This window comes from Quercus suber, unplaced genomic scaffold (assembly GCF_002906115.3).
Source record: "Quercus suber isolate HL8 unplaced genomic scaffold, Cork oak 2.0 scaffold_46, whole genome shotgun sequence".
Taxonomy (NCBI): Eukaryota; Viridiplantae; Streptophyta; class Magnoliopsida; order Fagales; family Fagaceae; genus Quercus; species Quercus suber.
The window spans coordinates 1429787-1501875 of record NW_027069511.1 but is presented as its reverse complement, the minus strand read 5'-3'; the positions used below and the strand labels follow the sequence as shown (position 1 = coordinate 1501875).

The following is a 72089-nucleotide window of genomic DNA, read 5'->3' as shown; positions in this document are numbered from 1 at the left end:
AAAATTCAAGGTTGTTTACCTGAGGTGATAGAAAGGGCAGTGAAAGTGCGGGATAAAACCTGTTGAACAACTGCCTCAATATCAGCCGTAGTAAGTGAGGAAGCCAAAGATGGACCTATAGAAACCGATAGATTTGAAGGACATACAGCAGTTGCCTGAGGAAGAGAAGCTTTATTCTGCTCTTGCACAAATTTCTGCAGTTTGCGACAAACTGAAATGTCATGGCCTTTAGCACATAAAAACTCGCAGCGAATACCTTTGGAAGACTGAGAGGTGGGACGCCCAGAGTTTATTCGTGGAGGAGCAGTGAATGCAACAATGGGAGGCTGTGGAGATGGTGTAGCCAATACATGATCAGATGATGACATGTGATGAGTAGGCCGATGGTTCTCCTCAGAAATGAGCTCCTTGACTGCAGTGTCAAGAGAAGGAGTAGGAGACCGGCTAAGCAGAAAAGCCCTAGTAGGCTCAAAATCCTCACGCAAATCCATCATGAAGTGCATAAATTTACGGCGATCTCGATATTTGAGAAAGAGCTCAATGTCCTTAGAACACACTAGTGGAGGATCTGCAGCAGAGAGTTATTCCCACATGGTAGAAGTCTGAGAATAAAAATCAGAAATAGACTAACCTGTCTCTTGGTGCATTTGATAAAGTTTTGATTCAATGTGGAACTCCAAGCTTGAATCATTAGTACAATTATAGCGATCAGCCAAAAATTTTCAGGCTGCCTCAGCAGTCTCAAGACGAGGAAGAAGATTATGAATGGAGGGAATAGAGTTATTAATAAACTAAGACAAGATTTTACTCTGAATACTCTCCCATTCCTCTAGGCGTTCTTCATAATCATTTGTTGTAACAGTAGTCTTAGAAGACTTTTCAGCAGCTGTGGCTTTGGACTTAGGGTTTGGTACTGGCTTAGGAATTGAACCAGTCACATATCTCCACAGTTTACGACCCTTGAGAAAAATAGCCATATTTTGAGACCATGCATGATAGCTAGTAGGACCATCCAATATAACGGTGATAGGACGTATGATGTCTCGATCATTTTGTTGAGCCATAATCAAGAAAATGACCAAAAAATGAGATTTAGAGACCTCAAATGTAGAAACAGAGCACAAAATCGGAATCTACGCGAAAAACTAAGCAAAACAGGTTCTGTTGAAAATTTTTGACTTTGGTCAAAGTCAACGGTCAACAGTCAGGTCAAAGTCAAAGTCAACAACTCGGTCAATGGCTCAAGATGCTGACGGTGTGCTGACATGGCAGGGTGACGTCACCCTAAGGCTGACGTGGCAGTACGTGAAATTGAGAAGGCGCGTGTGGTGCGTGGAAGCGCGTGAGGGAGCGTGTCCTGGCGCTTGAGGCGCGTGTACGAGACTGACAGCGCATGGCGGCGCGTGGAGGCGCGTGCTCGTGATGCAGAAACTTCAAGCGGCACGTGGAAGCGCGTGTGAGGTTGTTTCTGGCAAATCTTTGTTGGGTTTTGCTCAGGATCAGATGATCTGTCAATCTGTGTCTTGGCTTTAGCAGTTTGATCAACAAAACTGATGAAATCCGAGTGTTTTAGGGACTACTGGATGAAGGCGAGGGCAACGGAAGAACGCCGGAGATGTCCACAGGAACCAAGAAGTCAGAGGAATGACTCTGATACCATGTTAACAATATAAAGTGAGAGAGAATGACTAAATAGTTTGTATATTGATATGTGTAAAACAATGTACAAAAGAAAGCCTTATATAGGCTAGGTATGTGTGCAGTACAAGTAACATGAGTGCAGTGGGCTAAGCCCAATGGGCTAATCTAGCCTAATCTATACACTAACAAATATATGCAAACTTTGTAATTCTGTTTTGAAAAATTGAATATGAGACATGTAGCAAACTATAAAAGTTGCTGCAGAAATATATAGATTGCAATATGAGCAACGTACGTAACTATGTATCTGATTGACTGATTCTTCTTTAATTGTAACAACCTGTTCTGTCCATGAATAAAGTTCAGAAAATGTCTTCTCCTTCTTTTTTTATAAGTTATCCTTCAGCCAAATAGATAGTTTTCTTCTTAATCCTTTCTTCATCTCTCTCCCTAGCTCCCACAGACTGTTGCAACTTGCAATGTGGTTTTGGTTATCAAGAAATTTCAACCATTAATGAATCGTGATAGTCGATGGAATCTAACGTGTGTATTCTAGATGGCTTATTTATAATGATTTATTTTGATTAAAAAAATAAGTTTAATAAAATTATATTTGTATGTAAAAAAAAATGTGAATTTTTAAAAAATAATACATAAATGATTTAAAAAAACACAAGCCAACTTATTTAAAAAATTGTACCAAACATACCTAAGCCAATAAAACAACTTTAAGGTGATGCCACATTATTCCCTCCCCACCCCCTTTAATTTCTTTTATTATTAAAAGTTTAACATTGAGAATTTTTTTTGTGTAAAGTCTTGAGATAATATAAAGAAAACCACTTGATCCAAAAAATTATAATGTGTTAAAAGTTTTTCTCGTAAAGACTTTGATATAATATGATGGGATTTATGCCAAAAATTATTTAAGTCTTGGAGCTTGGACCTATGAATATTAGATTAACTACTCATGGATTTTAAAACTATCAATATTATATTGATTAATTACTCTCTTTTATATTTTTGAACTTGATATAGGAGACAACCACTTAGGTTAGTTTGGTAATTTTATTAGGAATGTGTACGCACCAAAAATGAGGTTGATGGGCCAACTCTCACTTGGGCTCACAATTTATTTGTAGTGTGGATTTTGGGTTTCCTACTTTGGGTAGTTCCTAACATTGAGACTCTACAAAGTAACTTCTTCCTATGAATTCCTCTACTCTTCCTATTACTAGTCTTCTGATGATTCTCTCACTCCCTCTGTTCTCAGTTTCTTATGGAACCTTTCAACAACCCTTTTTTCCCCTTTAACTTCTTATATTTATAGCCCAAGATTAGTGGAGTGGCTATGATTACTCTCGTGGTGAGTGGGAAATGAGGTCCAATGTTATTATCCTTAAGTGGGTGTTTAGTTGGGAATGGAGGGTGGTAAGAATGGCATTAGAACTGGTTCCCACGTTAGAGGATCTGTTCGGCAGCGATACTTCCCAAGGCAATACCGAGCATCTAGGGACCCACCTTCTCGAGAAATTGCTTTCCTCGACCAGTTCGAAGTTGGTCAGCAGGGTCTCACCTTTGCCGCTCATGTCATAACGGCTTCATTACGGTTTTTGGACTTTGGATGGGCGTCAAGGCTTGTCGAGGCCAAGTTCATAGGCCCTGTAGAACACACAACCACACACAATGCCCTAAGGCCCAAGGCCCAACAAGCTCAAATCCCTGTACATGTGGCACAAGCGTGATGGTTTTTATGAACAATAGGCCTAAGGGGGGGTTGCGCCCCGTACAGAATGTATTTCATATATTTTCATAAAGCAAAATGAATTTTGCAGTTTTTGAGTGTATCTGGAATTTCTTTTTTATAAATAATCTATGAAATATATTTTTCATTTTCTGAAACTAAAATAAGAATTGTCCCTTTCATTCAGCAATATAAACATAGAAACAAATTGTTGGGCTCCACCACAATAATTTTTTTTTTCCTCTTTCATTTCCTTTTCTCATCTTCTGTTTATTTTCTTCCAAATCATGCTGAACTTTTTCTTTCCCACCGTTTCTCAATTTTTTTTCTTTTGTTTTCATCATTTTCTTTTTCTTTCTTTATATAACCTAGCATTTTTTTTCTTTTTCATTATCACTCTATTTTATTTCTTTCTTTGGTTTTCATCGGTCACATTAGTTTTTTTTTTTTTTTAATTATAATGCTTTTTAGTGGCTAATAAAGTTGGGTTGTAGTGATTTAGAATTTCCAAATAAGCTATTAAAAATTGAGTTTTATAACTTAACTGATTGATACTTTCTAGTGTTTCAAATAGAGATATCTAGAGTTCAAATCTCTCCACTCCTAACTATCAAATTATCAAAAAATTAATAATAATAATCTCAAAGGGCGATGAATTTGAAACTGAATTTCTCCAATATTTATGCAACCTAAACCCTTTTAATTTATTTTCCAATCTGCCTTCCACAATCCTTTAAGAGACAGAATAGGTTTAATGAGAACTTTTAATAATTGATTCTAAAGAAAAAACAAAAAAATAAGGGAGAGAACTTTTCAATAATGATTCAATAAATGTTGGCAGGTTTAGGCACACGAGCTTATGTGAAAAACTGAGTGGCCGACACGATGATATTCTCAAAATTGATTGAAATTTGTCGATACTAAGCAAAGGAACAACCTGTCAGTTTCCCATTTTATGTCTGCATCTGCAGTAGCCACTAGATGAGCAAACAGATGTTATTACTTGTTACACTTTGGAAGTTTATAACTTTATAAATGGATGGGAAAATAAGTCTTTTCAAGAACTTCACAGACGCAAATAGCCTTGATAATATAGAGCTTGATTTTATGTTAGGGACCCCATTTTCCTCGTTGTCTTTGGCAATCTGACACCTGCTAAGGACAAAGAAGATCATGGACCATCGCAAGAAGCAAACAACGAGAATTTAGGTTCAAGGACTTTTGGGTGTTTGGGCATTCTTACTGACCTAAGCTGGATACACTAATAAGAAAATTCGAAGATGAAAATCTAAAAATACGAAGAAGAAAATCGTGAGCATTGATTGCACTTGGTCTTACGTATAACAAGCTCAGAGTTACTTAATGCTATACATTAATGCATGCCTTTCATTCCAACAGCATGGGTTTTCTGTTAACAACTTTCGCTCTATGAGCCATGGCGTCCCAACCGATTATGTTATTCTTTGAGGTTTAACTCATCAGTTAGAATAGGAGAACCAATGGCAACATCCCATGAAATTCCTAATAAATTGTATAACGGGAGTATATATCTTGTACTTGAAATCTATTGCATGATCATTGGCAGAGGGGAAGGGGGCTCATACTCCATAGCTTTTGTGTGAGAGAGAGAGAGAGAGAGAGAGAGAGAGGAACTTATGATATTTGTTCTATAATAATTGCTCTTTAATTACTATCTAACCAAGATCAATTGATATTTTGTTATAAGCAAGATATGAAATCAGGATCTTTATTCAACAACAAAATACTCTACAACAAGTTAAGCTAAATAGAATACACATGCTAAAGTTAAACTAATCATACAAAAATTTACTGGATAGACTCTTAACATTTTGAAACATTTACTATCAAATTATTTAAAGGAACGATATGTCATTTTTCATTGTTAAGATAATTTTTATGCCACGCGTACCTCATTCAAAATAGGTACACATAAAATTATACATCTGGTCATTATTTAAATGATTATCTAAATTTATTTTTAAAATATCCATTGTGATCAATGTAAATAAATTTAGGTTACAAAGTAGAAGTAAATTTTATTGATGCATATTTTAAGAGTGCATACTTTTAAGAGAGAAAGTGTTCAAAATTTAGAAGGTATTACTATAGAAGTTATATAAAATACTGAAACTTTAGATTCTAATCCTTCTAGAAAATTAAACTCCAAGATTTGAACCTAAGAAAATTAATATCTCCTTAATTAGAACATTGATCTTAGAATATAGTTGTATATATCCTGTTAATCAGTATGATGAAATTCACCGTCTTACCGTTGGCCCAACGGTGAATATATGATAGAAACAATAACATATGTTCAATGATGTTTAAAAACATACTTAGGTTGCGTTTAGTATTGGCTTAAAAAGCCAGATTTTTTTATTATGTAGCTTATTTTTGCTATTATTCATAGATTTTATTGCACATTTTTGTACTATTTATAGATCTCACTGTACTATTTTAGTTATCTTTCAACTATAGTACTTTCAACAAAAAGTTTTTACTTTAAGCTAAATAAGTAGTTCCCAAAATGGACTCTTAGTGTCTGTTTGGCATGATTAATTTTGCCAACTTTTTTTATTATTCAGCTTATTTTTGCCACTATTCATAGGTCCCACTGCACTTTTTGGTGCTACTCATGAGTTCTACTATACTATTTCAACTAACTTTTACATTTATTTATAATATTTTCAGCAATAAGTTTTCAGTTTCAGCAAAATAAACGAATCTCAAACAGACCCTTAGTGTACATTTGGGAACAACTTATTTAGCTTTCTTTCCATTAAAAAATATTTAAAAAATTATTTAATTTTTTGCTAAAAATATTGTAGATAAAAGTTAAATAAAACTGACTTTTTTTTTTTTTAATGAAAGTATTGTAAAAACAAAAGAGGAATAAAAATATATTGAATGTGAGACCCACAAATGGTGATATTACTGTTTACAACTTACAAGGGACAATAATGTTACTGTTTACAACTTGCAAGGGACAATAATGTTTTCGTAGCATTGACAGTTACAATGGACAATAATGTTATCGTTGCCTTGGCTTAACACGCATGGGACCCAAAAACTTAAACACACGCTTCAGATCAATTAGCTAAATGCAAGCACGCAGGCTAAAAAAGCAAAACTAACCTGGGACCCGCAAACAAAAGAACAAAAAAGCCAAATGCTGGCTAAAAAAGTGGATCCCAAACACACGCTGCAAAACAATAAGCAAAATGCAGGCAATCATGTTAAAAAGAAAAAGAAAAAAAAAAAGAGCATAAATTGACATGAAACCTAACAATAGTAGAAGAAAAAAGCCAAACGCAAGCTATAGAATTGGAACCCAAACTCACACTGTAAAAAAATAAGCTAAATATAGGCGAGTAAGCCAAATAAAGCATAAATTGACATGGTACCCGCAAATAGTACAAGAAAAATGCCAAACATTGGTCGAAGAAGTGGATCCCAATCGTACACTTAATAATACCCTCTCTCTATTGTGAATAAGTTTTTCTTTTTAAAATTTTTAACTTGACCTCTAATATAAATTTTAGATCCATTATAGTGCATGATCCACAATAGCATTCATATAAGTGCTTGGTATTGGATGCTTGATGGAGAGAGGGGGGGGGGGGGGGGAATTGGGGCTCCAATGATTATGGTATTTTTAAATAGATTCTATAGAGAAAAATTATTGCTAATTGCCCGAAATGAGAAGCAAAAATATTCTGATAAAGATTCTCAGTTGGATAATCGTTTAGGTAGCTTTTTTTTTTATTGATAAGTTGCATACTTATCCAATCGGTTTTTGACTTGCAATCTCATCGTAGCATTGAATGTTACAAGTGACAATAATGTTATTGTTGCCTTGACTTAACACACATTGGACCCAAAAACTTAAACGCACGCTTCAGATCAATAGCTAAATGTAAGCATGTAAGCCAAAAAAAAAAAAAAAAAAAGCAAATCTAACATGGGACTCGCAAACAGAAGAACAAAAAAGCCAAATGCTGGCTAAAAAAGTGGATCCCAAACGCACACTGCAAAATAATAAGCAAAATGCAGGCAATCATGTAAAAAAAAAAAGAAGCATAAATTGACGTGGAACCTACAAACAGTAGAAGAAAAAAGCCAAACGCTGGCTATAGAATTGGAACCCAAACGCACACTGTAAAACAATAAGCTAAATATAGGCGAGTAAGCCAAATAAAGCATAAACTAACATGGTACCCGCAAATAGTAGAAGAAAAATGCCAAAAATTGGTTGAAGAAGTGGATCCCAATTGCACACTTAATAATACTCTCTCTCTCTCTCGTGAATAAGTTTTTCTTTTTAAAATTTTTAACTTGACCCCTAATATAAATTTTAGTTCCATTATAGTGCTTGATCCACAATAGCATTCATATGAGTGCTCGGTATTGGCTGCTTGACAGAGTGGGGGCCGGGAGGAGGGGGGGCTCCAATGATTATGGTATCTTTTAAATAGATTCTATAGAGAAAAATTATTGCTAATTGCCCGAAATGAGAAACAAAAATATTCTGATAAAGATTCTCAGTTGGATAATCTTTTAGGTAGCTTTTTTTATTTATTGATAAGTTGCATACTTATCCAATCAGTTTTCAACCTACAATCTCACCCTCCACCTAAGACTTATAAGTTATAAGAAAAAGTTAATAAATGCCCTAGGGGCAAGGTTGTCAAAATCATCTTACGTAGGATCGTGAGAGGTAGGTGAAATCGTGGATCGTAGGATCAGATCATAGATTGTAAGATCTACATATTTTCGGGGATATTGAGCTTTTGCCCTTATTTTACAAAAATAACAGCAATATGTCCATGTTTTGAAACTATTTTCGGGGTGGCTCCAATGATTATGGTATCTTTTAAATAGATTCTATAGAGAAAAATTATTGCTAATTGCTCGAAATGAGAAGCAAAAATACTCTGATAAAGATTCTCAATTGGATAATCTTTTAGGTAGCTTTTTTTTATTGATAAGTTGCATGCTTATCCAATCGGTTTTCAACCTACAATCTCACCCTCCACCTAAGACTTATAAGTTATAAGAAAAAGTTAATAAATGCCCTAGGGGCAAGGTTGTCAAAGTCAGGTTCTTACGTAGGATCGTGAGAGGTAGGTGGGATCGTGGAAACTATTTTCGGGGGCTCCAATTATGGTATCTTTTAAATAGATTCTATAGAGAAAAATTATTACTAATTGCCCGAAATGAGAAGCAAAATACTCTGATAAAGATTCTCAATTGGATAATCTTTTAGGTAGCTTTTTTTATTGATAAGTTGCATGCTTATCCAATCGGTTTTCAACCTACAATCTCATCCTCCACCTAAGACTTATAAGTTATAAGAAAAAGTTAATAAATGCCCTAGAGGCAAGATTGTTAAAATCAGGATCTTACGTAGGATTGTGAGAGGTAGGTGGGATCGTGGATCATAGGATCCTACATATTTTCGGGGATATTGGGCTTTTGCCCTTATTTTACAAAAATAATAGCAATATGTCCATGTTTTGAAACTATTTAGGTCTGTATTCCTATTTTTGAAACTCGATTTTAACAAAATTGAGTTCGGTATAAAACTCGATATCCTCAAAATTGAGTTATATGTAAATTTTTAATTGAAACTCAACCTTAGTAAAGTCGAGTTTCGCTTAATTTTTTCTTTTAAATTAAGTGGCAAAATATGCATTTCCACTTGTAACTCGATTTTGTTAAAATTGAGTTTCAAAATAGGGACACGGATTTAAATAGTTTCAAAACAGGGATATATAGGTGAAGTGAACATTTACTTATTCTCATTATTGGGTTCTTATGACTACCGTTCTAATCATCATCAACTATTTTATCATCTATGTAGACATTGTATATTTGTATACTAGAGCTGCAAAAGAGATCAAGATACAACTTCACAATCAATTATTCAAGTTATACCACTCAGCAACAATTATAGAGCGTGCTCAAAAAAATCAATCAATCAATATACAAATACAAGCATACTAATAAAATTATATATAATAAAAACATTTTAGTAATATTATAACACAAATTAGTATATTGATCAAACAAATTTAACAACATTATAGCTTAAAATATAGCAAAGCCAATATAATTCTTCATTTAGAAATGATGAAGCATTCCTTCATTTGTATAATAAGTGAACTAAAAACTAGAAAACATTTGCTTAGGTTAACATAATTTTATAAAAAATAAAAATAAAAAGCCATCCCATCACAACATAGAAAAAAAAAACCATTAAAACTTCATCAAAACCAAAAATTTATCCTAAAAAAAAAAAAAAAAACCAAAAATTGATGTTTTGGTAGGATTAGTAGAATTGGTAGGATCCCATATGATCCTACACGATCCTACCATTTTTATGATCCAAGTGCGATTCTAAATATTTTAGTGAGGTGAGATCGTAAAATCATGCGATCTTATAATTCAAATCACGATTTTGACAACCATGCCTTGGAGCATTTGTTAGTAAATCATTTTAGGAAAGTTTGTATGAGGAAAAAAAAAAAAAAAAATTGGGTACAATCATACCAACACTAACGCATTGGATTTAATAAAAAAATATATATTATTTTAATAGTTTTTTCTATCTATTTTTCATAAAAGTAGTATGCATTTTTTTTAAATGATTTGTTAATTAATGTCTTAAATAGTGGGTTTCAGTTAGCTCAACTAGTAAAGTCTTTATAGTTAAATAAGAGATCTGGAGTTCATTCCTCGCCTACATAAAAAACCGATTAATGTTTTGGTCTGATGATAAAAGGTTATCAACATAAGTGAATGCCATAAGTTGTAAAACTCTCATAACCAAAAAAAAAAAAGTATTAAATATACCCTCTTAAATGGACTCTAAGTTATAAAGGTAAAAGAGTTTGGCTTACTTCGAGTACTTTTTTAACTAAAAATCTCATTTTGTTTTAAGTACACTATAACAAGTGATAGTGAATTTTAATCTCAATCTTTTATTTCATTAGTGAGTAATATAGTAGTTTCTAATTTCTCCTTAAAAGAAAATAATATTTCAGTTAAAAAAATATCAAAAATAAGTCAAACTCAAAGTAAAAATATGCATGATGTAATTTAAATGGGGGTGTTCAGTGATGAGATATGGAGAGCTATAATGCACTGATAATGAAGCTACACTCAATAATGCTGTGTCTTTATCAATGCCCTTTATGTCAGGCAATATTTTGACTCCACGGAGGAGAAGCTAGCATTCCAACTTTTTAACATTTTTTGGGGGTGTGGTAAGTGGGGAAGCATTCTTCTAGGTCGCTGTACCCTTTAGTTTATGGATCCCACGAATAGAAGTTCAATTTCAGTTAGACTTTGGTTTAGTTTACCTCATAAAAGTCGTGTGTTTTGAATGATCAAACAGGTTTGGTGAACTAAAAGTGCGCAGTCAATTATATGACGATTCCACTAACCAAAATGTTGGGCACCGACGAATCTAGGATGCGGTCCAGTCTTGATTTCTAGAATATTTATTGGTAACTTGCACGTAGCGGCTCCATATACCACAACTTCGATTTAACTAAATAATTCTCTTGACTTGGTAAAAAGTAATTGACTTGGTGTGCAAGATTTGACAAATTATGCATTTGGTGACGAGTATCCCATGCTGCTAGGCATTTACTAGAAATTTCCTTGTAGAATCATTTAAAAAAAAAATATATATATATATATATATAAGTTAATTAAGATCATGAAATTAAAAAATAATTTAAAACTTACATTTATTAGCTTGTGTATGAGAAATATATATATATATATATTGTAATTGTTTATATATTTTGTTATTAATATTGATTAATATTTTTTATATTAATTTTACTTTCATCTTTGCTCTTAATCTTGTGCCGCTTGAATTGAAATTATGACTTTGTCACTAGATTTTACCTCCAAGAGGATCCTATGTTCAATGGTGAAGATCTTGTGGTTTCGGGTGAAATCAATTGGAACGGCAAGAACCTTTTCTCATGTTTTTGAAAAAAAAAAAAATAATGTTATATACACAAAAAATTTCACAACAATTGAGTTGGCATGTGTTTATAGGTTATTTGAGTTTACAATTGATATCACTTTGTTACTTGCAACTAACAATTTGTCACGTCAACAATTGTCAAATTTTTTTTATCTATAAATTTTCTATTTTGGAAATGAAATATTGTACCAAGGCCAAATCCCTTTTGAGAGAAGATTGTTGCAGAGTATAAAGCGTGAAGTAAGAGTTAGGATTGAGGATTGTTTTTCAGGTTACTTGGCTTGTTTTAATGTGTTGTATGTTTTATCCTTGCTGTTCTTGTGCAATGCACTGCAGATTTAGCCTGCTTATATCATTTGTAATGAGTTTATCGAGTGTAATGATTTTATCATGTGTAATGAGTTTATGTGTTATCATGCTTATCATGTGTTAAGAGTAATGTTAGGACTAGTCCAAATTTTATTCCATAAGCATTACATTATGTCAATTTTTAAACACAAAATTTTTTAAAAAAAATTAAATTTTTTTATTATACTATTTATAGTCTTAATAACGTTTATTGTTACATTAGTTTATAAATCTTTTATTTTAAATTGATAAAGCTTTCATATTTTTCATTATTCAAATTAATTCTACTCTAGATTTAGCGAAAGTATTGATGTACATGTATCAAGCATCTATAACTCGCCTCTCACATAGCGTTGCATCTCATGTTTGTGAGATTTGTTAAGGGAGGGCACAATTTTAGCTTCCTACAGCTGCTCAAAAAACAAGCTTGCATGGTGCAATGTCGAATTCTATAAAAGATTTAAGTATGTATTTCTTATTATCAATAAGTTAATTTTGAGGTAAAATGACACAATTTACAGTCCGATAAAATGATATCAAAGCTAAAATGATGGATTCGAGTCACAAGAGCCTTATTGTGAGGGAAGATTATTGAAGGGACCACTTTAAAATAAGCTCGTAGGGTATTATGTCGAATGTCATAAAAATAAAAAATAAAAAATAAAAAAACTCAAGTGTATGTTGCTCATAAAAAACTAACCTGTGTCAAACAAGATTAATTCATCCCTTTGTGAGATGAACGTTGCATATATTCCATGCATATGGTATTTTTTTCCTTGGCGTGCCACATATTTAACTGTGACAAATGAAACTCAAGAGTCGTTTTCTTTTACTTATTTACCTTGTCCGTAGCTTCCACGTCCCAACTTGCTGGAGGTCTAGTTATACTTGGAAGATGAGGAATCCAAGTTTGAAAGTGGATGCCCTTGAAAGTTACCTTGGCAATCACTCGCTTTCTTTTTCAAAAAATAAATTGAAATTCACCCGCTTTCTTTATCGTGCAGGTGTACTTTCCTCAAAGGGACACACTTTTTGAATTTTCCCAATCGAGACGCGAGAACCTCGAAATAATATATGCGGGTCCTAGTCAGCTCCGAGTCAGAGAGGGCTTGGTAGTTAGTAAAATGTCAAGGCCATGTCATCGATATAGCTTTCCTGTTGGTCTCGTAATTTGCGCCTTACAGTGGGACCCTCCAGTTTGGGAAAGTACCAAAAAAAACAAGAACCTGAATTGGAACGTTGTCGTTGATCTTTACCCTAGGCTATGTCGCCACGTCAGAGTGTAACATCAATGATTTGGAGCCAAGCTTGAAGCTATTAAGCTAAAGCTTGGAGTTGTACTACTAAGCTTTGTCGTTTTCGGTACGTTCAAGGTTTTGCCTCGTGTACTCGAGGTGGCTACATGGACTGTACTTTGTTTTTTTTTTTTTTTTTTTTTTTTTTTTAAAAAAAAAAAAAAAAAAATCTATTGCTTGTTCTTTCATATAAATATACGAATGTAGTGAAAGTATTTTATTTTTAGTTGGGCATTTGAGCAGTGGTGCACTGCCGGCTTGTGAAATTTTCATTAGACGTACTTAGAGCATTTACAGCAGATATGGTATAATTTATGCTATTTTGCTACACTAAATGCCTACTTTATTATTTTACCACATCATTTTATAATATCACATTTATCATATGTTTTATCATTCAATTTTATACATTAAAATAATATTTACTACACATTAAAATAATATTTACAACTCATCAAACACAATCAACAGCCACCACACTGCTGCCAACAACCAACAGCCACCACCACACAACCACCATTTTCATCCACAACCCAAAACACAATTCAAAACAAACCCATAGCCCACCAACCTCAAATCAGAAGCCCCACCACCACCACCACCACCACCACCTCAACCACAAACCATGACAAACCCACCGCCTCTACACTCTCACCCACACCCACTTTCTGTTGGGATTAGTGCCCTTAAATCCTATTGTATGATATTATGTATGACATGATATATGACTTAATATTGTAATTAATAAAGTTGTTTTATTATTACCTAAAATAATGGTAACATGAATATTCAGACATTATCATTTAGTACATGAGATGCATAGTATGTGATTTATGTGATTTAGTCATAGAAGATATAAGTCACAAATTTTTTGTAAACTCAGAATTTTAGTTCGTAGTCAGTAATGAAATTGGATATTTCTTTTGTGAAGATTATAACATATCAATTAAAATGATTTGTCTTGATCATGGAAGTGGAGACTTCTAGTTGATATGTTGATATGTTTTAAGAGTTAAGACATATTGAACTGGACCGCTGCGAGATTTATTATTTTTCTAATAACTGTCAATTGAATAATAAATCTCACGACTTATATTTGCATGAACTCTTAATCCTGAGAAAATAATAGACCTGATCTTAAAGTGTAAGTTGATTTGATATATCAGGAGTGAGATCTAAAGTAACGTTCAAAACCTCAATATGTTAGACAGCCACATTTAGTCTTGATGGAACATATATTTTCAAGATGAAATTCATTGTCTTTTAACGGAAATATAAAATATTCTCTTAAGATAAGTTTAATAGGTTTAGTTATTTAAAGAGTTAGGCCTAACTACTTTGGTAAGAAATTACTAAAGTATATATTTATGAAATTGGATTTCATAAATATATAATGAATAACTTAAAAGGATTAAACCGGGTATTCAAGGATTAAGATGTAGTAATCTTCAAAGTGGTAGTCTATATTCATGACTTTGAATTACTACAAATATTTTATGAAGATGTTGCATGTATAATAAAGTCTTGGAATATAATTTATTAATAAGGCCTAGAGTGCAATTATATTTATATAATGGTATTAAATATAATTCATGGTAACTTTGGACTTATCAAGAGTTGACAGAAAAGCCCAGAGCCCATTGGAGCTAGTGTCTTATTGGTTCCTTTTGGTCCCACTCCAAACCACACACTAAAGCCCAATTGGAAAGGCCCAATAAGCCAGCCCAATTAGATAATCAGTTAGTTATAAAAGGGAGAAACATAAAAAAAAATTTCATTAGAGAAAAAAGTGAGACACCATTGTGAAGTGGTGTGTATGTGCGAGTGAAGCCATTCAATTATTCTTATTTGGAAACTGATTGAGAGACTACACTTCTTGGGCGTTAAGTGGAATTGGAGTGAATATTAAAAGTGTTTCCAAGTACTTATAATATTTTGTTTTGAGTTTCACCGCACCAAGGTACGCTATTTTGTTATCTGAAATTTATATAGTGCATGTTATCAATCATGAATAAAATAGATCCATGTTTGTTGCTTCCGCTGTGTGTTTTGTATGAGATACAAAACCAGATTTAACCAACACTTCCAAACTCAAAACCTTCATAATCCAAGTTAACCCAAACTCCAAACCCACCATCTTCATCATCATCATTGTCATCGCTGTCAACCCAGACTCCGACTTTGTCATCGCCATCATAGACACCGACATTACTCCCAGCCACAAAAGCTTCAACGACCAACACAACAAACCCATACCCATCCACTGCTGACCCATCCATTTGAACCCATAGCCTAGCCCATCCAAACCCACCCACCTTCGTCGGAACCGAAACCAGCCAACACAATCTGAACCCACACATCACCGTCTAAACCCAACCATTGCCCAACCCACCCATCAAACCACAGCCAAAAAGAAAAGAAAAAAAAGAAAAAAAAAACCATTGCTAGAGAGAGATTGGTGTGGAAGTGATTGTCAGCGTCGGTGTCGACGCAAGCGTGGGTGTCGGTGTGGAAGAGTAGTGAGGATTGGGGTAAGAGAGAGGAGAGGATTGGGGTTTGAGGATGGGACTGACGGAGAGATGAGAGAGAAAAAGGAATAAAAAAATAATAAAAGCATATGTCACATATGTCCATACCGTGACAAATTTGTAAGGATACTTTAGCATGTTGCAAATTTTATAAGATTTAGAACATCTGATAAAAGGAGGTCTTTGGTGTTTGGTGTGCCAGATGTGCCAAATATTTGGCATTTGACACATTTAGCATATCTAGTGCGGATACTCTTAGAATTAGCAAAAAGAAATTATAAATTAACTTAAAATCTATTCACAGGCCCCTCTCAACTTTTAGAATTTTCTCTCTCTCAAAATTAGAATCGGCCACTCAAATTTTGGAATTAAACCAATAAAAACATGGGCGGCTCTAGGTGCAGCCCAAGGGGTTCAAATGAACCCCCTGAGCTGGGCCAAAAAAAAAAAAAATTGTATATAAATTTTTTAATTTTATCCTCCTAAAATAAATTTTGAACCCTCTAGACCTAAATTTTTTTTAAGCTTAGCTTAAATGAATTTGAATATGATCATCTTAAAAATATCTTGGTCTTTTTAATTTAAAAAAAAAAAAAATCAATATGATCTAAAATATTGGGGGAAAAAATAGTAAGCTTAACAACAAAAGTATAAATTTTTGGGAAAAATATCATTTTCGTCCCTAAACTATCACAAAAGTTCGTTTTTCGTCCCTAAACTTTCAAAAGTTCTATTTTCATCCCTAAACTTTTCCAAATGTATTGATTTTCGTCCCTCTCACATCAACACACTGTCAAAGCCACGTCAGCACTCCGTCAGACGGAGGGACGAAAATCAATACGTTTGGAAAAGTTTAGGGACGAAAATAGAACTTTTGAAAGTTTAGGGACGAAAAACGAACTTTTGTGATAGTTCAGGGACGAAAAACGAACTTTTGAAAGTTTAGGGACGAAAAACGAACTTTTGTGATAGTTTAGGGACGAAAATGATATTTTACCCTAAATTTTTTCATCTTAAATCTAAAAAACATCATTTACATCTTAACAAATTTGAAATGAACTAATATATAAAAGTTTATTGTATTTAGATCTCACTTGGAGTTCACTTAACAACAATAAGTCATATGTTAATTGTATTTAAAAACAATAGATGATTTCTAAGATTTAATCTTAGCAACAATAATTATTATTTTCATCATATTAATAAACAATATACAATGAATTTATAGTTTATCTTATATGAGGAACGCTATGATCAAAATACGCTCATAATAAAGCCTAATTGGTAAATTATTACTAGTTGTTACTAATGAGAGAAAAAAAGTAATTACAGTAGTGAGTTTAAATTAGAACTAATAACAACTTATAACCTAAAATTTGTTGGAAAAGTGTTGTACAATGTTTTAGATGTAGCACTTCTCATCTTTTATTCTCTTGCTAGTACATGTTATGAAAAAAATTTGTAATAAAGAAATCATGTAGACCGCAAGATTCACTTTTTTTTTTAATTTTTTACCCAAAATACTTTTTATTGACCCCCTTAAAAATATATCCTAGAGCCGCCACTCAATAAAAATAAGAACCAAAAAATTAAATTTAGTTAAAAATAAAGAAGCTAAAAGAAATCAAAATCAAAATCTAGCCCATTCCTCAGCCTGTGGCTCTTCAAAGTCCAAATACTAACAAACTCAAATTCTCCTTTAACAAAATCCAAATCTCTCTCTCTCTCTCTCTCTCTCACATATATATATATATATATAGATTAAAAACCCTAAAATAACCAAAAAAAAAAAAAAAATCTGTTTCGTGTGTTATAATTACTGTGTGCATGACCCCCAACTGTTGGTTGCTCTGCTGTGCCCTGTGAGCCCGTCTCTCCAGGCTTTGCTTCAGACCAAGCCTGCAACCTCTGGTATCTGACCATCTCGCCCTTTTCTCTTCCTCTATTGCTCTGTTGCTCAATGCTGTAAGTTTCTGTCGATAGCAAGTTAGTTTACTGTTGTGAATAGTGAGTTACTGACTTGGTGTTGTACAACACCTCAATAGTTGTGGCTGAACATGAAAGGATACATTATTAGTTAATTACTTTAATTTAATTATAATATATAGGTGTTGTTTGTTTTTCGGGGTATTAAGTTTATGTTATGTTATATATAGTTTTTTTTTTTTTTTTTTTTTTTAATATATGAAGTTATTTTTTATTAAATTTTGTAAAATAAGTTTCTTAATAACCATCATCTTAAAAAATTCCTAACTGCTACTGCTTAGCCCTTGTAAATTTTTTCTGAACCCGCCACTACATCTACATATGAGCATATCAGTTATAGTATGTCTGCCACTATAAAAAGTCAAGCCACTTTGCCCTGAACCTCAAATCAACCCTCCCTTTCGAACTTTTGATTACTCATTATCAGCAAGTATTATAATGAGAACCGTTTCAATTGCTTTCACAACGCAGCTTGAAGTTATATATTTTTACGACTATTTAAGGGATTTTTCTTATTTGAAAATTTCAATTTAAATGCCCATTAACTCTTAAATTCATTCACTTAAAGACATGTAAAATTAGCAATTTAAAATTTTCTAATTTTTAACTAAATTTAAAATTAAAAAAAAAAAGTTTTCTCCTACTTCTACATTTCTCTCTCATGTTAGTTGTCAAGTACTAATATAACTTCTTCTTTTATGAAAAAAAAAAAAAAATGTAAAAATAAAACTGCATTTTTTTCCACAAATGTACCATTTTTTTCATCACAAAACTGTTTTTTTTTCCACCCACATTTCGCTCTCACATTAATAATCAAATACTAATATAACTTCTTGTTAAATAAAAAATAAAATATCGTGGATGGTAGACTATCATTATTCAAATGAACAAGTTGGAATTTATTTTTGGAATTTATTTTTCCCACCCATACAAAATTTGCTTTTCAATAGGAAGCGCAAATGTTGGCGATTAATGAAGATCTGATAAGTATGATAGGTTTCCTATGTTGAGTTTAACGACGTGGTGGTCACTAATTATTGATACTGTGATACCATGAGACTGAACGCACGTTTTTAGGCTTGATTCTTTGGGAAATATATAGGTATTTATTTTCTATGTGAATAACAAAAAAAAAAAAAAACTAACTTCCTCCTCTCTCTCTCTCTTTATTATTATTATTATTATTATTATATTACGAGACTTCCTTTTTTTTTTTTTTTTTTTTTTTTTTTTTAATTTTACAAATTCCTTATGGGTCCTTTTTTATATTTGAAAATAATGTTCTAAAGGTAGATCGAAAAGTCACACATCAAATTAGGTTGCAACTTTTAAACCAAACTTTGCTATATAGGTATTAGCACGTTTTCGTAAGTTAGCTAGAATTGGTTTGGTAGGTTTGGTTGGCCTGGTCGAGCTTACGTAATCTCATACCTTCACCTACTATTTGTATTATCAATATTGGCAGGAAAAGAAATAGCAAAATCTCCTTTTAAGAATCTACAGCGTTTTAATAATAATAACTACTTATAAAAAAATAATAATAATAATAACTAGTCTCGCCACATGCGATTCATGCGTGCGATGAAACTTTTTTTAGTTTAGTGTCAGTTTTTCATTTATCTCAATTTGAGACGTTCTTTTTTCTATCCTATTAAATCACACGCATAGTGATTTTTATTTTGAACATAGAAAAGACATTCATTAAAATGGGGGATTAAAATTGGGGGGGGGGGGAATCAGTACAAATAGATGTGAAGAGAAAATAATTCAAACACCAAGATAAATATATAAATAAATTATTAAAAAGACAAAAAAGGGAGCGCATTAAAAATTACATTTTTTTAATAATTCAAAAATAAAGAAGAAGAGATTTGAAAAAATAAAAACAAAAACCAAAAAAAAATGTGGGATTAGAATTCAGAAGAAAGGAAACCGAAGAAAAAAAAAAAAAAAAAAAAAGAAAGAAAGAGAAGAAGAGAGAAACGTTGTCTTGATAAAGGGAAAAAATGAGAAAAAAAAAAAGGAAAAAAAAAAGAAGAAGAAGAAGTGAAAACGTTGGCTTTAGTGGTCCTATTTTATAGCCAAAAAAAAAAAAATTGTGTCTTTATTTTTTATATATAATTTTCATTTTGAGAATCTAATTTATAAATGGATAAAACAAATTGAAAATCAACAAAAGAGTAACCCTATTTCTTAAGCAATGTTCTAGTGGAAGTTAGAATTGTATTTTTACTGGATTGTCCTTTAGTTTTGTTTTTACTTAAATATAGAAGTGTAAGGGCATTTTTAAGCAAAAAAAAAAAAAAAATGATGATTTCAAATAGGGAAAGCTCTATAAATAGTAATATAGATAAGTTTTACCCCAAAAAAAAAAAAAGTTTAGACGTAACTTTTATTATAATTGGTTGAAGTGGTATATTGTGAGTTAAAAAAAGAAAAGAAAAAAAGTGATGTCAATGTCAAAAAATAATTGTTCACTACTCACAGTAAACATTTCAACAAATTATGGCCAAAGTTGTGTTCCTATACTTATTGATTCAAATGTAAATCACATCAAAAATAAATAAATAAATAAATAATAGTAAAAAACATGTAATTTTGGCATACCTTGCATGCAAGACCGGCTTAACAATTTCGGGGGCCCTAGACGAAAGTTTTAAATGGGGTATTTTATTATTTAATTATAAATTCATAGTCTTTCAGAAAATACTAAACTTGATCTACTAAGACCAGCCCACTATCCATCCATACCATTAAATCTGATTTCTTTAAAAATAAAAAATAAATAAATAAAATGTGTAGGACTAGGATCAATGCTTTAAGTGGGCCCATTCCATAGTCTTCTAGAGAATTTTAAAGAAATCAAAATTCAAGAGTAAAAACAAAAAAGAGTAAAAACTTAATAGTACAACAAAAGTTAAGCAAAAAAGGAGAATAAAAACCAAACAATAAACCATGAAGAAGACCAAAGAGGCAAAGGGAAAACTGAAGAAAAAACAAAAAACGAACCTGAAATGAAGATCTGTGAACACACCAAGTCTATTATCAACACCAATTGATGAGTAAGCTAACTAAAAAGAGTTTTTTTTTTTTTTAATTTAATTTTATTTAATTTTATTTAATTCTTAGAATCAAGATGGAGAGAGTGAGTGTTTTTCTTCTTCTTTCTTTTTTCTGCCTTTTGTTACTTGTCTATTCCTTCTTTTTTCTGCCTTTTATTATCTTTTCTTTTGCATTTTGTTACTTGTATATTGAGAAAATCAGTGTCTCTTTCTCTCCCTCTCTACATTTCAAGTAATAAACATGAGTTTTCTTAATGAAATGTGGTAAAAATGTTTGATCTAGAGGATACTTGGATGTGGTGATTTTTTTTTTTTTCTTTCTTTCTGAGAAAGCTAAAGATTTGTTGATTTGATTGGACTTCATGTCCTTTTAGCCTTTACTTTGTGAGAAACGGTTAGAAATAACTTGTTTTTTTTCTCAATTTTCAATTAAAAGCTTAAATAATTTGGCAGGTCTTAAATCTTTTGGGCGGGCCTTACTTTTTTTTTTTTTTTTTTTTTTCACAACATTATATAATATATTAGTATTATTGGGGGGGCCCTCTTACAAGTGGGGCCTTAGGCAGTGGTTTAAATGGCCTATAGATTCAGCTAGCATTGCTTGCATACTGCAAAATCACTATGAATTGTGAAAGGCATCAAATAGAAGATTACTTGTCTATTCCTTCTTTTTTCTGCCTTTTATTATCTTTTCTTTTGCATTTTGTTACTTGTATATTAAGAAAATCAGTGTCTCTTTCTCTCCCTCTCTACATTTCAAGTAATAAACATGAGTTTTCTTAATGAAATGTGGTAAAAGTGTTTGATCTAGAGGATACTTGGATGTGGTGATTTTTTTTTTTTTTCTTTTTGAGAAAGCTAAAGATTTGTTGATTTGATTGGACTTCATTTCCTTTTAGCCTTTACTTTGTGAGAAACGGTTAGAAATAACCTTTTTTTTTTCTCAATTTTCAATTAAAGGCTTAAATAATTTGGCAGATCTTAAATCTTTTGGGTGGGCCTTACTTTTTTTTTTTTTCACAACATTATATAATATATTAGTATTATTGGGGGCCCTCTTACAAGTGGGGGCCTTAGGCGGTGGTTTAAATGGCCTATAGATTCAGCTAGCATTGCTTGCATGCTGCAAAATCACTATGAATTGTGAAAGGCATCAAATAGAAGATTACATAAATGAGGATTCTCTAGAGAACAAAATGGTGTTGTTGGCTTCTGGTTGTGTTAGAGAATGCTCATGACTAACGGAAGATTGTTGATGGGGTTCTATTGTGTCCCCAGCCAATCTTCATTTGAGAGAGAGAGAGAGAGAGAGAGAGAGAGAGAGAGAGAGAGAGAGAGAGAGAGAGAGAGAGAGAGAGAGAGAGAGAGAGAGAGAGAGAGGAAAGAGAGAGAGAGAGAGAGAGAGAGAGAGAGAGAGAGAGAGAGAGAGAGAGAGAGAGAGAGAATTTGTTGATGAACTATATTTCAGGTATTGTTTATTTGTTATTTGTGAATGCTAAAGTGGTCATCCAGAGACATGGTAGTTTTGGATAGGTTTAGTCATATATTTCTTGAAAAGTTATTTCATAGTAGTTTTGGGTAGGTTTAGTCATATATTTCTTAAAAAGTTATTTCACATAGCTTAATGCTAATGCTCTTTGTGGAATTGGAGAGTTTGCTTTAATTTTTTTTTCGTTCAATTCTTTTTTTTAATTAGTTGTGGAAATAGCATTTGTATAACATGATAATCTGATTTTTTTTTTTTTTATAGTAATTTAATGTTTGATAGAAATATGTATTGTTTAAGGTGGTAACGAGTTTATTGGCAAAGTTTGATTGGCAATCTTCTATTATAAATTTGGTATCAATATTTCCCCCAATAGTCAAATTCCAATTATATTTTTCAATATTTTTAATAAAAATATCTAAAATTTAAATCCTCATTTTTTCCACTTAAAGTATAAGTAAAAATTCCTCCCAATAGAAAAGACAAAATTCCCTAAGGGTTGGCTTGGTTTACGTGTATAGAAGAAGCAATGTCCTCCTTTGACAAAAAATAAAAGAGAAATAAATATAATTTTGTCGTTTTTAATTACATGACAATGGAACACATAATTGTATGTTGTTTCCCAGAATTTGGTATGTGAAAGTGAAACAAGCGTGCCATTTTCCTCAGTAATCTAGAAGCAACAGCTTAGTTTTAGATGGAGAAGAAAATGTCATTTTCCGCAGCTGAGTTTGAGTCTTTTCATGAGATCATAGGCTTAGGGTTTTAATTAATATCAAGTTTTTTATATATATAAAAGAAAAATTAAAAACTGGTTAGGGGTTTCAATCAGGGGTTTTCAATATCATTGTTGAAATTATCAAAAGGCTTTTGACTTCCTATGTTAAATTTAACCTTAGTTTAAAGTGTGAAACCACAAGGAAATGAAATTGACAAGTACATCTCCCTCAAGATCTTAGTCAAATTTGAATTCACTAAGTCATGGAAAACTAAAGAAATTAACAAAATTGGCTCACTGTCAAATGTTGTTTGGTTCCGTGTTCCTCGTATCATTCTCGTCTTGTTAAATCACAAAACAAATTGCACTGGAGTGTGGACCATGTCGTTTTGCGGTGCAGCCGTGCGCTTATATATCCTCTTAGCCGTCCATATAAGAAAACTTATATATAAATCCCATAGCATCTAACTCCATTTCCTGGAAATAACCTAGCTAGCTACCAAGCATAGGGTATTTGCAATTTGCTTCGAAGTTAAGTAACATATTTGGCTTATGCACATTGCTCAAGCTCAAAAGTGTCCCATTAGTCAAAAGTAGCTTATATTATATTATATGGTTTATATAATGTTTTGCAATCTCTCTTTTTTGATTGAATTTTTATTTTTGTAGCCATTGCGTGTGTTGCAGCTGTGGAACTTGGAAAGAAAGGTACCAAAACCCCTTTCCTCAAAAGACAATTTATAATTGAAATGTATTATATATAAACTAATCTCCACGTTTACAATTACATGAACCAACATTTGACTAAACAAGGTTTAAGAAAAGTGTAGAAAGACGAGGGTGTGGAGGACCCATCTATAGCTAAATGCAATGCCTATTGGCCAATGAGACGCAGAAATTAAACAAATAACTCTATATATTTTTCTGGTGTGTTCACATGGTTTTATCAATGTTGTCCAATCAGGTTTGGCCATTGACCTACCTGTTTTTTTTTGGGCAATGGAATCCCAAGTCTTACAAAATTGGTAGCTGAGAAGAAAGTCTATATTTCATTGGATGAGTGTTTATTATATATAGTTATCACAAAAGATCCTTTTCTTTTTTGCTACAATAATAGCTCAAAAAGATATTTAAAAAAAATAAAAATAAAAAATAAACAAAGGAATAGAAGTCTCTTTCGGTTCACCCTCAGTGCTTAGTAGGAGTAGTTAGCTAGACTCGAACTTTCCATTTTCTACCCTAGACTTCTAATGTCTTTTCACCTAAACAATAATGAAGAAAATTAAGCTTCTTTCTGAGAGTTGATTAAGTCAAAGTTTAAGAACGTATACGCTGCTCCTGGAATTTTATTATTAATAAATTATTATAGTTAATTTGGTCCAATATTTCTTTTATTGATAGATATAATAGATTTCAACTTATAGTGTATGTTCTATAATAATTGTTTTTTATCATTATGTTAAAACACTAATATATTTTTTTTGGTGTAGGCGATATTCAAATTCAAGTCCCTTTAAAAAAAAAAAAAAAAAAAAATCCTAATTCCTAATTCTACAATAAAAAAATAATTTTTTTTTACTAATTTATCTAATTAAAACCCAATTTTGATTTAATAGTTAAATAAATGCATGGTGCAAAATGGTCAAGTAATTGAGAGACGGTCAATATATATATATATATGCTGTGGAATATTTGGTGCAAAATGGTCAAGCTCAAGTGTGAATTTATTTTTATTTTGAAAGGTTTACTGTTCTTACTTTAAATAAGACAAAGTTTAGTTATAAAATTAGTTGTAACATAAAATTACAAACTTACTCAATATTTTTTTTATTAGAAGTGAATTTTGATAAACTCACTATTGGATTACATATTCTTCTTATATCTTCCGTATTTACAAAATTTCTAGAAAATTAAATATCAATAGTTATATCATCAAAAAATTGTTTAAATTGAAAGTTTTTAATTATAATTTAAAATTTATGTATAAGATATAGACTTATAAATTATATAGTAAACAATATCCAATTAACACAAAATTTGATATGTGTATTAAAAGAGTAAAGAACATGCAATTCAATATTTAGATTTTCAAAATATGTAGTAATGTTTATTTTATTGAGTAAGGTTGTAGCTTTAGGTTACAACTAATTTTGTAACTAGACTTTATCAAAATAAATATAATAATAATAATAAAAAAAGGGTGTAGTTGTCATAGTGTGAACGAAATCACTATAGCTTCTAACAAATAGCATCTCATGTTGTTTGAACTTTAAGCCGTTATTTAGGGTTTTAAGTTCAAAGTTTGAACTCATGACACCCTTTTCAACCAGAATGTGGAAGTTTGCATTCTTTCAACAATTCAATTGTTTACTAATAATGAATGGACTGTGTTGAGCGTTTCCGTGATCACTAAGGTAACTGGAAAATATTTCACATCTAAGTAGGACCGGTCCTTAATACACATCTACATGATACCATATAATTGTGATCATTTAGTTGCATTTCTCTTGATATGTATGCACTAAACCATCATTAAGACACTGTATATAAAAAATAAAAATAAAAACGCTTTAAGTGAATCCACATATAAAAATGATCTACATTCATGAACTCTCTGTATAATGCATTTTTGAAAGAAAACCATAATACATGAAAGAGACTGTAGAATCTAGAAATTACTCTTATCATTTGACTAATATATTATTATAGATTTATAGCACAATAGTAATCTTTTTTAATTAATCCAAGATAACTCTTCACCCGGTTCTAATGACTATTGTCTTCTCAACACATGAAAAGGCAACTTATGTGAACAAGGACCATATAAATATATAAATGTACGTACAAATTGTAAATTTGTAACTACAGGACAACTTGGGAACTATTCATAATTCATAGATATAAAATAGTTTGAGGATAAAATTAATCGAAAGAATATGCTGTGCATATATAAATAACGAGCTGGTGCCACAAACAATAGACTTCCCACACTGATAAAATAAGTAAAAAATAGAGTACCCACACGAAAAAAAAAAAAAAAAAAAACACTGTAACCTATACATACTATGTACGCTTTTAAGAGATAGAAAAGGCTGCATAGGTGGATAAGAAAGTAGAGAAACCTGTTAATGTAGAAAGAAAATAAAAGACAAAATTTCCTAAACTTTTAATTAATTAACTATTAATCTGACTTTTGTATCAATTGATTTTTCAAAGAGTTTTTGATTGTCTCTATTATTTGTAGAATTTGATATGCTAAAAGCTTTGCCAATTACTGTACATTATACATCCTAGCATTTGGTTTGATTAGGCTTTTTTATTTTTATTTTTTTGAGGGAAAGCATTTGGTTTGGTTTGAAGAATATCCACAACATCCAGCTTTTCAGGAATAAAAGTACATAAGAATCTAGATGCCGGAGATTAAGTCAAATCTCCTAACATTAACATATACAAAACAAATAAGTATTTCAATTTTTTATGTTTTACCAGGACATCATGCAATCAAAATTATTTATTTACTCCATTAGGGCATTAACAGAATAAAAAATTCTAAATATGAGATTAAAAAAAAAAATCAGTGAAGATGAATATAACCATAATATTAAAAGAGTGGAATAGATAGAAGTAGTACTTTATTGAAAAAAAAAAATTAACAAATTCCCTAACATAAGTACTTTATTAAAAAAATTAACAGATATTCTAAGGGTATTTGTTAATAAATTATTTTAGAAAAATTTTTATAAAAAAAATTATGTTTTGACGGCTTTTTCTATTTTCCATAAAAATGACATTAAAATTTTACTAAAATGATTCACTAACAAATGTTTTAAGGATAAGGCAAAAAAAAAAAAAAAAAAAAGAAAAAAGAAAAAAAGAGATGGGATGCACATTCCCCCAGAATGAGAATCATGTTGTGGATTCCCTTACTTGATCTATTTATAACAAAACAAAGGAATGCTTGGAATCATGAGAGATTATTGAAAATCAAACTACTGATAATTTTTTTAATAAAGAAAGATAGTTAAAGAAACTATTGTTTTATGAGGAAAAATCACATTGACCGCTCCTAAGGTTTTCTGTTATTACTTATCACACTAACCTCTCCTCTAGTTTGGAATATGACATTCTTCTCCGTTAAAATGCTAACTATTTACACTGGCATTTCCTGGATGATTGAAAAAAATGCTTTAAAAACTCTAATAAATATAGAATTTCCAAATAGAGTGCGTGTGGATGATCATTTAAGTGGATGATAAAATAGAAAATTCAATTTTTTTTATTATTTTTTTTAGTCAATTAGGGGAGGTCAGTATAAATAATTTGCATTTTAGAAAAGAAGTGAGTGTCTTATTCCAAACTAGAGCAAAAGTGTATCTTATTCCAAACTAAAAGTGAGATGAATATAGTAACTGAAAATCTTAAGAGAAGTAATCGTAATTTACCCCATTGTTTTATGTATATAATAATAGTATAAGTGTATAACCGACAATACAAAAGGAGGGAGGCGAATTACAAAAACCTTCGTGAGGCTTATTATAACTTCAACTTTGGTGCTTTTATTTTCAATATACACTAGTTTTCTCCCTAAATATATGATTTACACTTACCTTATTCTATTAACCATCTATAACAACAAATTGTTCATGCAGTTTTTTTTTTAAAATTTTAATTTTAGTACCAAGTGATCCATTTATGTGGCGTTTGGTACAGGGTAATGTTTTAGGATTCCTATGAGTGTTTAAAGATTCCCATATTTGGTTGCAAATTATGCTAGGGAATCAGATGCCAAGGGAATCTGGATTCCCTCCTTAAACTCCTCTCAATAGGAATGTGGATTCCTTTTAAAACAGGTGGGAATCCAGATTCCCAAACTTAAAGGAAATTGTATTTTTTATAAATTGACAATTTTAACCATTTTTTTTAAATGACTTGGAAGTTCACATTCAAATCTAAGGATAGAATGGAAAAAATAAATAATTCATTTAAGATTCCTGGGAATAAACTAAACATAGGAATAACTACATTCTTAGGAATGTGATTACATTCTTAGGAATGTGAATCACATTCCTAGGAATCTGGATGTCAGGAGTAATGTGGATTTCCTCGTACCAAACGCCACATCATAGTGTTCGTTGGGAATATCTTATTTAGTTTTTTACTTAAAGACTTTTTTATAAAAGCACTGCAAATAAAAATTTAGAACTAAATAAAATAAGTTGATTGATTTTTTTTGCTAAAAGTATTGTAGTAAAAAATTTGAAAAAAAAGTAATATAAAGCCTGCAATAAGAAAAAAAGAAAAGTTTTTACGAATATATGCCCTTATGGTATATATTAGCCATCCATTCTAGAAAATTTTTGGGTAAAATATCATTTTCGTCCCTAAACTATCATAAAAGTTCGTTTTTCGTCCCTAAACTTTCAAAAGTTCTATTTTCGTCCCTAAACTATCACAAAAGTTCTTTTTTCGTCCTTAAACTTTCAAAAGTTCTATTTTCGTCCCTAAATTTTCAAAAGTTCTGACGGAGTGCTGACGTGGCTTGACAGAGTGCTGATGTGGGAGGGACGAAAATCAATACGTTTGGAAAAGTTTAGGGACGAAAATAGAACGTTTGAAAGTTTAGGGACGAAAAACGAACTTTTGTGATAGTTTAAGGACGAAAATAGAACTTTTAAAAGTTTAGGGACGGAAAACGAACTTTTGTGATAGTTTAAGGACAAAAATAATATTTTACCCAAAAATACTTAACTTTTTGACCAAAAATGACTTTTGGACCAGGGCACTTTAAGCTAGATGAAGCAAAACAAAAGCTCTTTTTATGGGACCCACAAACGGTTCATGTTTTAAGTAATAAGCTAGCTTTTAAATTGTAGTCAAACGCACATATAGTACTCAATACAAAAGTCGAGTTGACCATCTCATGAATTACAACTTAAACGTAGTTCTTAGTTAAATATTAATTTTACAAATAAAAAAGAGAAGTATTTAACAAACTTCCATTTAATAATATAGACTAAATGAATTTCGGTTTCATGATGTAAAGTATAAAAAGTCATATCAGATTTTTTTTTCTAACTTTAAAAATAATGGTTGCATTTAACAATGGAAGTCAGAAAATTATGTGACTAGAATTTTCTAACAAAGAGAATAGAGCTTCATAGTCATAAAGACAGATAAGATATATATATATATATATATAAATAGGATAAAACTTAGGTACAGTACCTTAGGTGCTGTTCCTTAGATTTCTCTCTTAAAATTTAGTCATATATCTATTTAACTAAAAAATATACTTCTATTATATGAAAAAAAATTCACATGACATAATTTTAAAAGAGGAACTTAAAGAATAACACATAAGTATTGTATTTAAGTCTTACCCATATATATACATAACACAAACCCAAAGGTTTTGAGAAATACTTCCAAACACAAAACACTTGTAATTTCACCCGCAATAGTGATGGTTATCGATAATTATATAGGTAAATAAAAATTTAATTTCTAGTTTTCTGTCTAAATAGATTTGAAAAAAAAAAAAAAAAAAAAAAAGATGCCATGTGATTAGCATTCAACTTTAATGTAAATCTTATTTGTTGATTTTTTTTAAAATTTTAAAATTTATATTTGTTAATGATATTGGAATGAAAATTTTAATTTTGAAAATAAGATGATAGATTTCAAGAAATATTTTATAATTTTCAAAAAAAAGAAAGATAAATTTTTTTTTTATAAATTAAGTGAAATTGATAGCGCCCATAGTATTGAACCTTTATTCTAGAAGACTGAGCACGGACTCCGGCCGCACATTAGATCCCAACGTGATAGCTGAGAAAAAACCAAGCAACCGTACCTGGACCCCAAAGTGGGCCATATATAGCACCGAAATCAATCTCGGCCGTTCCTCTCTACCCTTATATATATATATATATATAATAATAGTACTACTTTTTTTTTTTTTTTTTTACCATTTTCAGCTTTTACTGCTTGGCTCTCCTTTTTTAGGCACACTATCTTAATTAACTATAACAAAGGCCTATTTGACGGATTGTGGGCATGAGCCACGTGACCTCTCTCCCACGAGATTCTTGTGGCTCCAGCTGTTAAAAATAAAAATAAAAAACGAAAAAAAAAACCTCTTTTTTTTTTTAGAAAAAAAGAAAAAAGAAAAAACCTCTTTTACCCAAAAAAGAACCATTTTTCCATGTGACACCCTTTTCACACTTCCCTTTATCAATACTCCCTGCTTGTTGCACAAGATTCACATGCATGATACCCCAAAAAATAATAATAATAATAATAATAATATTAGGGTAAAGTTTAATGGATCGTTGCACAAATTTATGACATGAATTTATCATCACTCACACATATTTCAATAAAACTTAAACAATATTACTTAGAAATCTCTTACCAAACAGACCCTAATTTAGTGGTTATCCTAAGAATTTGTTCTAATGATTTTCAATACCTCATAAGATTCATGAAGTCTCAAAAAGAAGAAAAAAAAAATCATAGTTTTTATTCAGTGTTTGTTTGACTAAAGCTTATAAACTTAGCCTTTTGTTTTTAGTTTTTATGTACAGTTTTTTTTAAATCTCTCCTTTTTTTACTTTTTGAAAATATAAACATGAGTATATTTTAGCATACTTTTAGCAATAAAACTAAATAACTTGTTCCCAAATGGACAATTAATATCTTAAGATCACTCCTAATGATTCTTTGAAAAGGTTATTCCCTGTAATTATTTGTTTCATATATATATATATATATATATATAAAGATTGGATAGGGTGAGTTAAGGGAAATTTTTCAATGGCAAGTTGGGAAATATTCCAAATTTCCATTGACCCACCAACCTTCAAAAACAACAAGTTTGGTTGAAAATTTAGGTGATTTCGACTCAACAAATTGAGCGAGTTAATTTTAATTAATGTTGTATACTAAATTTTAGAAATAATTTTACCATTTACATACAAATTTAAGAAGTTGTATTTTTTTATCAATCCTATAAACCCTTAAAGGAAATTTAGGAAATGACTCACTTTTCCATAAATCAAAGTACACATGCCTTAAGGAATTAGTATTTTCTAACTTTCCTATTAAAAAAAATAAAAATAAAAAATCTATGAGTACGATATCCATTTCACTATGTATACTTTTAAATATGTTGGACAAGTGTAATTCACTTTTCATATTAACATGTCTAAATTATAGAGTTATCACCCAAAAAAAAAAATGATATTAAGGGTCCATTTGAATATAGCTTATTTTGCTAAAAACTAAAAATTGAAAACAATAAAATAATAATTAAAAAGTTACTGTTCATTGGCTGGGTATTATTCAAAAAAAAAAAAAAAAAAAATAAAAATTGAAAACAATAAAATAATAATTAAAAAGTTACTGTTCATTGGCTGGGTATTATTCAAAAAAAAAAAAAAAAAAACACAAACGCAGGAGCTAGATGCAAATGCAGGGAACCCAAATGCACACTAAATTTAAACTAAAAAGATATGTATATATAGGTGGGTTCAGTAGGTCTTGGTAATTTTAAAAAGAAGAAAGTTTCTCTGCAACCTGGATTGCAGGAACTCTCTCCAACCTGTGATGTGTCTGCATCAGAGAGTGACACCTGTCCAACCCACTAAAGCTGAAATTCAAGAAGTAACTCCCGTTACCTCAAACGTTATACCACTTTTCCATATATTTTTTTATTAAAAAAAAAATTTCTCACCATCATCACCTGAACAAACACTCTGTCCTTTCTCTCTCCAAAATCTCACCCTCCAAAGCCAAATTCCCCTCTTCACTATCCCACTTCACACACTTCCTCACGAACCCAGGCGGCCTCTGAAACCCCAAAAAACCACCACCACAGCTCTCCTTCGCCGCCACGAAACTCGAAGACACGAGCTGTGTATGTGCCTGTACCATTTTCCTCCTCTTTCTTCTTCTTCTCGAATCGGTAACAAAGACAACGGAAGGCAAGGAACGAGACTGGGGCCGAGAGTTTGGCGAGACTAGGAGGCGAGAGCAAGAACAAAAGGTGGTTGTTGTGAGAGAGAGCATGGTTCAGGCATTTCGTCGAACACTTCGAGGGAGCATTACCATCGGAAACAATAGATAGATCAAATCCCTTCTCTCTCTATTGGCGCTACTCCTTCCAAACCTCTCTCATTCTGCCGTTCCCATCCCCCACCCACACTGTCGCCGCTGAGAACCACCCCTCCAAAGCCTTCTTTTTGTGGCAATCCCTGTGTGATGAAGATAATTATTTTTGCGGGTTATATCTATGACAAAGACAAAGACGATTCTTTTCGCAGTTACCTCCATGACGAAGATGTATGATTTCGTTCGCAGTAATCTCTATGACGAAGACAAAGACAGACAACTGCCCAACCTTTTTTGAGGTTTGTTTTCCATTAACAGATTTGAGATTTTTAATTTTTTATGCGTGGTATAAAACAAGAAATTCTCAGACTCCAAATCCTTATGAATCACCCCATGCTCATGGCAAAGCTACAGAACTGAGTTCCATAAGTGACCCACGACAAAACTACCGCACAAACCCAGCCACTTTGAAAATCCACCTCACAACCATGGCAACAAGCGACCCACGACAATGATCAACCTAGTCACATCGAAACCACCACTCAAGCCACTCACGGAACCCAACAATCCACTGCACCGATCGACCCAGCCACACTAAAACCCATAACACAAGCCACCCACAGCACCCAGCCAACCATGACACTGATCCACAACACCTACTGCACCAATCCACCCACTCATGGCACCCAACCACACTGAAAATCACCACACAAGCCATTGGTGGAATGCCTTCCTTGTATTGGATCTTGGCCTTGACATTGTCAATGGTGTCGGAGCTCTCCACCTACAAGGTGTGAGAAAAGAAAGATGACAGAGGGTGTGAGAGGAGAGAGATGACAAAGGAGAATTGAAGGAGGAGAGAGAAGATAGAGAAGAGACTAGTTGCGAAAGAGAGAACACGTGAGAGGGAAAGAAAGAGAGGCATGAATAACGGGAGTTACTTCTTGAATTTTAGCTTTAGTGGGTTGGACAGGTGTCACTCTCTGATGCAGACACATCACAGGTTGGAGAGAGTTCCTGCAATCCAGGTTGCAGAGAAACTTTCTTCTTTTAAAAAAACTCAACCCACTACCCAACTTAACCCTTTACTCTATAGTTGTACTCACCCAACCCGCTTAGAAATCAATACCATATCCATGTGGGGCAAAGTGGGTCGAAGAATTTGAATGGATTGAGCAGGTTGTTGATCATAAACATAACTTTTTACACATATGTACATTTGTGTGTGTGTGTACATAGATGTAAAAGTTATGTTTATGATCAAACTCAATAACACAAAAAATTATATATGTATATAAAGTCCACATATGTACATAGATGTAAAAGTGATATTTCATTATCAAAATGCAATAATATTACCTAGAATTTAAAGTTCCAATATTCCGTCCTCACTTACACTTTGTTTGATTGGGGTGATTTGGGGAGGATAGATAAGGGGGAGGAGAAATTAGGAGGAAGTGTTGTTTAGTTGGGGCCTGGTTGATTTTTTTTTTTTTCCTCAGGCCAACTAGAATCTCATCTCCCCAATTTGAGGAGAAAATGGGAGAGGAGAAGGGTAGATGGAAAAGAGTCATTTACCCTTTCAATCCCTCCATTGTAGGTGTGTTTTGTTTGGTTTTTTATAACACAAACGTTAGTTTTTATTTTTATTTTTTATAAACTATTAGAAAAATGTTTTGGTTTTTTTAAAACTCAACGATAGTTTTTTTCCTTCTTTTTATAAAATATTAAAAAATTTATATAGTTGAGGAATGATAATAAAGTTATATTTTCAATTATCTCATTTTTCTTTTTAACTAAATAAAGTAATTTTTATCATTTTACTTTTATATTCTTCTCAAATACTCACAAATCTCTTTTATCTCGCCATTTATTCATCCTCTCATCTTTTTTTATTTATTTATTTTTTTACTGTTCAACCAAACATAGCCAAAAAGAAAAGGAAATAATTTTCAAATCAGCTCTTCTTTTTTTCTCTAAATAAAAATAACATATTTTCAGGAGATAGAACTATGTACACGCTTAATATGTTTAAGAGAAGTACCCAAAAAAAAAAAAGGCAAAAAAAAATCCCACACGTGTCAGTCCACAGTTACCTTTTTAAGTCAGTCTAACTAGGACCCCACAAAAACCATGTACAAAACTATTTATTCGGTTAAACCCAAAAAAAAAAAAAAAAACAGTCGGTTGATATTGATTTTGCCATATTTACTATTACTTTTTAAATATTATATACATTTTAAAATCTGAAATTAAAAAATTTAGACCATTCTGTGGGTTTAATGGTAAATTAATGGCGGTGTTTCCCAATTCAACAACCGTGTTACCTTGTTAAGCACGTCTTTTGCTTCCCATCAAACTCTATAAATACCCAAACTTCTCGCACTTCAAATCCTTCCTTTCCTTTTTGTGGTACACAACGCACATAATATCACATTTTCTCCTTTTTAATCTATTTTTTTCTTTTGGTTTTATTTGTTTTCTCTCTCTGATTGAGAAACATTCTAGGGTTTTCTTCTTCTCCTTTCCGTTTTCTCGGAGGTGATTAATTTCTGTTTTTTTTCCTTATATTTCAACTTTGTTTCTCGCAATTGGTTTTTTTGGTTTCTCTGGGTTCTGGATTCTTAGTTTTCCCAAACGTTTGAAACGGTCGGTTTCGTGACGTGTCTTTCGTTTTGTTTCAGGTTTTTCTTTTTCGATCTGGTCGTGTTTGGTTCGTAGGAAAAAAAGAAACAAGAGAAAAAAAAAAAAAAAACAAAAACAAGTGACCGTTGCATTTTTTTACCTCGTGAATCAGGTACAGTCCTAACCTTTCTGTTATGTTTGGTGTTTGTTCCCGCTATTTTTCAATGTGATTGTAACGCAAATGCAACGTTGTTGGCGATTAATATCATAAAATTCAATGTTATTTTATGTTTTCATATGCGTTTTTCTGGATCTTTAGCCAGACGTAGATTTAAAAAGCGAACCTTTTTCTTTCTTTCTATTTTGAAAAAAAGAAAAATAAAAATTTAAGCTTTTCCTTTTCATTTTCATGGTTAAGATTTTACATACTTTGGTTTTGGACTGTAAGGTGTCTGACCTATGTTTTTGGTGAATTAATTGTTTGGTCCATTTATTTTTTTAATAACATGTAGGTGTGGAGCTGTATGAAATGTATAATAAAGAAAAGCAAATGATTTGACAGCCAATTTGTTTATTTTCTTTTCTTTACTTTAGTACAAATTTCTGTTCTGTCGGTTGCTGTGAACTAGGGAAATATATTCTGAAAATTTCGGCAACGCGTCCTAATCAATTTCCCTTAGATGTAACATGTAAGTGTTACCCTCAAAAGGAAATTTTTTTAACCAATAGCCCATGACCTTAGAATGGGAAAGAATAGCTGAATAGGTGTTGTTTTTAGGTGTAAATTTTCAATGGCGTCCTTTATGGTCGTGCCTAGAAGTTTCTTTAAGCATTGACTTGGTAGTAGAGACTATGAGATATTTTTTTTTTTTTTTTTTTTTTCTTTTACGAATTTGAAACTGACCTACTAGATCTACAAGTGAAAGCTACTTTTGCTCCAATTTGAGCCCATGTAGGCCCACACTTTGCATCATAAAATATATACACAGATATGTGATGATGCATGTATATGCATTATTTAAGAACACGGCTCCTAGACAAGATGGTGAGTTTAGCAATTCAATTTTCATTTACATCTTTAAAATGTAAAAGATACCTCCACAAAATGAAGCAACACAAATAAAAAATGGCTAGCTCTTTGGATCTGGGTTATGTGATAGTTGGAGATAATATTTATTATGGTTGCATGATTTCTTATGAATTTATGTTGAATGGGTTGTATATTACGTGGCTTGATTTTATATATATTTTTATAAACTTGATTGTATGATTCTTGGTATATTATATGTATCTCACATCCCATTAACATGGAAACATCATGTACACGGATTGTTTCTATTAAGGCAAAGAATATGAAATATTTATGGTGATGAGTGATATCCTGGGAGTTCTTAATATGATAATTTTGCTCCTAAAATATATGTCTCTATGGTTTCGTTTCTTAATCTTTTTCCTGGAAAAGAATAAAGTTTATGGTTCATTAAATCGTTCTGAATGCATTTTTCTGTGTTTTGGGTTTTTCAAAGTCTTCATCCATACATTTCATGGAGAATTATTATCATGTCTTCACTGTGAGCCTTTGGAGGAAATCTGTCTCTGTAGATCCGACTTTTATTATTCTCTCTAAATAAGATTTGGTCAAAGTGTCCATTTAACATAAATATACATTAACAAGACAGGACAGGTAGTAGTCTTTTTCCTTGCAGATTATTAATAGGATCGCTATCCATTTCAGAGTAAATAAAAAAAACTATTCGAATTGAAACATGCAGAAGAAATTTTGTTCTACTAGACAATTTTAACAAATCTGTTGAAGGCAATTGAACCGTTCAAACTTGAAAGATTGGCAACTTTCTTGACTGAAAACTAAAGTGGTTCTTGTGGGATCTATCACAATTCACTTGCACCTAAAATCTAGGTAGTAGGTGTCCCAAGCTATATAGCATGGACATGATTAAGTGTATGAGACGAAGTCAATAATTCATTTGTCCTTCTTGATTTGTATCTTTTCAAATGCTTCAGTGTATTGTCCGATTGAACTGGCTAAACTTGGTTGGTATAATTGTTTTGAGGAATTGCTTGACTTTTTCATTATGAGTTTGCTTTTTCATCCCTTAGAATGTCACATATCATGCAATGCTTTTACTTAGAACTCTTTTTCTGTAATTGGCCCCCCCATTTTTCTATCATAATTTTCTTGTTCTTGGACTTTTTTATATACCACCTCAATTGTCGAACCGTTTCATTTCCAAGAACATTAGTATAGAAATTCTACCTTCAGTCTTTTATGAAGTGTCGTTGGGTATCTCTACTGCACTTGTAACACTATTTTATTTTTTTATTAGACATTGTTGTCTGGATATCTCAACAGTTTTAATTAATTTTTCTTACTCTAAATCAGTAGACTCATTTGGATAATTCTCCATGCAGAAATTAGGTACAGTTTTCTGGTATTGGAAGGCAGAAATCAGTTCTTTCCCAAAGAACTTTGTGCAAATGATGTGCAGTTACCTGCTATAAATGCAGTGTAGCTTTGGAAATGAGAAGGTATACTTATTAGTTGGACATTTACTCTATTTAATTCAAGAGACTTTTTTATTCTGTGTGAACAATTTCAGCCTTTGATATAATGCTTTGATGTCTTCAATAGTTTCCAGGAATCGTGTGCTTGATGGACTGCGCGCCCAGCAGCAGTGACAAGAAAACATTGAAGAGGTGGTTTTTCATAGACAAAAGGGTTGGGTAAACAAATCTGGATAAGGAACCTGATTCTGCATATTGACTGACTGGCAGTTCATATCAAAGAATTAGATAAATTCCTTCTATAACTACTTTCCAAGTAATCTGGATCCAATGGACTTGAAAACGAATCAAGTTTCTCCTGTTTTAACTGATCCTGCACCCATAAAGAAGTCAAGACTAGGCATGAAATCTAGTTTGCTGCAGCACTCGAGTACGTTTATAATGATTCCAAGAAAAAAGCCTGGCAAGTTTGATGATGTTCGATCTAATGGTTGGCTGGATGCCATGAAATCCTCTTCACCCCCTCAGAAGAAGCTAATTAAGGATTTCAATGTTGAGGTTGCTTCAGATGATACTGATATTGCTTATTTCTCCTGGATGGTATATGCTTGTTTCTTTTGTTTAATTTATTAGTGGTTTACTTAAAAAAATTAAGTAGATTAACGTTCTTGTTTTGCTATTGATTCTAATACTTCATTTTCATTCCTGTTTCTTTGTGATGGTGCAGCTGAAGTATCCATCAGCACTCAACTTTTTTGAGCAAATTACTAATTATGCAAAGAACAAGAAGATAGCAATGTTTTTGGATTATGATGGTACTCTTTCTCCAATAGTTGATGACCCTGATCGCGCCCTTATGTCTGATGATGTAAGAGGGCGTCATATTTATGTGTTTTATGTCTAGATAGCCCTTTCCTTTATTTCCCTTACTGGTCTTCAGTTTTATGAATTCAAACAAATTGTTGTCAGATGCGTTCTGCTGTGAGAAATGTTGCAAAGTATTTTCCAACAGCGATCATCAGTGGAAGAAGCCGTGATAAGGTAGCTAAGTGTTCTCTTATTGAAGGATTTTTTGTTTTATCCATCTATTTACATATCCTCTGGACACCCTCAGTGTCTGATCCACTACATCTGCATTTTTTTCAGGTTTATGATTTGGTAGGACTAACAGAACTCTATTACGCTGGTAGTCATGGAATGGACATTATGGGTCCTCTCAGTCACACGGTGTCTGATGATCCCAATTGTGTTGAATCTAATGATCAACAGGTAAGCGGTGACAAAATCTTTTACAGCCACCCTTTCTATTAATAAAGTGATTGTAGAATTGGATTTTTTGGGATATTTTCTGCTGAATCTCTTATGCTATACTAATTATATAAATACTTTTCTAACTATTTTGGATTTGGTGTAGGGTAAGGAGCTGAATCTTTTCCAGCCTGCTAGGGAATTTTTACCTTTGATTGATGAGGTGCATAGTCCTTTTTATTGTGAATATCAATTTAGGGTAGTGTATAGGCATATCTTCTAATTCTTTATTGTTCTTGCAGGTTTTTAGAACCCTCGTTGAGAATACTAAAGAGATCAAAGGCGCAAAAGTTGAGAATCACAAGTTTTGTGTCTCTGTACATTACCGTAATGTAGATGAGAAGGTGACGGATTAATTTTGTTGCCTTGTTACCAATTTTTTTTTATAGTTGATCAAATAGATCATTTCTGCACAACTATAATTTCGCTTACAATTTTAAAGATGTTTCTATTATTTTCTGATTTCAGAATTGGCCTGTTGTTGCACAATGTGTTCATGATATTCTAAAGGGCTACCCTCGTTTGCGATTAACTCACGGGCGGAAGGTATTTATTATCTTGCCTGCATCTTGACACGTTTTATATTCCCTCTTGCAGTTTTCTATGCTTGTATGTAAGAGTTATTTTACAATGATTTTGTTAATCTGTTAACAATTTAGGTTCATGTTGACATAGAATTACTTGGTTTTTCCCTTTGTTAGGTTTTAGAAGTCCGTCCTGTGATTGATTGGGACAAGGGAAAAGCAGTTGAATTTCTACTTGAATCTCTTGGTATTGACTCCACTCTCTATTTCTGATTATAAGCAATAAGAACTAACGTTGGTTTTCTAATAGTTGGTTGTGTCATTATCTTATTGTTGCAGGGCTTAGTGATAAGAATGATGTGCTTCCAATCTATATAGGAGATGATAGAACTGATGAAGATGCATTCAAGGTAATCCTACTGTGACTGAATTCCATTGGAGATTGTAATTTTCACATAAGCAGCCAATTAACAATAAATTCTTGTATTTCAACAGGTGTTGCAGGGGGATAATCGAGGTTATGGAATATTGGTATCTCCTGTCCCAAAAGAAACCAGTGCATTCTACTCTCTCAGGAACCCAGAAGAGGTTTAAAACTTTGATTTACACATATCTATAACATCTTGAACATAATTTAGCCTTCTGTACATACTTGCATATAATTTTAGAACTGTTCAATATATAACAAACCCATCATAATATATGCAGGTCATGAAATTCCTCAACACCTTGGTGAAATGGAAGAAGCAGGAAGAAGCTAAATGCGCTATAGATTCGAAGAGGAGCATGTAGTAATTTACTTTATAGTATAGGCATTATATCTAAATTTTATGCTTACATAGCAAATGGAGGCTATTATAGCAAGCTGCATTGTTTCCTATCGGACTTGGCACTTTAGTTTTTTTTTTTTTTCCCTTTGTAAAGCCTTTTTCCCCAAAAGCGGTCTAAGTTCACAGTTCATCCCTTTAGTCGGGATGATTATTATTTAATATTATTTTCCGACATTGGTTTACCAATGGAATTTCTTTTCCTCTAAACGTGTGTATCCTTGGAATTATAATGCTCTTACTAGTTTACATATGTTTAGCTCTACTTGCAATATCATTTGAGGCTTAATGTGTGTCAGTGTGCCTTGTCAGTTGTCACATAATGTTTTAAATGAGCGTTTTTTTTTTTTTTTTTTAAGCAGAGATGGAAATTCTCATTTAAGGGTAAACTTGTGAGTACAATAACTTAAGGATCATGATAAAATAGACTCTAGTTCTGCTGGTGTCTAGGAAGCCCTAGGCCTGGAGAAAAACTCCAATTGTTTTAGAAGTTTTCAGTAACTGCTTTCCATTGCGGTCAAAGCTTCACAAATGGTGGGATTTCATTTTCTGAAGACTGATCAGAGCATGCTGATTATTTTTATTTTTATTATTATTTAAAGCTGATCAGACTGATTTTTTTGATGGATTATCATCAGATTGATTTGATTCTTGCTATCAAAGAAACCTAAAGGAAAGATATGCTTTAGGAGCTTATTTAATTTATTTTAGGAGCTTATTTAATTTATTTATGTACAGTTCCTTAATGTCTCTCACTTTTAATAAATAAGGATTAGAAGGTAATCCAACCTTTAATGCATGTTTGTTATTGTCTTCTCCCTCCTGTATGGCAACAAACATGACTTTGGGTTACCTCACAAAGTAGGAAAGGGGATGTTACATTTACCCGTTCAACAATAAGATAAATTTCTGATAGAACTTGCATGGATGCTTCTCTAATTTGACTAGGTCTGATTGAATTACTAGCTTTGTCTACAAAACGTGCATACTTTTCTATTGTACCTAGGCTGAATTACTTGCTGTCCCTATGCAATGATTTTTTTCTCCTCCTTCCTTATCATTTGTAGTTTATCGGGGTTATGAGCTATATATATTGAGGTAAATTTGATCGTATAACTATAGCTATTTCTTATTTGGTATTTTTTTTTCTCACATTTATTGATGTACACTCCGTACACATAATGTCCATAATTTCACATGCGATATCCATATATATTTTTTGTTTATGTCCATAATTAAAATGTGAAATGGAAAATGTGTATGAATGATTTATAAATGAGAAGCATGTGAGAATTAATAACTTTTTTTTTTTTTTAATAATAATTAGACGATTTTGTGACTTTAAATATGTTTGGCTATGGACCAAGTAAATTGGATATGGCCGTAAAGGACTATTAATTTTACTTCTTCGAGGTCAGGCTTCAAATAAGCAATCGAGTTGTAGCCTTGTAATTTGTCCAGGGTGGATTGGTGCAATTTTACAAATCATCTCAAATAATCTTGTGCGCATATTATTGATATAATCTCTAGGTGAAATCGCATTAAAATTTTATTAGTGGGTTATTCAGACTTGATACATTAATCTTTTGAATCCAGTAATAGTAAGCAGTAACAAGTAATTTGATCTACTTGCGAATGGATAAGGCTGGGTCAGGCCCAAATCTCTCGGCTATTGAATCTTTGGTGGGGTAGAATATACTCTCTAGCATTATTTTCTTAGTTAAATCTAATGTAAAAAACCAATATACTCTCTACCCTCTATTTTGGAGGGAGGGGTTAATTAGTCTTTTAATGTTAAATTTCGTTAGATTTAAACATAAAATAAATGAAAGAGAGTTAAGTGTTACAAATTTATAACTTTAAGAGATTAATTGTGCATTTCAATAGTTTAGAAAACAAAATGTAAAATGAGTATTTAAAAAATATATATATATATATTATATAGTTTAAAGTAAAAAAGTGTAATTTAAAAAATATATATATATATATATTATTAAAAAATGGCTCATCGATTCTCCTCTAAACTTCTTTCTCTTTCTGGATGGATTTTTGGCTACCCATTGGACTTCTTCTTTTGTTTTTTTATGGGCCATTGTAAACACAAAACTACTCCTCACTTTGGTAAACTCGATCCCAACTGGCCACATGTGAAAATCTTCACTCACTATCTTTTAAGTTACAAGAATTCACTATTGATCTCATTTATGCCACCTCAATCATTGTTTTAAAAAATCAAACTGGATTGTCCTATTCAACCAGTTCAATTGAGAATCGGGCATCAGTTTGGTTTGGTAAAATACCCTCAAATCGGTATAAAACTGGTCAAAAACTGGGTTAAATTGAAAATTGGAGTCAAAACCAGTTCATTGACTGTACCGATTTTGTATATTTTGCCCAAACTCATGATACTCGTATTTGGAATTTGATTTCAAGTATCTTCAATTCTATAATCTACCTACAAATTTCTATCTCCCAAATCCCAACCCCACATATTCCTCCTCTAAAAAATTATGGACTTTATTTTGGAGCTCCTTCTGAATTAATTCATTTTCTTTGAAAATGTGCTCATAATCGTATTCAGATGTGACAAGAATTGTCATTTTTTTTTTCTCTTATTCCTCACCCTCTTATCAAAATTGGTCCAAGTATTTACTAAGAACCTGTCACGGGTCTAAAGAAAATATCATGGGCCTAAACTAGTTTGCCACTAATTTCAGACTATTGTCCACACTCCAAAGTCTTCCATGGTTTTTAATTTTTATCTTTTCATTTGAAATATTTGGCTATCTTGAAATACAAATCAAACGTCATTGAATGAATATTAGAAAATGTTTCAATATAATGGCTTCAAGCATAATAGAAAAATGCTTTAAAAGAAACCCAAAAAAAAAAAAAAAAAAATTGAGAAGAAAAAGAAAACAAAATTGAATGACTTGGAATGAAATTATATTTATATATGATGGACATATATATTAGAATAATCATATGACGTGGTTTTGTTTTTAAGATTTTGTGTTAACGACATCATTGTAAATTTGTTTATGGTTTAAATTGAAATATTTTTAAAAGTAAAGAGTTTAATTTGAAATTTCTGAAAATAATGAGATTTAATCTGAAGTTACTTCTAAATTATATAGCCTAACTGTCGGGGGCTTGGAAACCGCCGTGCAGTAGATGAGCTTAGGGAAATTATCCAAGCAAAAGATCCTGGGATTGTGTTTCTGTCTGAAACATGGTCCACCAAGGAACATATGGAGCACATAAAATTGAAATTGAATTTTGATGGATTGTTTACTGTGACTAATGAAGGTAGGGGTGGTGGGTTGGCATTGATGTGGAAAAATAGTAGTGATGTTTGGGTGGATAGCTTCTCTTCCTATCATATAGATGCAATTATTAAGGGGGGTGTAGAGGATGCATGGAGGTTAACAGGTTTTTATGGAGAACCAGAGACGAGTATTAGAAACAAAGGGTGGAATATGCTGCGTATGTTGGGGTCAAAGCCACAACTTCTATGGTGTTTTTTTGGGGATTTTAATGAGTTATTACAAGTGGAAGATAAACAAGGCGGTGCACCACGCGCTCATTATCCCATGCAGGCCTTTAGGGATGTACTTGATCTTTGTGGGTTTGTTGACTTAGGTTACTCTGGTCTAGATTATACTTGGCATGGGCATCGTAGAGGTGAGTTGATCTAGGAAAGGTTGGATCGAGGGGTAGCCAACTAGGAGTGGCTTGCTCGGTTCCCTATAGGAAGGATTAGGCACTTGAATAGTTTCACTTCAGATCATTGCCCAATTCTATTACCTTTGAATCTGATTGGGGAGCACCAAAGGTGGAGACGAAAGCCTTTCCGTTTCGAAGCTATGTGGTTAACTAATTCGGAATGTAATGGTATTATCTCAAGAGCTTGGGCTTTTGACCAAGAGGGTACTCCCATGCACGTGGTTTCAAAAAAGCTAAAAAAAATGCAAGAAGTTGCTTACGGTGTGGAACCGTGACCACTTTGGTAGTGTGCTAAAAAAAAATAAAAACCTTAAAGGATTGGCTTTGGAGGGCTGAAGCAGATTCGGTTAGGTCTGGGGATGTTGAGGTGGTGATTCATTTGAAGGAGCTTAATGAATTATGTGCACAAGAGGAGAGAATGTGGCACCAACGGTCTTGAGTTCAATGGTTACAAAGTGATGATTAGAATACTAAACTTTTTCATGGTCTCTCAACCCAACAAAAGCGAAGGAACTTTATAAAGGGGTTGCGTGATGAGAATGGAACTTGGCAGGAAAATGAGGAGGTAATTTTGGGTTTGTTGATTGAGTATTATGCTAACTTGTTTATGACTTCCAATCCTCGCAATCTTGAAAGGATTTTGGAAGGGGTTCAACCAGTGGTGACTGAAGATATGAGGGCTGCCTTGGCTAGGCCCTTTAATGTGGAAGAGGTGGAATGTGCTATTAAGGATATGGCTCCGTTAAAGGCCCCGGGACTGGATGGGATGCCTCCCTTCTTCTATCAAACTTATTGGACTAATATAGATATGGATGTCTCTCAGGCTGTTCTTTCATGTTTAAATTCTAGATCCATCCTGAAAGCTATTAACCATACTTTTATCACTTTAATTCCTAAAGTCCAAAATCTAGAAAGGGTGTCTAATTTTAGGCCCATTAGCTTATGTAATGTGGTTTATAAGATTGTTAATAAGGTTATTGCTAACCGCCTTAAACCTTTACTAGATTCTATTGTATCAAAAATTCAAAGCGCCTTTGTTGCAAATAGGCTTATCACGGATAATATTTTTATTGTTTTTGAATCTTTGCATCATATGAAGAATAATTGCAAAGGTAAGTAGGGTTACATGACTCTTAAGCTGGATATGAGCAAAGCATATAATTGGGTGGAGCGGCATATGATCGGGTGGAGAGGGCTTTTTTGGAACAGATCCTTCTAAAATTGTGTTTCCATGAGGATTGGGTGGCCTTGTTAATGGAGTGTATTACGTCAGTGTCCTATTCTATTCTTGTTAACAGAGAGCCAAAGGGTCTATTTAGGCCTTTAAGGGGTTTGAGGTAAGGAGATCCTCTCTCACCCTATCTATTTCTTTTTTGTGCTGAAGGTTTAAATGCAACCCTGAAAGAGGCAGCCTCAAAAGAAGAAATTCATGGGTTCTCTATTTGTAGGAGTGGTCCAAAACTCACCCATCTATTTTTTTTTGCAGATGATTGTCTTTTGTTTTGCAGAGCATCATTGACTGAATGTGAAAAAAATTCAAGAATTATTGGGTTTCTATGAAGAAGCTTCAGGACAAATGATAAACAAGAGTAAAACTACTCTCTTTTTTAGTAAGAATACGGATGCGCATACCATAGAGGAAATAAAGTTGTCCTTGCATGTCCCTGCCATTTAGCATTATGAGAAGTATTTGGGGCTGCCTTCTTTTGTCGGTAGAGGGAAAAAAAGCTTGCTTTATGCAAATCAAGGAGCGGATTTGGGCAAAAATGCAAGGGTGGAAAAAGAAACTTTTGTCTCAGGCTAGAAAAGAAGTTATGATAAAGGCAATAGTTCAATTTGTACCTACCTATTCAATGAGTGTGTTCAAATTACCTGTTGGTCTATGTAAAGATATTGAAGCAATGATTCAGAAGTTTTGGTGGGGGCAAGGGGAGACAAAAAAAATCCATTAGGTGAAGTGGAGTTCTCTTTGTTCATCTAAGTCAGTGGGTGGAATGAGTTTTAGAGATATTCATAATTTTAATAATGCTCTTCTTGCAAAATAGGTTTGGTGGTTATTACATCATAAAGATTCTCTATTGTATAAGGTTTTTAGAGAAAAATATTTCCCTAATAGTAGCATCTTGGAAGTGCCGGTTCCCCCAAGATGTTCTTTTGCTTGGAAGAGTATTTTACAGGCGAAGGATGTCATCAACAAAGGTGCGGTGTGGAGAGTGGGGAATGGAGAATCCATCAAAATATGGGAGCATCAATGGTTGCTAGAGCTTTCAAACAGTAAGGTTGTCTCTCCAAGAATTGATACTGATGTCATTTTTGTGAAGAATCTGTTTTTGGCAGGTAGAAGGGTGTGGGATCCGGGTTTAGTGAAACAACTTTTTCTACCATGGGAGGCTGACTTGATTTGCAGAATTCCAATATGTGAGGAGCTCGTCGTGGATTTGTTGACTTAGCCTCTTACTCCTACTAGGGATTATAGTGTGCGGAGCGCTTACCGTTTGTTGGAGTCTAATGCATGGAGGGTTAATCTAGGGTCCTCTTCATTGGATGGGTAGAGTAAGGTTTGGAAGGAGATATGGAAGATCAAAACTCCGAATCTGATCAAGCACTTCATTTGGAGGGCTGCCAATGATTCTTTACCTACCAAGCAAAACCTTCGACATTGTCATGTACCTGTGGAAGCTTCCTGTTCTACATGCAATGAGCATTCGGAATCTCTAATCCATTGCTTGTGGCTATATGAGCATGCCCAGGCTGTGTGGAGATCAAACATCAATTTTGTTCGGCCTTTTAGGAGAAAGTATAGGAGTTTTTTTGAACTATTGGAGGAAGTCTTAGTTAATGCTTCGGAGTTCCAGGTAGCACTGTTCTCGACCATTTCCTAGTGTTTGTGGCACAGTCGAAACAGATTGAGGGAGAATCAATCCACTTAGCCGTTGCAGGAAGTGGGTGAGAGGGCTGACATGTTGGTTCGAGAATATTTGGAGCTTTGCAAACCTGGTGCTGTGCCGAGAGGTCCTTGTGCTCAGGTGCAATGGTCTCGTCCTCTTGAAGGTGTGTTTAAGGTGAACTTTGATGCTGCCTTGTTTGAGAATGTTGGTTGTGCAGGCATTGGAGTGGCGATACGAGATTCAGAAGGTGAGATCATTACAGCGTTATCTCAGTGGATTTCTCTCCCTTTTTCGGTGGAAATGGCAGAAGCCATGGCAGCACAACAAGCTACTCTTTTTGCACATTAACTAAGTCTCTCTAAGGTGGTGATGGAAGGTGATTGTCTTAGGATGGTTTTGGCTTTGAACTCTAAGGTCTGCTACAACACATTGTATGGGAATATAGTTGAGGAAACACGTCATCAAGCTAGCAAGTTTCATTTTTGTAGGTTTATTCATGTGCGTCGGGGTGGGAACAAGTTAACCCACGCCCTCGCTAGAGGAGCAGTTTTATCTGTTGATTTAGATGTTTGGGTAGAAGAACTACCCTTCAATTTGGAAAGTGTATTCCAAACTGATTTATCTTAATTATAAGGGCTTACCTTTTTCTCCCCAAAAAAAAAAAAAAGATTGTTATCTATCTACTACCTAAAAATAAATAAAACAAAGAAACTAATATACACTTTCATATGAAGTAAACTCCAGTAACAAAACGGCGAAATTGGAAACATAAGGTGTTGTTTGGATTTTGCCAAACTCAATTAACAAAACTGAGTTTTGTTAACTCATAACCCAAAAATCGTGGGCCCCATATGTATAATGTCTGTTTGGCTTATTTTTTCAAATGTTAACTCAGTTAACAAAATTGAGATATTTGGGTTTTGAGTTATCAAACTCAGAAACTCTGGAGGGTTGTTTTCTGTTTTTTCAAGTTTTGAGTTATGTTAACTTTGTGGCAATAGACATAATTTTCATCAAGTTTTGGGTCCCATAGCAGTGTTACATTACATCAGTTCAGATGTAGCAGACCCACTGAGCTCCCAATGGTACTTTTGTGTTTACTTTCCCAACTACCTAGCACTTCAGCATTTCACTAATTCTCATTCATCACTTCCATTTTCCTTCTCCAAACCCACAACACAGCAACAACTGAAGCGCATCTCTTCGCTGATCAGTACCTTCAGCACAGCTCCGTGAACCGATTTTGTTTCTGGTGAGACCCATATTCAGCCCCTCCATCTGTTGGATTTTATTTTAATATTTTTTGTTTTTTTCCATGTTCCTCCATTTTTTGTAAGTTCTATTTACTGAGACCTTGAGGAATGGCTGTGAATGCTTTTATTTATGCCTCTTTTTTTACTCTCTACTTAAGTATAGTTTTTATGCCTCTTTTTATGTTTTTATTTTTTTTTTTTATTTTAGAAGTTTTTGGGTTTGTTCCTCTGTTACAGCCATGGTATTGTGAATAATGGGAGCAAGTTCTGAGAATGTGTTACTTAAATGAAAGCTCTTGGAAGTCATTGAAAAAGCCTTGTAATTAAGTTGAAACATTTAATGTGATTGATGAAGGACAAATTGCTTTAAGTATAATGAATGCAAAGCAATAGGTGTAATTCTATTTACGGTATGATTTAGAACCAAGAGTCATATGATGCATGTTGTAGTGCTCAATTTCCTTAAATGCAGTTTTGCTGCATTCTAGTAACTCACACAAACCAAGTGTTATGTAATAACATTATTTTCTTTGATTCTGTGACACATTTATGAGTCAAACATTAGTGGACAAAAATTAATAGATATGATTGATGTCTTTTATTTGGTAATGATATTGATGTAATGCACATTTCTCACTTTAGACAGTAGGTTGGTAATTTTTGCTGAACTCATGATGAGTCAATCAATGGGATTGCTATTATATAGTAAATCTCTATTTTTTCTCAGAAGGAGAAATATCTATGAGGCATTTAAAAATCTTAGATTTAGTTTGTTTAATTATCATTTTTTAAGAAAACATGGAAATGTTTCTTGTTTATATGTGATTGTTACATTATCAAAGGTTGTTGTTAGATGACTGGTGATTTAAGGAGGTGGGGTGATGACTATGTCAATGAACTTTGTGACATTGTCTTCGGCCAATGGATGTTGGGTAATTTTGTCGTGAGCCATTGTGGGATGTGATCACAAACACTCTCAACGCTCAGACTGGGAAGGATTTCCGCAAGAGGCAGGTTATGCGTTGGTTCATGCATTTCCGAAAGGAGTATTGTTGGGCCAACGGTGTTCGTTATGGGCTAAGGTGTGGGTGGCTAGTGGTGGGTCTGATAAGGGGGCTGGTCCGGATGAAGGGGCTAGTCCGTCTTAGTAAGAGGCGATTGGTGAAATCTAAAACATTGTAGTGCATAGGTAACATTGTTTTTATGCTAACTTATTTTGTTCCCACTATGATTTGTAAGCTACTATGATGTTGTTAGCGTACAGTTTCACATGCACTCCCTTATGACTATTAGTGACCACTTTTGTAGTAAAACAATGCCAAGGTCTTTTGACTTTTTGTATGTTACATGGTCATAATGTACAAGTTTAGCTATGAACTGAAGTATATTTATGTATGGTGTTATCTTTAATATTCCTTGTTCATTTATTTACAAAGTAACATTCCTTGGTCACGGTAACACATTAATATTCCTTGTTCATTTATTTACCTGTCAATACAAAGTGTGTTCATCTTACCATGTGAAATATTTGAATTAGATGGCACATGAATCCCAAGATGTGGAAGACAAAAAGGGGCCTCCCGATGTAGTACACATATTTATAAAGATTATGGTAGAGGAACAAATTAAGGGTAACATGGAGAATTGTGTTTTTAAGGACCCTATGTGGGAAACAATGACACAAGAACTTAATAAAAGGACTGATAATCTTTTAAACTGCTAAGCAAGTCTTCCAAAAGCACAATAGGCTTCGAGGTAAACAACACAAGTAGAGTCAATTGCTGAATCGTACGAGGTTGGGGTGGGATGAGACCACCCAAACTGTTACATGCACTAACAAGGTTTGGGAGCATGTGGTGGTGGTGTGTTATTTTATGCATTTCAAGTTTCATGTTAGTATTGAATGCCTTTGCATTGTTGTGATTACTTTGCTGCCTAACAATTGTTCCTATGCTTGTGTTGTTGTAGGCTGATCGGAATGCAAATAACCTCTGAAAGAAGGGATGCCCCGACTATGATAAGTTGAAGCAGTTGTTTGCCTCCAGTACTGCGATTAGGCACCTTCAGATTTCATCAAACACACCTGCACTGAACAGCAATGAAGAGCGTGCACTGGAGGATGAGCTTGCCATTGATGTTGCTCCTATCCATCTTGATAATGATTATTACACCCCGAACTTGGATAGTATTCCTCGGACTACAGAGGAGACTGATGGTGTTAACCAAATCTAAGCTGCAGGCAAGCGTCTTATGCAAGAAGCAAGTGTCAAGGGTAAGAAAGTGGTGAAGAAGTTCGACAACAAAGTAAGTGAGATAACTGTGGCCTTAAAAGAGTACACCGCAATGTCAAGGGAGAGGTTTAGCGGTAACAGAGGCAAGTCAAGTGGCACTTCTGAGCAATTTGCCTAATCAACAGCTGGAGGTGATCCATGTTCTCTAGGGAAAGCCATTGACATGCTTAATCAGTATGAGGATTTCAAAAACAAGGAATATTTGAAGATCTCAAGGGCTCTCCATGTGAAGGAGAATAGGGTGGTGTTCATGGGCATGCTGGAGAATAGGAGGCGGGCATGGATGGAGGAAATTCTTAACCCGGAGGATTGATATTTGGATATTATTTTGTTATGTTATAGATATTGTAGTATTGTAGTATTATATGATAGTTATTGTAGTACTTGAAACTTCTGTCACAAAAACATTGATGTGTTTTGTTGGTTATTATTTTCTATACTATGGATGTTTGTCAGGTTGCCTTCTTTATTTCTAGACTTGATGCAGTCCTGTATGTTGAACAATCTTAACTTATTATTCGGAATATTTATGATAATTTCCCATATTCACCTTGGTTTTTTGTTGAGTGCTTGTTATTAGTATTGGTTTACTGTATAAAGGGGTTAATAGTATGTCGTTGTGGTATGTAGGTGACAATGGCATCAAGGAGTAAATCCTTTAGTAGGTGAGATGAAGCAAAGTTTGACTTTGTGAATCCTTTGGTAGGTGAGATGTTCCAACACCTATAATACATTTCCATGTCCAACCATAGAAGACCATTTTTCATTATGAAAACCACTAATCCAAATTCAGAATCATGGCAAATACATTTGCCGTAATCCAGCCTCCTTATTACCAAGTGAAAATATAAACAACACCACAACTAAAAACCATGACATAAGTAGAGCAATTTGATATTTACGTGCTTGTGCATTGGCCATATGAAGGGAAACCCTTGCTTTTTTAGCACTACACTTTGCTACTCTTTCCCTGTGGAGTATGTCTACTATCATTGCACGAGCTTCCTTCTCATTGTTTTTTGCCATAGCTGCCTCGGCCTCAAGCCTAATAAATTTCGCAATGACAATTGGTATTATTTCAGCTCCACTCCTACATGGGATGCCATCAAACCACTTAAAGGACTTACAATGTTCGTTGCTGCCCTGCATATTAAACAAAGCTGGTAAGTACATGAGCTACAGATCATAGCAACTTTAACCATGAAGGAACGATGATAATAAGCGCAGCTAATACTTACAGGCTTCCAATGTCTATAGCCATAAAACCATCTACCGAAATTATGGAGTTGCAAAGATGTCCGCAACACGCACTAAACCATGTCACACACATGTCCCCTATAGTTGAAGTTATAGTTACTGGCACTTGCCTCTGACATTGTGGTGAAACGTCCACCCCTACAAGGCATATTCACTGATGGTGTCAACACATAGCTAACCATACTAAAATTTTCATCAAGTTGTATGCAGTAATAGATGACACTAGTGTAGATTGTATTGAGTACTTTGGTCAATGAAATCTTGATCTACTTTTTCTTAGCTCAACTAATTATTTGAAAGCCTAACAGACATTGGGTTTTTCTAATGTAATAATTCATGATCTTAAGAATTATGTTAGACAATGTCAAGTGTTTTTCTCTACATAATAGAATATATTAACTAATTTACATTAGAAATCAGTAGCAATATCTCCCACATTCCATGTTCCATTACCTACTTTTATGCAATTTAGAGAATAGTTAGATAACTCTTCAAAACAATTTCTAGTATGCAAACTTGATTGCATACAAATAATTTTTAATTTCAAACTATTTTGCTATTACAGTAAACACCAAAGATAACACCCTTGTTTGAAAACAATTATCAACTTAAACGTAATCTTTTGTGCTACAAAAACAATTTTGGAAGTTCTCCAAGCCGTTGATGACACTATAGAGGCAAAACTGGTAAGCTACATTATTGGAGAATCCTATGGTATGATAAAAACATAATATACTTAAAAGAAACTGGCATATTGCAAATGAAAAAATAAAGCTAATTACTTGAATATTATAGGCAAACAATTATCAAAACATTATTTGTTTTGTTGCAAAAACAATTGTAATGGAATTATGAAAGCTATCCAAGTGGCTTTGCTTCATTTTTAACAAACATACAAGCATGAATTTAGCTTGAAGGCATGGAAGCTATCCAGTACTCATTTCAAGATGTGTGTGTAAGTGTGACTCAAAATTAAGCAGTAATATGTGTCAACAAATATATAAGGATAGATTAAACAAAGCACTGTTCCAAATCGTAATTATCTATGTTTCTATGTGTGTCTACAATCTAATTAGGGATCAAATCTTACTATAGGCCATATAAGTAAGATTTCAGAGAACCCAATTTCAAATCAATGCTATTACCCCATCATTGAAAAAATCACTACCCATGTTTTAGTTAAACAAATTGGTGAACATAAAGTAGGCTATCCAAATACCATAAAATTCAACCTAAAACACACATCTCCAGCCAAAGTCAAACAAATGGTATAACCAAATGACAACCTTAAAAAAATCACTTTTTGTACTAAAAAAAGTCAGTTTCTAAAGTTACACCAATCCTACTCAACAAAAAATTTAGAAAAATAAAACTAAAGTTTCAAACCAAATGTAACAGCTCCAAATTTTTTAGGGTCAAACATTAATTCTGTTTCTGTTACATTAGCCAGTTGAATTTATTTGGGTGCTTGTTTTGCCAATTTCTTAAACCATAAACCATAGAAGACCCATCACTTAGAACCCAAGAAAGACAAAAACAAAATGAACAAAAAGAAACATTGGTTAAAACTAAAAGCTCAGTAGTACCTCCAACTTAGCCTCTTCTTTCATAGCGTCCCAAATTGGGTCAGCAATCGGGTCACCCGAATTAACAACCGAGTCAAACTCAGGCTTGGATATCCCCAATGCATAAACCAGAAAAGCTTTGTCTATTCGGTATTGGGTCCTCTTATGTAAACTACACTACTACATAGTTGAGATATAAATCATTATGAACTGAAACCTATGAGCTATATCTCACAAATAGAAAAGAGAAGAATGTATAAACAGAGGGCTCACATATATAGACAAAATCATGAAAACGATGAGAAATAAGACTATACCAACAAAGGGCCCACAAATTTCTCTTCAGCAGCCCCATAGTGCCGTGATGGGTTTAAAGTTGAAGGTGAGAAAGATGAGCAACGTGTGATACTTGGGTTGTGTTCAGAGTTGGGAGTCTGGGATTCCTTCGTATGGGTTTCTGGAGTTTGAGATGAGGGAGGGATCTAACGCAATGGAGGCGGGGAAGTGAGGAGCAGAAAATGAGAGGCGAAGTAAGGGTTTGGAAAGCTGAAGATCGATGGTGATAGAATGGAGACTATGCTGTGGTGTGTCTGAAGTTGGGGACAGAGTGTTTTGTTGTGGAAAGGGCGTGAAGAGGAGAGAGAGAGAGAGACAACGTAGGTAAGCTTGGTGACCGTTCTGTTCACCTAATTTGCAATTGATTTTTGTGGGACCCAGTGAGTGACATAAATGTGAGTGTTGGAATTGAAAAACCCACTACGATATTCCACACAAACAACCTACCAGACTGAGTTATAAGAAATTGGGGTATTTTTGAGTGATGAGTGATGAGTGTCGAAAATTGAGTGAAGAGTAATGAAAAAAAAAAAAAAAAAAAAAAAAAAACCAACCAGGGCCTAAGACGTGACAATTTTATTAGGCAGATTGTCTCGAAGTTATCGAACCGCTCTGGTTTTGTCACACTAACACATATTATATAATATAATTCTGTGTCTGAAAAAAATCATATAATATAATATAATTCATGTTCTCTCCAAATATATAATTCTCTATGCTTTACATTTGCAATGAAACTCTTTTTATTTTTTTTTTAAATTTAGTGTTATAATTTTCTATTCAATTATAGCCATATCAAAATTCTATAAACACTTCATCTATTTGATAGCTGACTTCATACTTCTTTAGTTGTTTTGGTTTGTCAAAATTCTATAACCTGAGTTTTTGACCTGGAAAAAATTAAGATTATTTTATTAAAATGCATAAAAAGAAAAGAAAAAGGAAAATAAATAGAAAGGAATCAAAATATCAATCATAAATCTAACCCAAAGTAAATTTAAATGAGGAAAGAAGAAAGGAACAATATAATTATTTTTTTTTAAAAAAAGCCTTGAGTAAGATTTATGTAATTTCATTTGTTCCCAGATTATACACAGTTTTTTAATATATATATATATATATAAACATTAAAAGAAGCAAAATAGCCCACAAACCATACAGAGAAAGGAGATGTTATCAGTTTTTAAATATTAGTAAAATTTTGTATCTATCTTTTTTTTTTTTTTTTTAATAAGAAAATTTTGTATTTAGCTTATGTCAATATTTTGATATTTGAATTGAAAGTTGAAATGCGTTAAAATAAATGTTGTTTTGTTTTATTATTTAGAATTGAACTTGTGTGTCAAAGGCTTTGTAACTGAATTGGCACCTCCCCATGCACAAAGTGTTTGGGGGTTTAGGGGGGAAAGGGTTCGAGTTACGGGATTAGCAGCATATTGTAATTATCTCTAAAAAATATATATATTTTATAATCTAAAATTTAGGATTTTAAAACTTAATAATTTTACTTAGATAAGTGAAAAAGAGTAATGAACAATAGGAAATTCTTTTAAATAATCTAATAAAAACTACATGGATTATGGGATAAATATAAGGTTTTTAAAATCTAACTTAATGTGGATTTTTGTTTGTTTTTTTTTTTTTTGGATAGAATTTTTCTGGGAAGCTTTTTACTTAACGTGGGTTTTTGTTTTGTTTTTTTTGGATAAGTAAAGTTGTTTTGAAGACATGGATTAGTGAAAGAATGGTCCTATTTTGTAGGCATGTATTTTTATTGGGTTGTCCCAAATTTTGTCTTTACTTAAACTTAGGGTTAAAGGGTATTTTTTTAATCAGATAAAAGTCTAGTCTAAGAAATGGAATTTTACAAAGAATATTATGACGTTATTGCCCTTATTCCTAAAAGGACAAAATTTAGATGCAGTATCTTAAATGATATTTTTCAGGTTCCCCTTTTAAGATTTAGTCATGTGGCTACTTAACTAAAAAAATTCACTTCCATCATATGAGAAAAAATTCATATTGTAGAATCTTAAGAGGGGAATCTAAAAAGCAACACCTAAATATTGTACATAAATCTTACTTATTCTTAAAATATTGTAGGAAAAGTTTATTAGTTCCTGGATATGGTATTTTTGACCTTTAGAAAAATCCGTACAAAGAGGGAATCCTGTTATATATAATATAGCATAAATTATTATTATTATAAGCAAGACTTGAGTACAGTATTTAGGTGATGTTCCTTAAGTTCATCTTTTAAGATTCTGCCATGTGGATTTTTTCTCATAAGAAAGAAGAGTATTTTTTTTAGTTAAGTAGCCACATGACTAAATTTTAAGATGTGAACACAGTACCTAAAGTATTGTACCTAAGTTTTGTCATATTATTATTATTATTATTATTATTATTATTATTATTATTATTGTGGGCCCTAAGAATTTGGCAACCCGGCCCAAGACCCATGCCAAGGAGGAAGAAATGCCTGAGGACGAAGTGTAAGGGTCTAGGTTGCCCAAGAGCCTTCCAACGAAGACTATGGGAGGAAGAAGTGACAAGCCACCAAAAGCAGCCTTCCTGAACATTTAAACAGAAGGAACAAGTATGACATGTCAGCCATGGAGGCATGGTGGAGGAGCAAGCCCAAGATGAACTGTCACCTTCACATTAAGTGCACCCATCTAAGTCTCTGGCTGCATTAATGGAGACGTGACCCCTGGGCAGTGCTGCCTCGGTTGCTACAACCCACAGGAGGATTGATAAGGTGGCTGATGGGACGGGTTGTCAGAGGGACTCATGGATGATCAACAAGTGGAGGAAAGGGATCGTTGGAGGCGGACTATATAAGGGGAAGAAACAGATCAAAAGCGGGGACCATTCCCATGGAAGAGGGACCACTATCAAGCTCCTCGAACTGGGTCGAGGATAGACTTTGGAGGATAATTTTGATCCATCTGCGTTCGATGGTGGCGAACACTGCATTGGGCGTTGTCCGCTTACTAGGGCCTAGTTCTTGAACCCGCTCTTTACAAATTCATTATATTGGGCTAGCTGGGCTTGAATCCACTCACTCAACAGTAGAAGTGTTCAAATCCAGTCCCTACAATTATTATTATTATTATTATTATCACACATTATTTTTAATCGAAAAGGAAATAGCATATTATTACTAGAAGTGTCATGTTAACGGATGTTTTTAGGACAATTGTTAATAAACCATTTTAATAAAATTTTGACATTGCCTTTATAGGAAATATGAAAAACTGTCAAAATATTAATTACTTATTATATTTTTTCATAAATTTTTTTATAAAATAGTTCATTAACAAATGCTCTTAGGACATCTATTAACAGTTCCTTTAATAAAATCATCCACCAACTTGTTATTAAAAAAAAGGTAAATTACGTATTTGGTCTCTATCATTTACATCATATTTCAATTTAGTCTTTAACCTTTTAATACTGTCTCAATTTAGTCTCTGTTATTATTTATTGGATGAAAATTACTGATATTACTGATGTGACAAGCGACCCAAATATAAAATTAGTTTATTGTCACATCAATGTAAACTAATTTTTTATTTTGGTCGTTTGCCACGATAGCAATTTTCATGATAACAACATAGACTAAATTGACATGACATTAAAAAGTTATAGATCAAATTAATACAATTAAAATGTTATGAATAAAATTAAAATACGGTGTAAATGATTGGGTCATATACAAAGTTTACCAAAAAAAAAAACCGTAAATCTCTTACAAACATGTTAAGACTGTCTTCAAAACCTTGGTAATAATAAAAACACCATATATTCCACTCCGAGTATATGTACATTTGTGGGATCCATATCCGCATCAGTTGAAAGTAGAGAGTGAGTCCCTCCCATTCCTAACTGAATTTCCAAATGTCACTCACTTTGCAATCTCCGCCCTTCTCTGCTCTCTCTTCCTCTCTCCAGGTTTCTCTCTCTCTCTCTCTCTCTCTCTCTCTCTCTATGTATGTATATAATTAATGCATGACTATGAATGCACGTATGAGTGATTTTGATTTTTGATATTGATAGCAGGGGAGGTCGAGGTTCTTACCTGGAGCTGGATCGACAGCTTCAAATCTGGTGCTCTTCAACAACGTTCGGAAATCGTTTCCGCTAATTCGAGCTTCCTCGTCCTCGCTCGACACTGGTCAATATCTCTTCTATTTAGTTTAATTAGATCCTCACTGTTACAATCTCGAATTTCTTTCTTTTGTTTTTTTTTTTTTTTGATTGATTTAAACATTGTTGTTGTTGAAAATGATTGGTGGTTTTATTTAGGTTCCAACACGGAATTGGATGCTGTCTCTAGCTTCAGCGAGATCGTTCCTGACACTGTCATTTTCGATGATTTCGAGAGGTACGCTATTTCGAGAAAGAATGGAATTGGAACTAGTTTTCGTTGAATTCCTCTGTTTCCTTCATTTCATTGCTTACTCATTTATGGTCATGAAACTGTACGGACAATATTGAAAGTACCAACATTGGAATTTGGAAAATGATATTACATGTTACTACTAATTTGACCCTCTTCTACTTCAAAAATATGGAAACCCCTCAAAAGATTTTAAAAAAATAATAATAATCTTATTTATTTATTTATTATTGTTGTTGTTGTTGTTGTTAGGAAGGCAGCACAATTGGAAGAATAAGACTTGGAAGTTTATTTCATTTCATTTTATTTTTTTCTGAGCAATCAAAATGAAGAGGTAATGCTTGAATTGATGGTTTTGTTATTATTCAAAATTTAGGTTTCCTCCAACAGCAGCTACCGTTAGCTCCTCGCTCCTTTTGGGTATATGTAGCCTTCCTGATACAGTATTTAGAGTGAGGCTTCAATCTCATTGAAAACAAGATAGAAAAACTAAATCTAGGCTTTCCATTTTGGTATTTAGGATATTGTTTTTATAATTAGTTATTTTGCTCTTGTGTAGAATGCTGTGGAAATGGCTTTGGCAGATTCCACGTGTTATGGGCTACAAAACGCTGATTTGAGATTGTCATGTTTCGTTAACAAGGTTTGTTTTCTTATAACTTGATTGTGAGAAATTTTTTTGTTTCATTAAATTGATCAAGATGGTTTGCTATGGGTCATGGACACTTAGGCTTTAGTGAATGTTGGTGGTGACTTGGCAAAACTAGTACCCGGTCGAGTTTCAACTGAAGTGGATCCACGCCTTGCTTATGACACACATGGCATTATCAGGAAGGTTGGTTTATGTAATTTGTTGATTTATTGTTTTAAAGAAATTGCTTAAATATTCATATTTGAATCAGAGTATTAGCTATGACTTGGTTGTTCGTTTTCAATTTCCATCAATCATTCATTGCTTGCTAATTCAATCTCTAACTACGCATTTACATTGTACTTTCTTGAAGGAATTTTGGTTGGGTAGATGGCAATCTAGAGTTGTTCTTTTTCTCATGATATGTCTTCCACATTTAATATCTAGATTTAGGGATATTAAAATCACCATATCATTGGTGCAGCCAAAGTATGAAATTTAAAATTTTTTCTACTTTCTAAACCCTCTTTCATTTCAAATGGATTTGTACATCAAGAAGTCCAGTAAGAAGGAAGGACCATGCTGCGATAAGCAGAAACATGAGATCTGAAAAAAGAAAAAAAAAAAAAGTTGTTGAGAAGAAATTGATGTCTTCCACTTAAGAGAACTATCATATACGTTCAAGCCTTTTTTTTTCCTTTCTGAAATTGCATATGACACATCCTCTTTCTGCACATGAATACTAATGATGTTGTCTTGTGTAGAGCAAATGATGCAAAATGGAAAATTGAAAAAACCAAGAAATATTGCTTAAGGGAAACATAAGCTTCTTGTAACATTTTAAACATTCAGAAAGACAATGCCTAGTTGGCTTGAGCATCACATGTGAGGCAATGCATACGGTGCTGACAGAAATAGTTTTGCTATAGAATTCCAACTCCTTACTTTACATGCAATTTAAAATAAAATAAAAAACATTTTCATCATTTTAGATTCGCTGTGGTGTGGACAACCAAAATAGGACCTATTCATGCTGATTGATTTTGATGGACCTTGAAAAATATATTTTAGACCCCTACATGTTTAGCCTTTTGGAAATAATAAATTTGTCAATTAAACACAACAAAGAAAATTATATGCCCAGCATAATATATATACACACACACCACAGTTTATGCAATCAAATCAACAGCAATAAAGAAAGTCACTTAGAAAATGGTGACGAAGTGGAAAACTTAAGAAAAAACTGTCCAAAGGAAAAACCCCTATGGGGACAAAGGCAGGTCCATAGAAAATCCACTTTGAAAGGAACAGTTACAAAAGTCAGAGACCTACAAATTTTTCCTAGCCTAGACTCTATGCAACCTCTGTGAATGCCTTGATTTCCTTCTTACTGGAATAGTCTCTGAACCTCTGAAATGCTTCCGTGTAGTGATCTCCTCCAACTAGAACCTTTGACACTGCATTGAACCTCACTGAAGATTTGTCTATGTGATTTCAATCTCTCAAATTTTAAATTTAGGATTCAAAGGTAAGATTGTTAATGAAAGGGGTGTTTTTTTAAAAACTTGCCATGGGTTCTTGGACCTTGGCTAAGACAAGGGTATGTAGAAATAAGGTACAAGATCAATAACTAAGGAAGAGAGAGGAAGATTTTCTGATGCTAAAAAGCACAGGCTGAAATTCTATCAATAAGCTTTGCACACAAAAAATGCTCTCTCCATAGGGGTTCCTTTTGTTCAGCACAGGAACACCATGAAAATGCTCTCAACTTGGTTACCCTTCAACTAAAAAGCTTAAGAGCACAAAAAGATAAAAAAATGCTACTCGGTGCTCCTTTTCCTTTTCGGTCAGCCCAGCCCATAGAAATACCCCTTGCCTCTTGTTGCATTTAGATTTTCTTTTCCCCTCACAATGCTCTCACCTGTGCCATACAAAAACAATGGCTCAGGAGCTTCAAAAAGCCAATCTTCTTTGAATGGCTTAACAGCACAACCCCACAAAAGGCACTCCCATGGTCTTTTCTATTCAGTGCAAGGAGCACAAGAGCTTTTAGTAGAGAATCTATCATAATCTTCTTGCAAACCCAAAATAGCAGAGAAGAACCACTACTGCTTTTTCACCCCATGCCTGGCTTAATTTTCGACCCAAGGGAACAGCAGCTGGCCATGCAATAAATTCCCATCCCATCGGTAACCTCATGACACATGAAATAAGCAATCTATACACCTGGCTTCTTCAGCAAGCTTTGAGTTAAACAATATCTGAAGGGCTTGCTCAAGCAAGCTTTTAATTGCTCGAGCAAGCAGGTCTCAGTGGCTTGAGCAGTCCAAAGGCAACACTAAGGCAAAATCTCTGACCTATCTCGTACCGTTCGCTGCTACTGGGTTTGTTCAAGCAGCTTCATTTCACGCTCGACCAAGATTCTGTGGATGTCAATTTTTAGATGCAGCAACCAGACTTGATTTTTTAGATTGGGGATTTCCCACCCTAATCTTATTACACTGACATGGATATTTGCCAATTAAAATCCTACAGACCTGATTGATTGTGAGTGATGCTAATTGATGATATTAGTGGATTTAATTCTATCTGATTTTTATATCCATATCTTCTGTCATCTCATTATGATTTTATTTTATTTTCATGTTGAATGTAATTTGGGAACCCTATAAAAAGCCTATGGACTTGCTAACAATTTATCATGGACTAGTGAAATTTGGGTTGGCAGTTTTCCTGTAGTGCTTGGTGGTGATTCCTAGGCTCCTATCTTCATGTCAATCTTGGTGATGATTCCTAGTAAGTCCAGGTCGTGATTCTTGGGCTACTATCTTTATTTCGTGTTTGATGGTGATTTCAAGCAACCCTAAGTGATGATTCTTGGGTTTTATTTTTCTATTTTTATTGCTAGATAGTGATTCCAAGAAAACCCTAGATGGTGATTCTTTGGTCTAATCCTATCATTCTTCTTTTTGTTTTTGAAAGCTCAAATAGTGCAAAACACTATTGCTTGTTTAGACCCCCAATTCTTAATTACGGCTTGATTAATTTTAATCTAAACACACTTGATGCGGAATATACGTGATTAGAAAATCAATTAATCGAAGCACTCAACAATTGCATGGAGGAACAAATAAGTACAATGCTAAAATGGAAAGTACAATGCAAATCCAAGATAACACGGCGATGTATTATCGAAGAGGAAATCGAAGAACTTGGCAAAAATCTCTCTGTGGCCCCCCAAGCCGAAATGATCCACTAATAAATAAGTTGAAATACAAGGATACCAAAGAGATCCTCTAAGCCTAATTTACCCAAAGTATTTGAGCACTCCAAGCCTCACCGGCTTATTTTGGCAAATACCCAATACTTCTCAATCTCCAAAAACAATATCAACACTCTGAATGGGTGTGGGTTGTATTTGGGTACAAATCTCCTCTCAAGGTATAATAATGGGAGAAGAGAGGAGAAGAGATTACAAGCATTTCTTGAGGATGAGTAGCTCTCTCTAAATGGTGGGTGTTGTAGAAACCTCTCTAGGGTTTTCTTCCGAGTAGCCTCCTTACAATTTTGTGGATAATAAGGGTCTATATAATATAGGTGATGGGTATAAGAGTCATACTTAAAATTCCAGCTATCAGTGCATTTCGCAGGTCATCTCACAAGTTGGCCAAGTCGCGAGATGAGTCATGAACACACTGACTCTTCAGCTTCCGGCATGTGTTCCTCATGTGACCTTTGCGGGTTGCACCACTCGCGAGCCAAGTCATGAGATCAACTACTTGAGCAAATCTTCACCACTTAGATTAAACCCATTACAATTAAATCCCACAAAATACAAGGAAATAAATTAACGCAATTACAACACTTTTTGTCATGGAATAAAGCCAACATAAATGTTATGTGAAAAACCATAACTTAACAGTTTCCTAAAATACCAAGCCCCTTCTTAATAGTTCCATTGTCCTGCATCACACTGTGCATGTGAGAGACATCCTGCATGTTTTTGCCTCCTGTTTTTTATCATATACTTTGTATCTTCAATATTTTTTGCTCATTCTCCTAAATCACCATGGAAATCTGTCTCCATTCCTTTTTTTTCTATTACCTTAATATGGACTATTATTTTTAGTTGATCAAACTGTGCAGGTGCATGACTTGTTGAAATTGTACAATGAAATTAATGTACCTCCTGAGCGTTTGCTGTTTAAAATTCCTTCAACTTGGCAAGTGAGTATTTTAGCAAAATATGTCTTTATTGGCAATCTAGAACTTTCTTTGAGACTTGAGGCATGGAAGTTAATGAATCTTTTCATCCCTCTGTGGCCCACAATTTATTGTCTTTTATATAGGGAATAGAGGCCTCAAGATTGCTGGAATCTGAAGGAATACAGACGCATTTGACTTTTGTATACAGGTATACACTAAGATGTATAATGGTGCTACCTTGAAACTTCACTATGACAATCAAAAAAGGATACGACTTGATTATGGTGACTAAAAGCTTGTCTTCCTGCTGTTATATGTGCTTTTATCTGGAACAATTTTATAATAATTAGTCATCAGTTCTAAGTTTGGAAAGTGAGATCATATGCTAATACACTGTAATTAAATTTCACACATTTGAACTGTGTTGCAACCAGGTGAGGTACACTGAGGGTTTTCTTGATTATATAGTCAATATTTGGGCTTTCATTGTTGATCTTATGTTTGCACCAAGCAACAAGATTGGTTTTTCCTTTTCTCCTTGGTGGCTGGGTGATAGATTTCCCCATATTATGCGTTCATATATCTTTTTTGTTCGTTTAAATTGCTTAACATCTATGATGTTGATTTCTGGGTAGGGCAAGCTACTTCAGAGGTTATGTGAATGCATTTTTATTCTCAGCATTTGATATTTCCCAAGGTTAATGCTAATGTATGATTTGCTTCAATCATCATTTAAGGAAATCAGCTTGTCATTAAGTAGCTTTGCCATTTTCTAGGCAGAATAAATTTAATCAACATTTTACATCTAGTGATCTTTCTTAATCATTTATGTTTTGACCTGTTTTCCAGCTTTGCTCAAGCTGCAGCTGCGGCCCAAGCTGGTGCTTCTGTTATTCAGATTTTTGTGGGTCGTTTAAGGGTAATTTTCTATTAATATTGTGTATTTCCATTGTTTATAGAACCTTTAGTTTGGTCCTTATTGAAATGCATTCACTGTCCTTCAGGATTGGGCACGCAACCATTCTGGTGACCCTGAGATTGAAGCTGCAATCAGCAGAGGCGAGGATCCAGGGTTGGCTTTGGTTAGTTAAACAACACTGATCTTCTGACTTTTCAATTGTTTCAATACAGTCAACAAGATTTTAGTTGATTTAATTACTGATTTTTCAATTGTTTCAATACATTCAACAAGATTTTAGTTGATTTAATCACCTGCAGTTCATCGGTATTATTATAAGAAACCACTTTATGTTTATAAGTTGTGTAATTTTGCAATCTGATATTGGGGTTTTTTTTGGGACTGTGGGCAAACTTGTCTCTAGACAGGCCCTGGGCATCGGCTAAGGTGGTAAGAGACTAAGGAGAGATTGTAGGTTCAGTACTCACTTAAAGTAGAGGAAGAAAAGGACATTTAGATTGAAGTTAAACAACTTTTGCGGTATTAATTTTGAATTTTGTAACCTACTGAAACTCATTGTCCAACTAATCTTTTCAACAGCATCATATTATCTTGTGAAATACTATTTCTTTCAGCATACTATTTTCTGAATTCATTTTCTGCCATCTGTTGATGATTTTATCTTGCTCTTCACTGTGTTTTCTAAACCAACATTAGTTCATAATTTTTTGGCCTGTTGGTGTGGACACCAAGATGCAACAATTAGTGCTAATTCGAATTTCAAATTTTGAAATTCCATTGATGTAATTTTTCTTGATTGATGATTTTGTGGAATTATGGACCCCCCCCCACCCCCCCCCCCCCCCCCCCCTCCTTTTTATTGATGTACTGTCTGAAAGCCTATTTAAAAGAGGCTTCAATAAACATGTAAGACAGACTTTGATGAAGTGAAAATTTGAATTGGAAATTTTCCAATTTCTGGGTTCTGATTCTTAAGTTTTTCACGCTTGGTGCTGTATTCAGGCAAACTCCTAAGTGCTGAGCCTTAGGGTTTATTATTTTCCCCTTTATCCTCCACTTGAAATTGTTTGGCATCATCTGGAGCATATGGAGCATATTGATTGTTAGAATCAAATGTCATTATGCCTTTCCTACCATGTCTATGTTTCTTCCTTTACCTATTTAACATTAATGGACTATAATACCCCATTTTGGTGCGAAGGGGCTATAATTGGCTAAGAAGCACGAACATGGGTACAGGAATGTGTATGGGTACATAACATCGACACAATAGTTTTTGAAAAATATAGGACACGGATATGACGGGACTCGTCTATTAAATAATTATTAAATATATTTTCATTTATATTTTTTTTTATATATTATTAAGCATCTATTTTTCATATAATCTTAAATATATTTCAAATTAAGAGTAATAATGGATAGTAAAGCAAATCCATGACTATTAAGGATGTTTAGAAATTAGAATACAAACCAAGAATAAATATAATTATTAATTTTCAAATGCATTATTACTATTTAGAGCATGAATTCTCTCTTTGTTTTGTGAAAGGGTATTTAATTCCTCTTGTTCTCATGTCCCAACTGTGTTTTGTATTTATTTTTATTTTTTAAAAGATACGGTTGAGACATGCATGCAGAAGTGTCCTAGGTGTGTCAAGTGTCTGATAGGGGTACGACACTCCAAATAAAGTGTTTGTGCTTCCTAGGTAATTGGTGGTACTGTGAATTGTGATCATAGTACCCCTGACCAGATTTCCCTCATTTTCAAGAAATTGGGACCTCAATTTTCCATCACCACATGCGTTTCTAGCAATATCTGTGTACAGCATGATGTGTTTCATACTCTATGGTTTCATAACCTCAAGGCACGATTCCTACAACCTTTGAAGCTAATCCTGAAGGGCATTTACTTCAGCATTGATACAAAGTCTGCTTAGTTGGTTAGACTTCTGGTACTGTGTTTGATTGCTCAACTGACTTGAGTCTACACTAACAAACCGTGAAGATTAAAATAAATAAGAAGAAAAAAATAAAATAAAAAACAAAAGAATAAGGAGACTGAATTAGACATACTTTATCCATCCCTGCAGGTGACAAAGGCTTATAATTACATTCACAAGTATGGACATAAATCAAAGTTGATGGCTGCTGCAGTCCGAAACAAGCAGGATTTATTTAGTCTTCTGGGGTAACCATATGACTTTTTATCATAAATATCGGGAAATTCTTGACAGGTTTCATGTTTGGAATAACCTTTGATGCTTCTATTTGTCATTGCTCAGGGTTGACTACATCATTGCACCATTGAAGGTATTACAATCTCTCAAAGACTCCACTCCTGCTCCTGATGAGAAGTACTCCTTTGTTAGCAGACTTTCTCCACAGTCTGCAGCCCTATACAATTTCAGTAAAGAAGAGGTCTGCTTTCTTTTCATATTCTCTCTGCATATTCCTCTTAAGCATTTGGAGTTTCTTTGTTTTACTGATAAAAATTGTGACGAATGGAGCCAAATTTACCTACTTTATGGTCACAAAATGCGGTCTCAAAATCCCATCTAAGTTATGGATGTGTGTTGAACAGTGATAGAGAAAAAAAAAATTGTTAATGATATTGCTGTTCCAAGCCCACCTAAGTTATCATATTGGTTTACCTTTGTATTCTCTTGAAAAAAAATTATTTACCAATGCCTCAGCACATCACTAGCCCTTAAATGGGCCGCAGAACACAGCCAAGGCCTCTTTTCCCCCTGTCTAGGTTTTTAGAAAACTTAAACATAAGAGCAAGGCTTTTGTCTAATGCTCCACTGCACTGGACAGGACATAGACCTGAGGCCACACTGAGTCCTAAACACAATCTCCTCATTCAACACTATTGCTTCCATCACCATTTGCACTTCTACAGTTCTACTAATACTACGACAGTAGCTGCCACCATCACCTCACCAGTGCTACCATCTCACCACAATCACTATACCACATCTACCATCACTCCTATACTGTCATAACTACTATATATCTTCTGTCACTGCCACCATAGTGATTGTAGTGAGATGGTATCATTTAGAGAAGCCTGACCAGTTCATAGTAACCATGAGAAGGTTCACAGTTAATCAATTTTGCTGACAACAGCATATTATGTTGGTGGAAATCAATCCTAACCAGACTATTAAAATATTACTGCTCATTCGCTCGTACCCTGGCCTCTTTCTATAGGCACTCCTACTTTGATTTCTCTAAATACTAGATGGTTAATCAATCATCTCTTCATGTCCAGCTCGTGAAATGGGACCAATTAAGCCTTGCATCAGCTATGGGACCGGCAGCTGTGGACCTTCTGGCTGGTGGACTGGAAGGTTATGTTAATCAAGCCAAGCGAGTGGAAGAGTTGTTTGGGAAGATTTGGCCTCCCCCAAATGTCTGAGGTGTTCCCATCACTTGCTAAGCGCAGATCCTCTCTTTATTGAATAAACAGCGTGAATTTAAGTGCTTTTTTTTTTTCCTCCCCTTCCTTTTTTCGAACTTTCCTCTGACTTGGAAATCATTGTTTATCTTTAGCAATACTTGTTTCCTGCAAAGCTGTTGATTTAGACATGAATGTTCACTCTTAATTTACAGTTTTTTATTTTTATTTTTTTTAAAATCACATAATGTGACCACTTGCCAATTGAGGGGCATCTGCTTTTGAGTATTTTTGTGCTCTATCACACACCTTTCAAGATCCCTATTCCAACAACTTTGACTGTCTATCAGTGCTGCTCCATTCCAACTATATGGTACTCTCACCCAAAAAGAAAAAAAAAATGTAATTTATTCTGTATTTGAAATGTTATGCAATAGCTTTGCCTTACGGGAATGTTTAACTTCTGTAGTACCCATTAAAACGTAGTTTGTGTCATGAATAAGGATAATGCAGCTGCTGAGCAGGTGTTTACCAATATATTGACATCTGATGAGCTGCCATGAGTGAGAGTTTTGAGTAAATATTTATGAATGCTGTTAGTCTATTGGGGCAATTGACAGTTTATTGTTGAGAATAGGATTTTAGGGTGAGATGTAAACAAATTAGACCTGTGAGGGATACATTACCAGGGTTGAAGCGCTGGGTTTCATGAAACCCGGTTATTGAAGAACCGGATTGAATGCACAGGTGCCACCAAATTTGCCACTTAAGGGCTTATCTGCCGTTGGAAATTCAGCTGTTGAAATGTGGGACCCAAACTTCACATTTTGAATAATTTAAGGAATGATCTAGTTGTCGAACAACCAGATCTAATTTTGCAATGTCCAATCATTTTATGTTATTCACTTCCTTGGTAATTGTTAACGGAAAAAAAAAAAAGGAAAAAAAAAAAAGAAAGAAAAAGAAAGAGGAATTCTGAACGGGAAAGTTGGGTGGGTTGGGGGGGGGGGGTGTGTTGTGTTTTGGCGGGGGAGAGGAGAGGAGAGAAAAAGATGCATGGGTTTGGATTGTTGAATAACCGAACTACATTATATCCTGGTTAGATTTAGATCCGGTTGTTAAATTGCAAGTGAATTAACCAAGTTGTTCAATTAGTCCGATTATGCCAATATGTGATTTACAAGTAAGGTAATTTAAAACATGCAAAGGCAAATTAAATAATGTGTGCTAATAGTATAATCTCATTCACAAGGAGACCATGGTATGGTGGACAAAATTAAAATTTAAGGAAAACTTCCGAAACAAAAACCACTACGGGAAACTTTTCCCAATAAAACAAATCTACTGTGACAAGAGAAGATTTACAATTAAGGAAAAATTTTGTCCTAGACTTTACTAACCATAGACAACTTACATAAAAAAACCCTTTCACTTCATTAGAATATGTGGATTCTAAACCATATGAATGGCTTCTACAGATAACTTACCCGCTATCATGACTAAAGCTCCAACGGACTTCAAGAACCTCTTGTAGGTTTTCTTCACTATAGCAAGTATGTGGTAGGCACTATACCTTCAACCTTGATCACCAATTGATATTTAGATCTACTTTGATATCTCCAGTAAAGCAAAACTAAGAGTTTTTTTTTTTTTAATGGAAAATTGAGAGAATCTTGATTGCACACAAACATAACTCTCTCCTCTAAAAAAAAACTCTTTTAGGTTGACTTATTATGTGCCTTTTATACTCCAATAGGTAGGTTAAAATTGGGCTTAAACATATGACTTAGGATTTGTTGGTTAGAGAGATTTTAGGGGAATGGAAAAGAGGGAGAGAAGTGGAGAAAAAAAAAAGGTTTTTGTGGTGTTTGGTTGGATAAAGAATGAGGGAAATTGCTTNTTTTTTTTTTTTTTTTTTGAAGTGTCCATACACAATTTTTAATTAAAAATGTATTACTTTTTGTTTTATTTAACTGAGACATAATTGTAATTAAAAGATTAATTCACTTAAATTTACGTGATTCACCCAAAAAGCCAAAACTAGGGCTATGTAACTACGTTTATAAATTTGTTATAGTTTTATTATGATGGTTACAACAAAAGTTACATGAATCATTAGCACGCGTGAGTGCACACACACAAAGAAAATTGGTTAATATAACTTTATAAGATTTACGCTTTTTTAGATCCTTATTTCTATTAAATCTAACTATAGAAAATCATTAGATATCATAAACATTCTATAAATTAGTGATACAAGAAAATTAACTCTTTTCAGCCTTCTTCTTAAGTGGCTTCCCTTGTACGCTTTGTCAAACTCTAAGCCAACCAAGCAGGCATTACCATTTCTTTACTCTTTTCTATGTCATCTTTCGCTTTTCTCAATCCCATCCCACACATACCAACAGCATGTTCATTGACACCATCAACTCCTTCAGGCCAAGAAGTAATTCCAAGCTGAGATAACCATTTAAAAAACTTGATCGAAAGCTCCCCTAAAAGTACGGTGAAAGATAAAAGTTTGGAGTCTCGCATTTTAATAGGTAGGCTATTGTGGCTTGGGTATCTGAAATGCTCGAAGCCTAGTCCCATCTGAACCAAATATGGGACACAGCTAGAAGGTTGCTTATAGCGACTTCAAATGGGCAAGAATGCTCACTAGGAGCGACTGCCAACTTGAATCTCATTAACAAAGTCCAAACCTCAATGGGGTGAGCAATGAGTGTGGGGCAGGCGGCATTTCCTTTGCCCCAAAGGGATACACATGTAAGGTTTAAAATTTCATTACCTTTCTTCTCAACTAAAATAACAAAAACAAAAACAAAAAACAAACTGGGTTAAAATTTAAATTGGGTTCCAGAATCCCGATCCATAGGATGTTGAAACTTGAATAAAGAGATGTGGATAAACTGAGGTATATTATTATTGGATGGCTTTCTTATCGGAGAGTTTAAATAGGTGTTCCCAAATATTTTATCAGATAATTAAGTTTCCTAAATTAAAAGGTTGTGTGAAAACATACAGTTCAAAGATTTTCTAGCTCTTAGCTCTCGAGTCTCAGGTGTAAACTTCCAGAAAATACTATCTCTTGGGCCATTCTCTCTAGGTAACCAGTAACCACTAACTCCCTAAGATTTGCTGAGCCAAATTAAGTAAAAATTATGATATGAACATGTTTGGAAATAGGATTGCAGAAGCTTTCTGAGTTCGTGATGCAAACGATCGCAAGAAAAACTAACGAGTCCTAGTTGAGAGAATTCTGGTCCGCAGAAGGTACAACACAAAACCTTCTTAAATCTACTTGATGATCTTGGTTAAAGGTTTTTATTTATTTTTTCTTATTATTTTAACATGAAAGAGTTTTTTATTCCCACAAATTTGTCTTCAAAAACTCGTAACTTCTTGCTAATGAAGTAGAAGATTACCATTAGGTTATAAACTTAACATAGCAAGAGGATGGAGTAAAGCAATGTGTGAATTTGGGTGCGAGAATGAGTATATTCCTACTCTTACTATTTTTTAAACTCCTACTTTGAGTTCTCTTCTTAGTATAGATATCATAGGATATCAATTTATAATATTTGTTCAGTAATGATTGCTCTTTATCATCTAAACAATGCATCAATTGATTTTTGACATAAATGAGACTTAAATCTAGATCTCTTATTTGATGATAAGAAATTTTACTAATTAAGCTAATTAAAACCTACCATATAAGAGAGTAAATGCTGATAAATGATATATTTGATTCTTTAAAATAACATAAAAGGTTGAGTGAAAATTAATATTTTCTTAAAAATTTCAATAAAGTTGTTTATGTGAAATTAAACCTAACCTATATTTTTACAAGGAACTAGCATAAATTATATACGAAAAGCCATAGGATAGGGATCATTGCCTCTCTCCCATGCTGGCTCTTGCCTTTGGCAAGTTAGGCAACTACTTAAAGCCCTCAAATTTATCTAATTAGGTAAGTTTTTTTATTCTTGATTTTTTTTTTAAATGTTAATTTTGTAAAATTAATAAATAAAACCCTAAATTATAGGATAAAAAAAGGAAAAAAAATTAAGAGAAAAAAAAAAGGGAGAAAGGAGGCCAATAAATTATACCTGAAATATAGCCAAAAAATAAGGAAAAAAATCAGTAAAGGAGGCCAATAAATTATTCCTGAAATATAGTCAAGAATATAAGGAGAAAAATAAGTGAAAACAATTCGGGAATGGAGGCCATAAATTATATCCGAAATATAGCCAAAAAATACGGGATAAAATGTCTTAGAGAAAAAAAAAAAAATTGTGAGAAGGTTTTTTGACATAGAAGCTGAAAGAGAGATGCTACGTTTACAATATTTTAACAACAAATCACAAGTGGTTAGTTTTATTGGTTCAAATTTGAAACTAACACTAAGATTACTATTTTGCCCTAACAATAACAACCAGTAATAATCTGTCACTTAGGATTTGTTGTAAAAATGTTGTAAACATATCATTTCTCAAGCTGAAATCTTTCTCCTTCTCTCTTTCTCTCTCAACAAAATAGGAAAATCATTAAGAAAAATAAAAGCTTAAAAAAAAAATTTGGGGAGGCGGGTGGGGGGTCAATATTATTGCCTCTCCTTCATACATAACCTCATAGTCTCCTCCTCCATTATTACATTAATCATAGTCTCCTCCATTATTACATTAAATTATTTTATGCATTCAATATATGCATTTCTCTTGTACAATATATGATCTCTACATAATTAAAAGATCCGCATGTAAGAAAGATAATTTATATACTAAATGCACAAGATCTTCTCTTATAACTAGTTTCAAACATTTTCAAAATAAGGTAAATAGGGAGAGAAAAAAAAAAGAGAAAAAAAAATATATATATATATATATTTTTTTTTTTGTGTCAGGTGTAATAATTTCATGGCGAAAATCACATTTTCATTTTTATATTTCACGCGATTCTCACTTTGGTCCCTATCTTTTTATTTTTACTGCTTTTAACCCTAAAATAAAAAACCGTTCCATTTTAGTCTTTCCCGTTAGTGCCCTAATGGCAAAATCCTACATGGTGATGAAAATATTAAAATAATAATAATAAATTTTATTTTGACATTAAAAAATAACACGTCAGCATCTAAATTAAAAGAAATTAATTTATTAACTTTAACTAAATAAAAAAATTAAAAACAGAAATAAAAATTAAAAATCACATAAATTAAAATCTAAGTAAATCTTGATAAAAAACCATAAGAAAACAAACCCAGATGTCACTCACTCTCATTTTGTACTTCTATTTCTTCGTTCTTTCAAGATCCATTACTTGCTCTATTTGTGTTTGTATCTTTGTTTTTCTTCGTTCTTTTCAGATCAATGACTCTCTCTTTCTCTCTCTCGGTGCTTGTTTCTTTTCAAATTTTGAATTTGTGATCTTTAGTTTTTGTTCAAATATCAGCAACTG

The 72089-nt window shown here is 33.3% G+C and overlaps 2 protein-coding genes and 1 long non-coding RNA gene across 6 annotated transcripts; 2 read left to right on the top strand and 1 right to left on the bottom strand.

The window, feature by feature from the left end:
* The first annotated feature begins 34331 nt into the window (after window positions 1-34331).
* Window positions 34332-39962, top strand: LOC112020343 (probable trehalose-phosphate phosphatase F). 3 transcript variants are annotated; one of them, XM_024052900.2, is made up of 14 exons: window positions 34334-34486; window positions 34630-34742; window positions 37001-37117; window positions 37221-37693; window positions 37821-37961; window positions 38063-38134; window positions 38240-38362; window positions 38508-38564; window positions 38644-38745; window positions 38870-38947; window positions 39103-39172; window positions 39265-39335; window positions 39421-39513; window positions 39634-39962. In XM_024052900.2, exons 4-14 carry the CDS (start codon window positions 37424-37426, stop codon window positions 39715-39717), a joined length of 1161 nt encoding a protein of 386 aa, XP_023908668.1. In that variant the 5' UTR covers window positions 34334-34486; window positions 34630-34742; window positions 37001-37117; window positions 37221-37423; the 3' UTR covers window positions 39718-39962. The 3 variants fall into 3 exon arrangements, with proteins under 3 accessions (XP_065627680.1, XP_023908668.1, XP_065627679.1); XM_065771608.1 differs by lacking the exon at window positions 39634-39962 and having other exon boundaries at window positions 34332-34486; window positions 39421-39519; XM_065771607.1 differs by lacking the exons at window positions 34334-34486; window positions 34630-34742 and adding an exon at window positions 35504-35615.
* Window positions 39963-50632: 10670 nt separating this feature from the next.
* LOC136066789 (uncharacterized) lies at window positions 50633-53326 on the bottom strand. Its single transcript, XR_010628272.1, has 4 exons — window positions 53050-53326; window positions 52754-52912; window positions 51149-51305; window positions 50633-51053 (listed from the first exon to the last, which is right to left on the bottom strand). It is a non-coding gene; the product is annotated as an uncharacterized LOC136066789 (long non-coding RNA).
* A 3559-nt stretch (window positions 53327-56885) lies between these two features.
* LOC112020340 (uncharacterized) lies at window positions 56886-66923 on the top strand. Of its 2 annotated transcripts, none has more exons than XM_024052896.2 (13): window positions 56886-57025; window positions 57131-57248; window positions 57380-57458; window positions 57850-57925; window positions 58033-58116; window positions 58204-58308; window positions 62254-62334; window positions 62457-62521; window positions 63163-63232; window positions 63318-63395; window positions 65326-65423; window positions 65518-65653; window positions 66510-66923. In XM_024052896.2, exons 1-13 carry the CDS (start codon window positions 56972-56974, stop codon window positions 66654-66656), a joined length of 1191 nt encoding a protein of 396 aa, XP_023908664.2. In that variant the 5' UTR covers window positions 56886-56971; the 3' UTR covers window positions 66657-66923. The 2 variants fall into 2 exon arrangements, with proteins under 2 accessions (XP_023908664.2, XP_023908665.2); XM_024052897.2 differs by having other exon boundaries at window positions 56887-57025; window positions 57134-57248.
* The last annotated feature ends 5166 nt before the right edge of the window (window positions 66924-72089 follow it).

Coding starts and splice junctions, on each gene's coding strand:
- LOC112020340 (XM_024052896.2), top strand. CDS start 56,972: ATGTCACTCACTTTGCAATCTCCGCCCTTCTCTGCTCTCTCTTCCTCT. Junction 57,249..57,379: donor CTCGTCCTCGCTCGACACTG/GTCAATATCTCT, acceptor GGTTTTATTTAG/GTTCCAACACGGAATTGGAT. Junction 57,459..57,849: donor ATTTTCGATGATTTCGAGAG/GTACGCTATTTC, acceptor TTCAAAATTTAG/GTTTCCTCCAACAGCAGCTA.
- LOC112020343 (XM_024052900.2), top strand. CDS start 37,424: ATGGACTTGAAAACGAATCAAGTTTCTCCTGTTTTAACTGATCCTGCA. Junction 38,363..38,507: donor TTGAATCTAATGATCAACAG/GTAAGCGGTGAC, acceptor GATTTGGTGTAG/GGTAAGGAGCTGAATCTTTT. Junction 38,746..38,869: donor ACCGTAATGTAGATGAGAAG/GTGACGGATTAA, acceptor TTCTGATTTCAG/AATTGGCCTGTTGTTGCACA.